The following is a 72089-nucleotide window of genomic DNA, read 5'->3' on the forward strand; positions in this document are numbered from 1 at the left end:
ACATAGACCATCAACTCTTAGGCCCTGTTTGGAATTGTAGTATTTTTGCAGTTTTGAAACAATACTATGGTATTTGATGATACTATAGTATTGAAGCTCAAAAGGTGTTTGGTTTGTACAGTCAAAACTCAGTTTTAAATACCATGGTTTACCCAAAACTGTAGTATTTTTGGAGTTTTCGAAACTCCACTTAAGACCTCAGTTTTCTTCTCTTCTCTCTACATATACTTTGTTTTTTCCAATATAACCAAACAGATCTCAGTTTTGAGCAATACTGCAGTTTTACTATGGTAAAACAATACCGTAGTATTTATGTCATGTACAATTGTAAACTATGGTATCTCAAAACTACAGTATTTTAAAACTGCATTTCCAAACAGGCCCTTAGCAGTCAAGAATCAGTTTACTTGCCAAACGGTTTTTAAAAAATGACTAGGTAAATACCCGTGCGTTGCAACGGGAAAAAATAGTGCAATAATTACATATGTATGACCATGTGTTGTGTTGTTAATCAACATTATGGTGCCTCTAGAATTTTATAGAGACAATTGGTTGTAACCTTAAAGGTTGGGAATTGTTGATGTTCTTGATTCTAAGTGCACTCCATACTTGCTTGCTGGATTCATCTGTGGCTTGAATCTTAGCTGTGAGGAGAAAATGACATGTTGATAGAAAGTCAATAACAAAGCAATGTCTTAAGATACCAATGCCAATTAGCACAAGACGAAATGGTAAAATAGTCAGACAGTATGATTTTGATGAACGCAGACAAATCAATAAAATTATCTCTAAAAAGATTGCTGGGCATTTCAACCACACAACTACACCATTTAATTAGATAAAGTCTTATAAATAATATGTACCTCTCGTCTTCGGGGTCGTGTGCAGGCATGGTGAGGGCCATGGCCGGAGCGAAGATTGGGGCGTGGTGCGACGACATAGGCTTCTTCTTCGGGAATAGGGACAAACAAATATTGTAGACGTCACCTTTAATATACACAGTTGGAGCTTGGAGGATCTAAAAAGTACCTAACCTGAATATCTATAAAAGAAACCTCATGATATTGATCTCAACTTTACTTACTGATATGATAACCCAGACTAAGATAGGTGGTTGTAAAAAGGAGTGCAGCCAAGTCTTACTAAATTCTCCACAAAAAGTAGAAAGAAAATCCTATTAGGCTACCAAAGAGAAGGCTGGTACAAAAAAGACCGCAGTTGGCACAGAGAACCACTGAAGAAGAGTATAAACACCAACACAATCAACACAATGAAGTAATAGAAAAGATGACTAAAAGAGTAGAGAAGTCAAAAAAAATTGATTATAGTAACTACAGTATTCAAATTCATTACCATGGCTACTGAAGAAAAAGATGTATAAGACGATGGAGCTTGAGCTTCCATAGCACCCAGAGTATCACCATGATAGGAACCATTTAGAACAAGTACCTAGAAAGGAATCATTAAGAATATATTAGGATGCACAAAATGAGCATTTACAGTTAATTACACAATATTTATATTAATTTATCCCCTGTAAATACTAAATTACATATGAAATATAATAAATGAGATAAACACAGGGCTATGGTGATCAACCAAGGTTGATGGTGGTGAAGAATAAACATAAAACATTCTCTGACTATGAATTGTTTAGTAGTTCAGTCAATGATTAAGCAACGAAGACAAAGGATGTTTAGTATGGCCATAACATACCTTCAACTTAATGTTTCTTTCATTTCTTGTACTATTTTCACTACTGGCCATAATTCCATGATCAAGAGAAAATTTACGAAATGCAATCTTCAGAGCAATTTCAATTGTAGTGGATCCATTGTCTGAATAATAGACTCGAGAAGCCCAACATGAGAAAAAGGGCACAGTTCCAAAAGATAACTATGCACCGTTGGTGTGTGTACTCTATCTAAGCACGACAGATGTGTTCATGTTTAATATATCAATGTTAGGTATAAGTATTTTTTTCTGGTATCTTAAGCTGGCTAGATGCATGGGGATCTGAACAGCACTGACACTGAAGGTTTCTCTAGAGAACCAACTTGACTCCTCAAATAGTTAAACTACAGGGCTAATGAGAATTTGGTCGATCTAGTTTAATTTTACGTTTTTTGCAATCCTAATAGTTAAACTCTAGGCAGCGATGTGTTCATCAATTCATTTTGATCCCACCGATGCTAGCTTTCATGGCGAATAAATAAATTAGGCTCAGTTACAAGTGTAGGTAGCAATATGCAATTATCAAGTGACATCGCCAATATATGTAATGCATGTAGTATTCCTATAGTAACCAACAAAGTATCAAAGAGCTAGCATCCTATTATTGGAAGGAGTGAAGAAATAAAGTAAAAGCAAAATAGAAAAGAAAGGGAGCTTTTAAAATACATAATAGAATTATGCAAATTAGTTACAGCTAGATATATACACTTCATTTGATTATCTCGCGTTAACTGTCGCTGGCTTATTTATAAATGTCCACCCAATATCTGATGACCAAACTCCATTATTGTAAACTTATTGTGTTTGCACATTTTTGCTATTTTAGAGTTATCAGTTTATCGTTGAGTTCTAAAATTTTGACCATTGGATTTGTATATCAGTCACTTAAGCCACTTAATTTTAACCATCTGTTCATTTGGACCAACAGTTAATGCTCCACCATTGCCCGCTAATGTCTGGCTAGCTAGCATTCTTGGCCTAGTGCATGTCTGTAACTATGAACTACACATGCACTTCGTAGTTATGAAATCAGATTCAAATGATGAACTATCAAACAAAATACTGACAGTGCGAAGACAAGGATAACTGAATAGAGCAATCAAATTGATGAAAATGTTTCAAGCGGCAGATAGAAATATGTGTCATTAAACTACACGGTAGGCTATAGTGCTATACTAACCTGCTCTTGGCTGCCCTCCAGCCGGCACTGAACCAACAGGTGAAGACCAGCTGCCGCTGCCCTTCGCGGGTCGCTCCTCCGAGCACCTGGTACACAACAGTGTGGTGCTTGAGGGCGTCGGTCCAGAGGGAGCTCTCTTGACAGTGAGCCTGACCGCGTAGACAGCAGAAGCAGCAACCAGAGAAGGCAGACGTGTCACCAAGCCGTATCCGTATTGCATCAGCGCCAATTCAGCAAAGAAGAAGGCCATGTCCTCCATCTTCATTCCACAAGACCAGAGAAAATGTAAGCTCGCAAAAGCCTGATGAATTATGATTGGTTTACGACAACCATAAAAGAAGAAATTTATTTACCTCTTTCTCAACTTTGTTGCCCAAGGTTGCTACCTTCAGAAAATGAACAAAGAACATGTATACTATAGGAACAGTTAAGTCCCACTCCAGCCTATTCAGAATTCTCTTCTCCATCGAAAGAATCTGCTCCCTACTGTATGCACTGATATAAGAATGAAATCATTCACCTAAAAACACACATGAATGAGTTTAGAGAAACTTTAAAAATAGCACCGGGAACATAGAGCAGTCGAGCTGGTCAACTGACTGGATGGAGCTTCACTTTGTCATCTAAGGACACACATACTCAAGTGATGGAAGATTGAATTTCTAATTTTGGCTTCGAAATAAGTTCAGTAAAAGAGTAATTTAGTAATGTGTTCACTTTATGTTACCGACGCAAATCGCCAAAAAACAACATAATTGGTCTTACTCCAAGGATCCCGCGGCCGCGCCAACTGTCAACTAACCAGTACGAAGATTAAACAGCAACGAATAGTCTTAAGGTATAAGAACATTTCATAGGCACATTTCACAAACAAATCACAAGGCACATAGAGAAGGTGGAAGAATATACCTCCTGAAGGGCGGCGCGCACTGATAGTCGCCTAGAGGGGGGGGGTGAATAGGGCGAAACTGAAATTTACAAATATAAACACAGCTACAAGCCGGGTTAGCGTTAGAAATATAAATGAGTCCGAGAGAGAGGGTGCAAAACAAATCGCAAGCAAATAAGGAGAGTGACACGCGGATTTGTTTTACCGAGGTTCGGTTCTCGCAAACCTACTCCCCGTTGAGGAGGCCACAAAGGCCGGGTCTCTTTCAACCCTTCCCTCTCTCAAACGGTCCCTCGGACCGAGTGAGCTTTCCTTCTTCTCAATCAACCGGGAACAAAACTTCCCCGCAAGGGCCACCACACAATCGGTGCCTCTTGCCTTGGTTACAATTGAGTGTTGATCACGAGAGCAAAAGAGAAAGAAAGAGTGCGATCCAAGCGCAAGAGCTCAAAAGAACACGGCAAATCTCTCTCGCTAGTCACTAAAGGCTTGAGTGGAATTGGAGAGGATTTGATCTCTTTGTATGTGTCTAGAATTGAATGCCTAGCTCTTGTAAGTGGTTAGAAGTTGGAAAACTTGGATGCAATGAATGGTGGGGTGGTTGGGGTATTTATAGCCCCAACCACCAAACATGACCGTTGGCTGGAGGCGTCTGCTCGATGGCGCACCGGACAGTCCGGTGCACACCGGACAGTCCGGTGCCCCCTGCCACGTCATCGTTGCCGTTGGATTCTGACCGTTGGAGCTTCTGACTTGTGGGCCCGCCTGGGTGTCCGGTGCACACCGGACATGTACTGTTTGATGTCCGGTGCACCGGTATGGGCGATTCTGCCTTCTGCGCGCGCTGCGCGCGCATTTAATGCACCGCAGGGAGCCGTTGGCGCCGCAGGGAGCCGTTGCTCCGCTGGCACACCGGACAGTCCGGTGCACACCGGACAGTCCGGTGAATTATAGCGGAGCGGCTGCCGCGCGAACCCGAGGCTGGCGAGTTCAGGAGGCCGAGCTTCCTTGGAGCACCGGACATGTCCGGTGCACACCGGACAGTCCGGTGAATTATAGCGCGCCGGCTTCCGAGAATTTCCGAGAGTGAAGAGTTGGAGTCTGAGTCCCCTGGTGCACCGGACAGGTACTGTTCATTGTCCGGTGGCACACCGGACAGTCCGGTGCGCCAGACCAGGGGTGCCCTCGGTTGCCCCTTTGCTCCTTTATTGAATCCAAAACTTGGTCTTTTTATTGGCTGAGTGTGAACCTTTTACACCTGTATAATCTATACACTTGGGCAAACTAGTTAGTCCAAAGATTTGTGTTGGGCAATTCAACCACCAAAATTATATAGGAACTAGGTGTAAGCCTAATTCCCTTTCAATCTCCCCCTTTTTGGTGATTGATGCCAACACAAACCAAAGCAAATATAGAAGTGCATAATTGAACTAGTTTGCATAATGTAAGTGTAAAGGTTGCTTGGAATTGAGCCAATAAAACTACTTACAAGATATGCATGGAATGTTTCTTTCTTATTTAACATTTTGGACCACGTTTGCACCACTTGTTTTGTTTTTGCAAAACCTTTTGTAAATCCTTTTCATAGATCTTTTGCAAATAGTCAAAGGTAAATAAATAAGAGTTTGCAAAAGCATTTTCAAGATTTGAAATTTCCTCCCCCTGTTTCAAATGCTTTTCCTTTGACTAAACAAAACTCCCCCTAAAAGAGATCCACCTCTTAGTGTTCAAGAGGGTTTTGATATACCATTTTTGAAATACTACTTTCTCCCCCTTTTGAACACAATAGGATACCAAATGATAAAGAATTTTGGAAAGCACTAAGTTTTTGAATTTGGTGGTGGTGGTGCGGTCCTTTTGCTTTGGGCTCATTTCTCCCCCTTTTTGGCATGAATCGCCAAAAACGGAATCAATAGAGCCCTCGAAGTGCAATCTTCCCCTTTGGTCATAAATAAGTGAGTTAAGATTATACCAAAGACGAAGTCCTTTTGCGTTTGAGCTTTTACTCTCTCCCCCAAGGATGAAGTCCTTTTCCTTGATGCTCATTTCTCCCCCAAAGAAGAGAGAGTTGCTCGGAGTGGTGGCGAAGTATGAGTTACGGAGTGGAAGCCTTTGTCTTCGCCGAAGACTCCAATTCCCTTTCAATATACCTATGACTTGGTTTGAAATAAACTTGAAAACACATTAGTCATAGCATATAAAAGAGATATGATCAAAGGTATTCAAAAGAGCTATGTGTGCAAGCTTAGCAAAAGAAATTTCTAGAATCAAGAATATTGAGCTCATGCCTAAGTCTGGTAAAAGATTGTTCATCAAGTGGCTTGGTAAAGATATCGGCTAATTGATCTTTAGTATTAATGTAAGAAATCTCGATATCCCCCTTTTGTTGGTGATCCCTAAGAAAATGATACCGAATGGCTATGTGCTTAGTGCGGCTATGCTCGACGGGATTGTCGGCCATTTTGATTGCACTCTCATTATCACATAGCAAAGGGACTTTGGTTAATTTGTAACCGTAGTCCCGCAGGGTTTGCCTCATCCAAAGCAATTGCGCGCAACAATGTCCTGCGGCAATGTACTCGGCTTCGGCGGTGGAAAGAGCGACCGAATTTTGCTTCTTTGAAGCCCAAGACACCAAGGATCTTCCCAAGAACTGGCAAGTCCCTGATGTGCTCTTCCTATTAATTTTGCACCCCGCCCAATCGGCATCCGAATAACCAATTAAATCAAATGTGGATCCCCGAGGGTACCAAAGCCCAAACTTAGGAGTATAAGCCAAATATCTCAAGATTCGTTTTACGGCCGTAAGGTGTGATTCCTTAGGGTCGGCTTGAAATCTTGCACACATGCAAACGGAAAGCATAATGTCCGGTCGAGATGCACATAAATAAAGCAATGAACCAATCATCGACCGGTATACCTTTTGATCCACGGACTTACCTCCCGTGTCGAGGTCGAGATGCCCATTAGTTCCCATGGGTGTCTTGATGGGTTTGGCATCCTTCATCCCAAACTTAGCAAGAATGTCTTGAGTGTACTTCGTTTGGCTAATGAAGGTGCCCTCTTGGAGTTGCTTGACTTGGAATCCTAGAAAATACTTCAACTCCCCCATCATCGACATCTCGAATTTCTGTGTCATGATCCTACTAAACTCTTCACATGTAGACTCGTTAGTAGACCCAAATATAATATCATCAACGTAAATTTGGCATACAAACAAGTCATTTTCAAGAGTTTTAGTAAAGAGTGTAGGATCGGCCTTGCCGACTTTGAAGCCATTAGCAATAAGGAAATCTCTAAGGCATTCATACCATGCTCTTGGGGCTTGCTTGAGCCCATAAAGCGCCTTAGAGAGCCTATAGACATGATTTGGATACTCACTGTCTTCAAAGCCGGGAGGTTGCTCAACATAGACCTCTTCCTTGATCGGTCCATTGAGGAAGGCACTTTTCACGTCCATTTGATAGAGCTTAAAGCCATGGTGAGTAGCATAGGCCAATAATATGCGAATTGACTCAAGCCTAGCTACGGGTGCATAGGTTTCACCAAAATCCAAACCTTCGACTTGTGAATACCCTTTGGCCACGAGTCGAGCTTTGTTCCTTGTCACCACACCATGCTCATCTTGCTTGTTGCGGAAGACCCATTTGGTTCCTACAACATTTTGGTTAGGACGTGGAACTAAATGCCAGACCTCATTCCTCGTGAAATTGTTGAGCTCCTCTTGCATCGCCACCACCCAATCCGAATCTTGGAGAGCTTCCTCTACCCTGTGTGGCTCAATAGAGGAAACAAAAGAGTAATGTTCACAAAAATGAGCAACCCGAGATCGAGTAGTTACCCCCTTATGAATGTCGCCGAGGATGGTGTCGACGGGGTGATCTCGTTGGATTGCTTGGTGGACTCTTGGGTGTGGCGGTCTTGGTTCTTCCTCATCCTCCTTTTCTTGATCATTTGTATCTCCCCCTTGATCATTGCTATCATCTTGAGGTGGCTCGTCTTCTTGATTTTGCTCTTCATTATTTTGAGCCTCATCCTCATTTTGAGTTGGTGGAGATGCTTGCATGGAGGAGGATGGTTGATCTTGTGTACTTGGAGGCTCTTCGGATTCCTTAGGACACACATCCCCGATGGACATGTTCCTTAGCGCGATGCATGGAGCCTGTTCTTCACCTATCTCATCAAGATCAATTTGCTCTACTTGAGAGCCGTTAGTTTCATCAAACACAACGTCACAAGAGACTTCAACTAGTCCAGTGGACTTGTTAAAGACCCTATATGCCCTTGTGTTTGAGTCATAACCAAGTAAAAAGCCTTCTACAGTTTTAGGAGCAAATTTAGATTTTCTACCTCTTTTAATAAGAATGAAGCATTTGCTACCAAAAACTCTAAAATATGAAATGTTGGGCTTTTTACCGGTTAGGAGTTCATATGATGTCTTCTTGAGGATTCGGTGAAGATATAACCGGTTGATGGCGTAGCAGGCGGTGTTGACCGCTTCGGCCCAAAACCGGTCCGGTGTCTTGTACTCATCAAGCATGGTTCTTGCCATGTCCAATAGAGTTCGATTCTTCCTTTCCACTACACCATTTTGTTGTGGAGTGTAGGGAGAAGAGAACTCATGCTTGATGCCCTCCTCCTCAAGGAAGCCTTCAATTTGAGAGTTCTTGAACTCCGTCCCGTTGTCGCTTCTAATTTTCTTGATCCTCAAGCCGAACTCATTTTGAGCTCGTCTCAAGAATCCCTTTAAGGTCTCTTGGGTTTGAGATTTTTCCTGCAAAAAGAATACCCAAGTGAAGCGAGAATAATCATCCACTATTACAAGACAATACTTACTCCCGCCGATGCTTATGTAAGCAATCGGGCCGAATAGATCCATGTGGAGTAGCTCAAGCGGCCTGTCGGTCGTCATGATGTTCTTGTGTGGATGATGGGCTCCAACTTGCTTTCCTGCCTGACATGCGCTACAAATCCTGTCTTTCTCAAAATGAACATTGGTTAGTCCTAAAATGTGTTCACCCTTTAGAAGCTTATGAAGATTCTTCATCCCAACATGAGCTAGTCGGCGATGCCAGAGCCAACCCATGTTAGTCTTAGCAATTAAGCATGTGTCGAGTTCAGCTCTATCAAAATCTACCAAGTATAGCTGACCCTCTAACATTCCCTTAAATGCTATTGAATCATCACTTCTTCTAAAGACAGTGACACCTACATCAGTGAATAGACAGTTGTAGCCCATTTGACATAATTGGGAAACAGAAAGCAAGTTGTAATCTAAAGAATCAACGAGAAAAACATTGGAAATAGAATGGTCAGGAGATATAGCAATTTTACCCAATCCTTTGACCAAACCTTGATTTCCATCCCCGAATGTGATAGCTCGTTGGGGATCTTGGTTTTTCTCATATGAGGAGAACATCCTTTTCTCCCCGGTCATATGGTTTGTGCACCCACTGTCGAGTATCCAACTTGAGCCCCCGGATGCATAAACCTACAAAACAAGTTTAGTTCTTTGTTTTAGGTACCCAAACGGTTTTGGGTCCTTTGGCATTAGAAATGAGAACTTTGGGTACCCAAACACAAGTCTTGGAACCCTTGTGCTTGCCCCCAACAAATTTGGCAACTACCTTGCCGGATTTGCTAGTAAGCACATAAGATGCATCAAAAGTTTTAAATGAAATGGCATGATCATTTGATGCATTAGGAGTTTTCTTTCTAGGCAACTTGGCACGGGTTGGTTGCCTAGAGCTAGATGTCTCACCCTTATACATAAAAGCATGGTTAGGGCCAGAGTGAGACTTCCTAGAGTGAATTCTCCTAATTTTGCTCTCGGGATAACCGGGAGGGTACAAAATGTAACCCTCGTTATCCTGAGGCATGGGAGCCTTGCCCTTAACAAAGTTAGACAAATTTTTAGGTGGGGCATTAAGTTTGACATTGTCCCCCCTTTGGAAGCCAATGCCATCCTTGATGCCAGGGCGTCTCCCATTATAGAGCATGCTTCTAGCCAATTTAAATTTTTCATTTTCTAAGTCATGCTCTCTAATCTTAGCATTTAGTTGAGCTATGTGATCATTTTGTTTTTTAATTAAGGCTAGGTGATCATGGATAGCATCAACATTAATATCTCTACATCTAGTACAAATGGAAATATGCTCAACATTAGATGTAGAGGGTTTGCAAGATTTTAGTTCAACAACCTTAGCATGCAACATATCATTTTTAGTTCTAAGGTCGGAAATAGTAGCATTGCAAACATCAAAATCCTTAGCCTTAGCAATTAGTTTCTCATTCTCATTTCTAAGGCTAGCAATGGAAACGTTTAACTCATCAATCCTAGCAAGCAAATCAACATTATCATTTCTAGGATCAATGCAAACATGAGAATCTACCTTAGCAATTAATTTAGCATTTTCATTTCTAAGGTTGGCAATAGTGTCATGGCACATGCTTAGCTCACTAGATAATTTGTTACATTTTTCTACTTCTAGAGCATAAGCATTTTTAACCTTAACATGTTTCTTATTCTCCTTGATTAGGAAGTCCTCTTGGGAGTCCAAGAGATCATCCTTTTCATGGATGGCACTAATTAGTTCATTTAATTTTTCCTTTTGTTCCATGTTAAGGTTAGCAAAAAGAATGCGCAAGTTATCCTCCTCATTTTTATCATCATCCTCATCACTAGATGTTTCATATTTAGTGGAGGACCTTGATTTTACCTTCTTTTTGCCGTCCTTGGCCATGAGACACTTGTGGCCGACGTTGGAGAAGAGAAGGCCCTTGGTGACGGCGATGTTGGCGGCGTCCTCGTCGGAGGAGGAGTCGCTTGAGCTTTCGTCGGAGTCCCATTCCCGACAAACATGGGCATCGCCGCCCTTCTTCTTGTAATACTTCTTCTTCTCCTTTCTTCTTCCCTTCTTGTCGTCGCCCCTGTCACTGTCACTAGACATAGGACATTTTGCAATAAAGTGACCGGGCTTACCACACTTGTAGCAAACCTTCTTGGAATGGGGTTTGTAGTCCTTCCCCTTCCGTTGCTTGAGAATTTGCCGAAAGCTTTTGATGATTAGGGCCATCTCCTCGTTGTCGAGCTTGGAGGCGTCAATTGGTTGTCTATTTGGTGTAGACTCCTCCTTCTTCTCCTCCGTTGCCTTGAAGGCCACCGGTTGCGCCTCGGAGGTGGAAGGCTCGTCAAGCTCGTTGATCTTCTTGGAGCCCTTAATCATGCATTCAAAACTCACAAAATTCCCGATAACTTCCTCGGGGGTCATTAGTGGATATCTAGGATTCCCACGAATTAATTGTACTTGAGTGGGGTTAAGGAAAATAAGAGCTCTTAGAATAACCTTAACCACTTCGTGGTCATCCCATTTTGTGCTCCCGAGGTTGCGCACTTGGTTCACCAAGGTCTTGAGCCGGTTGTACATGTCTTGTGGCTCCTCCCCCTGGCGAAGGCGGAAGCGACCGAGCTCCCCCTCGATCGTTTCCCGCTTGGTGATCTTGGTGAGTTCATCACCCTCGTGCGCCGTCTTGAGTAGGTCCCAAATCTCCTTGGCGTTCTTCAATCCTTGTACTTTGTTGTATTCCTCCTTGCTTAGGGAGGCAAGGAGGATGGTTGCGGCTTGGGAGTTGAAGTGCTCGATTTGGGCCACTTCGTCCGTGTCATAGTCCTCATCCCCTATTGATGGTACCTGTACACCATACTCAACAACATCCCATATTCTTTTGTGGAGAGAGGTTAGATGAAATCGCATCAAATTACTCCACATAGCATAATCTTCACCATTAAAAGTTGGTGGTTTGCCTAATGGGACGGAAAGTAAAGGTGTATGTTTAGGAATGCGAGGGTAGCGTAGGGGGATCTTACTATACTTCTTGCGCTCTTGGCGCTTAGAAGTGACGGAGGGCGCATCGGAGTCGGAGGTCGATGTTGATGAAGTGTCGGTCTCGTAGTAGACCACCTTCCTCATCCTCTTGTGCTTGTCGCCTTTCCGATGCGGCTTGTGGGAAGAAGATTTTTCCTTCTTCTCTTTGTGGTGAGAAGAAGATTTCTTCTCCTTCCCTTTGTTGGAGGAGCTCTTCTTCTTCTCCCTCCTTTTGGTGCGGGACTCTTCCGATGAAGTGCTCCCGTAGCTTGTAGTGGGCTTTTCGCCGGTCTCCATCTCCTTCTTGGCGTGATCTCCCGACATCACTTCGAGCGGTTAGGCTCTAATGAAGCACCGGGCTCTGATACCAATTGATAGTCGCCTAGAGGGGGGGGTGAATAGGGCGAAACTGAAATTTACAAATATAAACACAGCTACAAGCCGGGTTAGCGTTAGAAATATAAATGAGTCCGAGAGAGAGGGTGCAAAACAAATCGCAAGCAAATAAGGAGAGTGACACGCGGATTTGTTTTACCGAGGTTCGGTTCTCGCAAACCTACTCCCCGTTGAGGAGGCCACAAAGGCCGGGTCTCTTTCAACCCTTCCCTCTCTCAAACGGTCCCTCGGACCGAGTGAGCTTTCCTTCTTCTCAATCAACCGGGAACAAAACTTCCCCGCAAGGGCCACCACACAATCGGTGCCTCTTGCCTTGGTTACAATTGAGTGTTGATCACGAGAGCAAAAGAGAAAGAAAGAGTGCGATCCAAGCGCAAGAGCTCAAAAGAACACGGCAAATCTCTCTCGCTAGTCACTAAAGGCTTGAGTGGAATTGGAGAGGATTTGATCTCTTTGTATGTGTCTAGAATTGAATGCCTAGCTCTTGTAAGTGGTTAGAAGTTGGAAAACTTGGATGCAATGAATGGTGGGGTGGTTGGGGTATTTATAGCCCCAACCACCAAACATGACCGTTGGCTGGAGGCGTCTGCTCGATGGCGCACCGGACAGTCCGGTGCACACCGGACAGTCCGGTGCCCCCTGCCACGTCATCGTTGCCGTTGGATTCTGACCGTTGGAGCTTCTGACTTGTGCGCGCGCATTTAATGCACCGCAGGGAGCCGTTGGCGCCGCAGGGAGCCGTTGCTCCGCTGGCACACCGGACAGTCCGGTGCACACCGGACAGTCCGGTGAATTATAGCGGAGCGGCTGCCGCGCGAACCCGAGGCTGGCAAGTTCAGGAGGCCGAGCTTCCTTGGAGCACCGGACATGTCCGGTGCACACCGGACATGTCCGGTGCACACCGGACAGTCCGGTGAATTATAGCGCGCCGGCTTCCGAGAATTCCCGAGAGTGAAGAGTTGGAGTCTGAGTCCCCTGGTGCACCGGACAGGTACTGTTCATTGTCCGGTGGCACACCGGACAGTCCGGTGCGCCAGACCAGGGGTGCCCTCGGTTGCCCCTTTGCTCCTTTATTGAATCCAAAACTTGGTCTTTTTATTGGCTGAGTGTGAACCTTTTACACCTGTATAATCTATACACTTGGGCAAACTAGTTAGTCCAAAGATTTGTGTTGGGCAATTCAACCACCAAAATTATATAGGAACTAGGTGTAAGCCTAATTCCCTTTCACGCACAACATCATCGACGTCGTCCTCTTCCTTGGCGGGCTCACCGGCAGTGCCCCAGACGGGGCGTGGCGACGCGGTGGTGGCGAAGTAGTGGTCGTCGTCCTCGACGTCCGCCCAGGACTTGGTGGTAAGTGGCGCGGGAGCCCAGAACTGCTTCTTCTGCGGTGGCTCTTGCCGCTGCGCGGCCCCCTCGCCGTCCTCCTCCCGGCCGCCTTGCCTTTGCCGCCCTTCTTCTTCTTCTTGAGGGACTCGAGCGCCGCGAACACGTTGCCGGTGTTCAGCTTCTACGTACTATCAGGTATATACAGGACATGTGCTAATGTTGATGATTAATATATTCAACTGGTTATGTGGACAAAAAATGCAACTACAGTATATCACAACAAGCCAACAGAACGACAACACATCTACTATTGTTAGTTCATCTAGGCACAGGGAACGACGTGCTTGGTCACAGAAGTAGCAATCACGACGCACCACAAGCATCTGCGAACTATTGACACCAGATCTCTCCTAACACGGTTCAAAATGCCACACACGCAGCCCAGCCAGCACACCAGGTTGCTAATCACCAAGGCCTGAGATACTAAGTCCCAGACAAACTCGAAGCAGGGATCAGAAGGAAGAAATAAAAAAGTCGACGGCAAGCAATCCATCACCAACAACCCCTAACATGGTAGATTCATCGTAAAGAAAGCATCGAGCGGATGAAAACTCGCAAGGGAACGTACCGAATTGAACCCACTCGGTGGGCGATCGGATCCGGAGATGGAGCCTGGCGGGGGAGCCTTCCTGTGGTGGGCGGAACTTGCATCCTTCTAGGTTTGGAACAGGCCGGCGGCGCCGACGACAGGAGGTTTGGTGATAGCTCTGGCCTGTAGGTGTCGCAACCGCGAGAAAGGGACGGAGGGCGAGGATGGGCGACACGGGCCGACGTGCATGGGGAGGGGGCGCGAAGCGGGGGCATGGCGTACACCTGTGGGCTTAGGGTTTACCGCGCTGGTGACGGCTGCGGGGATGGGGCGGGCGCTGCTACGAGATTGGCGGGAGGGCGAGGGCGAAGGCATGGTGAAGCCAAGTGGTGGACGCCCACGGTACCAACATATGGTGTAGTAGAGATTAAAACAAAACTTCAGCTACATCTTCGTGCAGAAGAGACAAAAAAGAACTAAAAGATAGTTCGAGTCCTAGGCCATTTACACTATAGATATGATTTGCAGCCAGATAATTTGAGTCCTACCTCATTTGTAGCTTCTGTGAAAGATAAAACACCAATGGTAACATGTTAACTGAAAACTGATGTTATACTTGAAGATTCAGTAGTTTGTTATGAGGAGACAAAAGATCTAGTAGAAGAAGAGGCAAGGAAACAAGGGTAGGTTGACCTCGGTGTCTACAAGTGATTGATTTGTGAACAACAGTGCGCTATACAATAGAATGATCAAAGTATTTTAATCTTGTGTGATCCATTATTTTAGTCTTGTGTGATCCTTTGAATATTATGTATTTCTGCTAATACACTTTTGCAACTGTTGTTTTTACCAATTGATTTTTTGTTCTTAGCTAATGGAAATAAGCAATTATGGTAGACATTAATAATAAGAGCATTTCAGAAGTTGAAAACAGCAATACTAAAAAACAGAACTCATCATATACAAAGGAATCATTGTGAGACATGAACATGCTTACCTAGAAGAATCCAGTTAGTCCTTCTGACAGATCCTTGGCCAGCCCCTCTATCACCTCACGAAACCTGCTCATGTTCCTTGATTCTCTCGATGCCTTCCAACTCCAGCTACTAATAGCACATGAGGCATTTAACTATACAACTTTCTGAAAACAATTGTCCACGTAACCTACCACATCAAATAAAATCCTAAATAGAGACATCAACAGTTTGCACTAATAAATACACTAAAAATCATCTTGAGAAGTAAACAAGTTCTTAGTTAAGGGTACCAAGGGAACTAAAAATTCAACAGTTTGCAAAATGGTAGTACCACACTACACTGTGCTGATCAGTTTCACTATCAGTATCATCGGATAATGGAACACACCGACTGAACAAATTTGCGTGAAATACCACTTGTAAGACCACAAGTCTTGCTTGGTTTCTTTCTCGTGATTTAGTGGGCACACATGACATATATAACACGAATTTTTCTCATTGCAGACACCTGAGCTTTTAAAATACTTCTTCCTCTCAGTTAAATAAGAAAAAACAATATTTTACAACCTTAATGTAGTTGTAAACTCTTATTAGGGACAGATCCACAGAACAAAAATATGTTGATAAATCAGAGAAAAATATCCAAAGGAGTACTTACATCTAAGCTCTCATGAATCCTCAGCTTCTGGCCTTCAAGTGTCAAGAGGCTGTTGATTTCCTCGTTGTAGATCTCCATGTAGGACACCCGGGTGAGGAACTCGCGGTCGTCAGCCTGACCCAGACAGACCCAAATCCAACAAATCACTCACGCGCAGCAGAAACAATCGCATCAACCAATCTAACAATGTCTTGTTCGGGGAGCAGATAATCAAGCAATCAACACACCTGGCGCACAGTGTCGAAGACGTCGCGGACCGCACGGCGAATGATGCCCGGGTCGGCATCGGAGCCGTTCATGGTGAATGTCTTCCTGCAGCTGGTCTGGCCGTAGGTGAAGGCGGTGCCGTTGAATCCGCCGCCGATGGCGCCAACGAGTTCCCGGACGACCGTGCCATAGATCCGCTCGTTGTTCGCCGCACCGTCGAAGACGTGGTCTGCGGAGCCAACCAACCAAGCAGCCAAAGGAAGGAGGCACGAGCGGACGGGTTTAGGGTTTGAGAGCGACAGTGAAGGAGAGGGACGTCGTAAGAGGAGCGTGATCCATACCGAAGGCGAAGGAGGCACCAAGGACGGGGCCGGCGGCGCGGAGGGATTCGCCGCGGGCGTTGCGGGTTGAGGGAGGGGATTCGCGGCGGGCGTACGGGCTGCTCGAGGCGGAGGCGGCTGCTGGCGGTCTCGTGCGACCGGTTCACACGGGGGATTCATCGCGAGCGTTGCGGGTTGCGGGAGGGGATTCGCGGCGGTCGTGCGGCGGAATTTGCGGTGGGCGTGCGAGCTGCTCGAGGCGGCTGCTGGCGGCCGGTTCGCGCGGGGGATTCGCCGCGGGCGTTGCGGGAGGGGATTCGCGGCGGGCGATCGTGCGGCGGGCGGGCGGGCTGCTAGAGGCGAGGGAATCGCGGCTGGGTGGGGGCGGGCGGGCGGCAGTTGTCTGCTGTGCGCGTGCGGGATCCGCGGGAGGCAGGGGAGAGCGGGGGCAGTCTACAGATGACGCTTAATAGTTGTAGAGATTTCAATTCTCACAAGCACCAACTCCTCACGAGCACCAGGATCTAGAGCTAAAGAGTTGTGCTAAACGGGCCCTGAGAGTGGTATTCCCAGGGGTATCGGCTGGGCTGTCTATCTACTTGCTCTAGCAGGCCGGCCTGTTTCAACCCACAATAGAAAAGCGTGCCACAGATAATTGTGCAACATGACTTCTTTCGGAGCGGCCTTGCGGGAAAAAAAATTCAATCATCCAAATAGCAGAGGACCTACGTTCACCCTTTGGTCCGCGTCCGTGCGCGCGCCCTCTCTCACTCCTGGCGCAACTGGCCGACGACCGCCGCCGCCGTACTCCTGGTTCTCTGGTGCCCAGGTCTAGCAACGTCAGTCCCTTCGCCAGGTCTTCGTTGGGGCCTTCACTGGCGACGAGCACCCACCAGGTATGGGCACCCCCTCCCTTCCATTCCTGCTGCTCGAAACCGAGCACCCGAACCCTAACTTAATGTATTTGCGTATTTGTATTTCGGATCTCATCTAAGCACAACTTTATATATGTACTAACTTCCATTTTTTTCTTGTTGCTAAAGTTATTGGGTGTACATCTGTATGCTCATGTCCTTTGCTGGGTCCGCTCCTGATCCTACCATATTGATGTTTTCTGAGGTAATATGATTTGAACTCCGACGAATGATACTGTTATGTGTGAACGTGCGCATTTTTCAAATAAAATGAATGACATTGAGCAGCTTAACAGTTTGTTTTACTGTCTTTACTGTACGTCTGTACCATTGCACTCGCAGAGTTGGCCAGGTCTACCAAGGGGTGTAGAATTTAATCCCAGTGATAGTGATCTTCTGTGGCATCTAGCAGCAGAAGTTGGGAACGCTCTAGCTGAGCGCCATCCATTTATCAACGAGTTCATTAAATTTGTTGATGATGTTAGAGAATTTATTTGCACTCATCCTCAACATATACCAGGTATTTAATTTTATTGAAGTAACATCACACCTGTTTTGGCATCATTTACTTATATGTCAATGCCTTTTACAGTTTAACTGCAATCTTGCAGGTGTTAGGCAAGATGGTCGTGCATCATACTTCTTCCATAGAAGTTTTGAGCCCTACATCAATGAGAATGATGTAAATAACTGCTGGAAGAAAATTGGAAGCCCTAGATCCATCATCCTGGATGGAACACTGACGGGTTGCAAGGAAGTGTTTGCCCTGTATGCAGACATGCCGAGTGATAAAAGATCTCAGGAAACTGATTGGAGATTACATCAGTATCATTTACAAAACACAGTGAAGGCAGAGTCAGAGATAGTGGCGTCAAAAATATTCCTTGCATCACGGAACAGTCTGTGTGAATTGGCCGAGGAAACTCATATTGAATCCGAATGGGTACTACTTTCTTATCAATGTCCATTTGTATATATAAGATTAGAAATTCCTATAATATTTGTCTTGTAGTTTCAAGTCAAGTCTTGCGTCCTCTGACTTGTCAATTATCATTACTAAAGGACAGTTGAAATATGATGGATCAATCCCACCGCACAAATAAATGTGTTTGATCACCAGTACTGAAAAAGGATATGATTTACTGTCATTTTTGTCTATGCCTTGATTGCAGCGTTCCGCGTTCAGTATTTTCAATGTGTACTGTTATCTGGTTAGGCAAATGATACAACAAAAAATAAAACAGTTTTTGAAGTTTTTCAGAAATTATGGTAAAAATATGCATTTCTATTTTAATATTACCTTTGACAAAAAGATCTGGACTGGACCATTCACAATTTCACATCCTATGAAAAATCTGGAGTTCACAGAAATGAGAGAATTGTGTTTACACAAGTCATTTACTCATACATTACAACCCTTGCAATGATACTTTTGCTGAAAGGAGTAAACCAGAGTTGTTGCTTCTTTTGTTTGAACCTAAATTAAAACATTGACTATGGTATCCGGAGGTATCAATTTATAGAGATCGATCTGTTTTGCACTGTTAATCTACTTCTTTTATTACTTTGTCCTGTAGTTCCTTTGCAGTTTCCTTGTTCTCTTATTGTCTATTCTCTATCTTTTTGTCTTGTGTTATTCTTCCAATTTCATTGTAGTTATTTTCAAGTCCATACTATTTAGTTGTTTCAGGTTAGTAGGTATGCTATTTCATGAAGCTTCTTATGAGTTAGTTTTTAAGGTTTCACAATGAATGGATGATTGTCTATGGAAAACCTTTGCAGGATGTTTCCACACATAAAGATTCAAGCGTGGAATGTGCCAAAGGCTTTAATCCTGAAATCTGTACTGAAACCGATGAGCTTGATCATATATCTCTGAAAGAGCGCTACAGGATCCTTCTAGCAGACAAAAGTCTGGGGCTTACTACAGTATCAGCTGGGAAATCTATAATGCATGTGGAAACTAGCAGAGCATCTCCCAAAAGGTAGTGTGAAAGTATATTGATATTTATTGTTATAGAGGGCTATGTTTTCTTTTGTTATATGCATAACATTATTCACTTAATTTTGCTTGCAGAAATCATGAGGGAAAAATAAGCAAAGAAGATATATTCAGCATGTTGCAGGTTTTGATACACTTGTGTTTATCTGATAAATTTGTTATGCATTTCTATGAAAATTCTAGAAAAATCCATGTTTTTTAGTTTGTATGAGAACTTCAGGCTCTTTGCTTGCTCAATTATCTGCATCACATTAGGGCTGGTGCTCAGTGTTCTTAAGGTGGTAAGGCAAGGCGAGGCGTTGGACCACCGCCTGGACGCCTAGAATTATTCGAGCGCCTGAACGCCTTAAAAACACTGCTGGTGCTATTTACCTAGAACCTATTACTATCATTTCCCAATTTTCATTCATTTATACTTTAAACACTAAGAAAGATGATCGAAATCTGGTGTGTGAAAATTTATAATATTATTTTGGCCTGTTTTGTGAATGTTGCTATTAATTTATGACTGGATTTGTTTATGGGGTCACTGAGATTGATGATCCATGGCTGGTTTACGAGACCTGTTTCCAAAAATACAATAATGTAATTGAGGCAAGCTGTTGCAACTCAAAACGATATTAAAAGGAATGTTGAAATTACATCCAAATTCACTAGCGCTAAATGTGTTTTACATATCAATTAATATTAATAAAATACTCACTGTGGTGCTGTATATTTATACATGTTTTTTGCTGTACTGTGTTAATTATAATTACATTTAGATAGCATGAGATTCTGTTACCTTTTTGCCCCCCTCTGAGAACCTGGTCTTTTGGCCTTTTTCATAATTCATACAGGAAATTTCTTCTGCACCTTCTATTATAGAGAGTAATCCCATGGATGATGACAGCAACAGGAGAATACTTGGTGAAGATCTTCCAGGTACCCAAATGTCTTTCAGGGAATGTCTTGTTGGAAGCAGTTCATGTCATAAACTCATAGGGCACTGGACAGCTACTCTGTAAATTCTGCATAAGTGTAGTTCTTGCTCTCCTGATGGTCCTAAAAACAAGCAGTTTCAATTTCTTTAAATTAATGGGCTATGTCACGTTGTCAACCAACTTAGGAGGCTGGACATGACATGCCTTATATTTACTCTACTCCTTGTTTGGTTATACTTAATGTCCATTTAAATGTCAAGAAAACAATAATTCTGCAACTTATATTGCTAAACAAGCTAATGCAGGGAACTCAGGTTTCCTGAATGTTTTTGGTATGTCATCTAATAGTAAACCATGCCTATTTGAACTTGGATATTGTCATGATCCAGTGGAGGGTTCCGAAAACCAGATAGGTGGCACTGCAACTTGTATGGGTGAAAACAGTGAGCTGGTTGCAAGAAAACAAGGGGCTCATCTGGCTGATGTAAAACTGGAACCTGCATTAGGAGGTTATGAGATTGGTCCTTCCGAATTACCTCAAGAAAATTCTACTCATGCCGAAGGCTCAGTACTATCTTTAGGAATAAAAGATGAACTAACTGACTGTGAGTTACCTGGCTTATGTGAGAATGTTTCTTTCAGTTCCCGACAACGCAGAAAAAGGAAAACAAGGTATGCTGCATCAATGACTTGTTTCATTTTTTTGTTGTATGCTGCGCACCATGCTTATGAATAGCATCATTGCAGTTATTCAACTGAAAAAACACTTAAAGAAGATGCTTACACTGTTGATGAGGGTGTTGCATACCGTTCTCGTCGAAAGAGGAAGAAAACAGCCACGTACGCTTCATTAGTAACTTCTCTTTTCTTTTAAGGTTTACACTTTTTTGTGTGGGACTATGGTTACAAATATGTTGTGCAGGGATTCAATTGAAAAGGCACTTGATGAAGATGCTCCAGGGCTTCTAAAGGTGATCATTTATTGCATATATAATTAAGATGAATATAATAACGCTGTGGAGAAGGGCAGGCCTGCCGCATTGGTGAGAGTTGTCTCACTGGATCACCAGGTCGCAGGTGCCTTCTCCGGATTTGCGGGGGAAAGGCTTGCCTCGGTTCCACACGTGTGAGCCTCTGGCACTGGGCCTGCCCTTTTTTATATAATAACACTATGGAAAATCTTTCAGCCTGTGATCCTCTCTAGTGCACTTTGTTTTTGTCGTGTAGATTCTTTTGGACAGAGGAATAGGAGTTGAAGAAATCAAACTTTACGGTGCTGAAGAAGATAATGAAATGATTGCAGATTCTACAGAAAGTAACTTTGAAGATCTTGAAAACGTGATTGCAAATGTAAGATGTTCTACAACAATGCTTAGCATGATACACATGATTTTCTTATCTGAACCATGGGCAGTTTGATTTGGTGTAAGGTTAATAATCCCACAACTTGATGCGTTGCAAACTACACTTGCGACATTTATATATGGTCATTGTACTTTGAAGTGGTGATGCTGGGCTGACATGAAAATTTTACTTTTAACAGTCGGAATACTTTAAGTTTTCCTGTAACTGGAAGCGGATTGGACAGTTTTCCAAAAATGTGCTGTAAGCCTGTCAACTAGATTAAGTTATACTCCCTGTCCTGAAATATATGGGATCCAAATTTGACATAAGTCAAACCATGCAAAGTTTGACCAAATTGATAGAGAACAGTATTAACATCTGTCACATCAAAGATGCCGTAACTATTATCCTTCTTTTATGAAAATTTAGTCAAAGTTAATACAGTTTGGCTTAGGATAAACTTGGATCCCTTGTATTTCAGGAAGTAGGAAGTAGTGTTTAATGCCATTTTCTTGCAAGTGCTGATGTAAATTGGTTTATTGCAAGCCATTCAGAGAACTTAAGAACCGCTAGCAATCTGGTACCAGTCTGCCACTTACTGTTTGGACATTGTTTGCAGCTTAAATAGCTACTATGGAAATTTCAAATTTATAATACTTTGAGACCACCCATTGGAAAATAATTAAGATCATTGGTGTCACAATTAAGAATGCTGTGTTGACCATATACATTGTTAAATAATATATACGTCTGTTTAGACTCTGTAGTGGCTCTGCATGTACCCCCCTCACAAACACTAAGATGCTACTGTACAATCTAGTTTAAACCTGTGTATTGACATTTAACTGATGCAACAGTTAGTAGGCAGACTCGTACTTGATATCTCTGTCGAGGTACTGTAGTTCCATCTTTTGTGATATGGACTAATAAACATTATCACCTTCAAATTGACAATGCTGTTTGTTCAATGTGCAGATATTTCCGAAGAGGGGAAAATGTCATTTACTGTCAGCAGCTAGATACGAAAGGGGGGAAAAGTCTATTTACTGCTTATCCTGTTTAATTTCTCTTATTGAGCAGGTATTTTGTCACATTGATATACTCTAGCCATTGAGTTTCCATTTCATGCTAACTTGAGAGCTTTATTCATTCTCTATCTTGTAGTCACGATACCTTCGATTCCGTGACTGTCCTGTGGAATGGGGATGGTGCAGGGATCTGCAATCCTTTATTTTTATATTTAGAAGCCATAATAGGTACCTCTTATCGATTGATCTTTGTCCAATATTTCTTGTAAAAATGGTTTAAAGACTTGTTATAACTGTTGTTTTCATCTGTTACACAGGATAGTTCTTGAGCGTCCTGAATATGGTTATGCAACATACTTCTTTGAGGTGGTCCAATCAAGGCCAATAGAATGGCAGATCCGTAGGCTGGTTGTTGCAATGAAGCTTAGTGGCTGTGGAAGGACAGCTCTTATTGAAAACAGGCCGTTACTGGTAAGGCTTCTTGCTTCAATGGAATTGTATTTCACAAGATTTTAATAACCGTTACGAGCGAACTCACGTACCTAGCAGTGATTCTATGGTGTAACTGGGCCGATTGTGACCTAACCAGGGAGGGATTACGTGGTAACGAGGAGCACCCGCTCCATGTAGGGTGTGTTTGGTTTGAGGTCAAAGTAAGATGAGGCGGGGACGACACCGTATTCTCAATTTGCCGCCACCAAAAAATTAATTCGGTGTTTACCTTGCCTCCACTTGACTTTCTTCCAAACACTATAGAAACTGTGGCCGTCCCCTTCCATCCCTCCTTATACATCCAACCAAACACACCCGTAGTGATGTGTAAGGCTGAGTATATGGGCTATTAAAGGCACTGGTTTATCCTTTTCAGTCTCTTCGCACTATTATGCTCTTCTGAATATGGTGAATTATATATATGCAAGAATTTGGTGGTTGAACACGAATGCGGCTTTGCTCCTGATTTTCTGAATATTGCTCTAGTTCAACTTCTTATGTAACCTCTTCCAACCAAAATATTGGGAATATTTGCGTTCACTTGGTGTAAAGTAGTTAAGATGAGGTCCTGTAGTTAACCATTACAACAGTCAAGTCTCAATGTTTATTATCTCTCTAGACCAATGCATTGAGAATTTGAGAACCAGGTGTGCTAGGTTGAGAAATGAGAACTCATTGCTTTTTTACTTCGTTTTGCTTCCATTATATGTTTCAGGTTGGTACAGATTTAACAGAAGGCGAGGCACATGTTTTGGAAGGATATGGCTGGCTAAGAAACACTGGGCTTGGCACAATGGTCAACTACCGTGATCGTGTGGTCCATGACAGGTGGACTGAGAAATCTGTTTCTGATTGGAGGTCGAAGATAGGGAAACTTCTAATGGTTGGTTATGCTGAGGGCCAATCAATCACAACTCTTGGCCCGAAGAAAATACTGGACATGCTGGAAGCTACTGGGGATGCTGAATTTGAAGTGAAGTTGGAGGATCCTTATTGAGAGATCCGACGTGTATAGGTACAATATGTACGTGTAGTTCTGAATGCGTCCAGATAAACTTAGGGTAGGAGCTCTCTGATGAAATAACGTGGCACTTGTATTCTAAATTCTAAATCACAAATTCGTTCGTGATTATTTTAATTTCACGGAAGTTAGCATTATCTCCATTGAGCTTTTCTTCACAAGACTAATTATTGGATAAGAAAATTTAGTAGTCTTGTTTAAATCCATACTTAACTTGGTAACCATACCCAAACAACATAATCGGAGACTAAGCAATACTGTGGGTCAGCGCTACAAACTAGTATTACGTTTTACACTGCAAAATTATATTGATACCTTATTTTAGAAAGGGGAACGGAAGAGCAACAGGATACATATTCTGAATGTTATTCTGGCTAGTGACATAATGCAACAACAGCTCAATTATAATAAACAAATCAATGCCCCGTCCTTCCTTTGAGGATCTTGGAAACAGCCCTAATAGTTGAAGGCGTTGTCCGGCAGCACCCTCCGATGAGGCTGGCCCCCGCCTCCTGCCATCTCTTCGCGAGAGCGTCGAAGCTTTTGTGACCCAAGCACTCAACCGGCTATCAAGCATAAGGCATCACATAATCAGCTCCCTGTTTTCGTTCCCAAAAAAAAGGCGCAAAAATGTGGTGTCTACTCACCAGCCACCTCTTCGCTCTCCCGTCCCAAACTTCGCCGCTGTTCGGGTAAACTGCAATCGCCTTCTTGGTTTGCTGATGGAGACAGAAGGGAGAACGGATCAAACAGAAGCATGCCTAACACGTCATCGTGTCCAGAGACTCCAGACAACTGAAGAAATGGCATAAAGGAACTGCTCTGCGTAGAGGTGACTACAGACCTTCCTAAATTCACATATGATGCCCTCGATGAACTGAGGAGGTGTGCAGTTCACGCCTACAACGGCCACCTTCTCGCTCGCGTTGAGGATCTTAAGGCAGTCCGCAAAACTCTCCCCAGAGCACAGGTTCTTACCGTCCACGGAGCTGAAGCAGATCCAGGAAGGGATCTGGACTTTCTCTTCCTCCAGAAGCTCAACCAATGCCTATAAGAGAAAGGGATCAGTTTCAACACCAGGCATGCACAACTGCAGTTCAAACCTTTGTTTCTTAAACCATCATGTTTCAGTTCATTCACATGGAGCTCTGATTTACAAAGTACCTGTGCCTCCATTTGGTTAGGAATGGCCTCAAACGCAATCAGGTCAGGACCGGCACTTGCAAGAACCTGCAGCCGGCGCCTGTGGAAGTCCTTCAGCTTCTCGGCTGTGATGTCAGCACCGTATGATCCACTGCAAGACCAATTCGTGTGAGAGACAGGCATACAGAACGAGGACATGCTCTATAATGTACAAGTAACTACCATTACAAACAAAAAAGGCCCTGAATCTAATGTTGTCTGACTATCTCATGGTTCGTGTGGTATGGTCGTGTTACCTGTACTCCGATCCATCAGCAAGATAGGCTCCGTAGCTACCAATGGATGCAGCAACCAGAGCACGGTTGTAAATAGGTTTGGACTTCCTCAGTGTTGACTTCCAAAATTCATCTCGAGCTTCATTGGCCAGTTTTACACTTGTTCGCAGTAAATCTTCTGCCTCAGCGACAGACATTCCTCTAGCTATGAAACCCGGGATTGTTGCCTGCAGGTGAAGAAATGCGTGTGAAATAAGTAACACTTGAATCTCTATTGAGTTTTAAACATGCAACAGCCATGAACTGCAGAATCTAGTCAATGCCTACAGTTCTGAAGATGGAATGGACCAGTTGTACCTGGTAAGATGATGAAATGATGACGTCCGCACCAGCTTCAAGATACTGCATATGAACCTAGACAGGTGAAATCGCAAGGTGTCAAAATGGATAGCTGCAGACAGCTCAAAAGCTTTGAACTCCTTGCGCTGTTCTTATTCTATAAAGTAGGCATCCATCCAAACTCAGTAGTCTGTCAAACTTGCCAGGTGGTCCTAGATGCACTGGTCGGTGGCGGGTAGGGTTTGTTTGTCCTGTCTGTCGGTGAGCGTTTCAAAGGTTGGATAAGACCGGAACTTCCATGCCACCGAAAGCCATTCTGGATTTCTAATGACAGATTGTGCCCAACTAAACAATGTCCACATTTATTTACAGGAGCAAAGCACCTGAAGCCTAACTGCCAAAGACTAAAAAGGCACAGGGAATGTTTGGCATCCACAAAGAAATGTACATTTGTCTTTCTTAAGGGGATTTGTTCTTGGGCTGCTCACCAATCACCACCATCTACGAAGACCAAAGAGCCAGAAAAATTCAACCCTTCCTTTGACTCGGTCTATTTGACCTACCCAGACTCAGATCCACTACTTTTTTTAAGACAGATCAAATTTTTAATAGAAAAAACAGAAAAATACAATTACCAACCCCCCATAAGGTATCATTAGCAACTAGGCATGCTAATGGGTTAAATTCCATGCCATACCCAATTCGACTCATAACAAATTTACTCTCTTCTTCCACCCACCCATCTATATTTTTACACTTTCAACCCAACCCATAAACTAATTAAAACCTGCAGGTTTATTATGAAAACCCATAGATTTGCATAAAGTGTAGATATAAGTTTTCATAAGACATATAGGTTCACGTCAAAAATCGAACCCTTGAATTTAAAATCCCATTCTCACATTATAAACTTTTGTCAAAGTCGACAAGAACCTTTTGCAAATGGTTTAATGCAACAGTTAACTAATTCATACGAATTAGGACTACTAGATCAATATGTGGGCCCCACATCAAAGTCAGACCTTAGAAACAAAAGCTCGCATTGACACCTTAAAAATTTATCGGAATTGATTGAAACTTGTCAAACAGGATTCAAAAGATCACGAAAATAATCTGTGTCAGCACATGGGACCACTCAAAAATCAGACCCTAAAAATAAGAGTTCACGTTCATATCTTAAAATTTTATCGAAATTGATTGAAATCTGTTAAGTATTTACAAAATATTATGAAGCTGGCGTTCATATCTTAATTTTTTAATAAAATGAAATAAAATTTGTTAAATAGGATCCAAAATACTATGAAGCTAATATGTGGCAGTTAGCACGGCAAGATCTACACAAGCGACCCAGATCAAAAGCCAAACCCTAGAAATAAAAATTTGCATCCGCACCGCACCTTAAATTTTTAACAAAGTTAACTAAAATTTATTAGATAAGATTCAAAGTACCATAACGCTACTCTATACGAATTAGTGTGCTAAGATAAACACAACACATGGACCCCCACCTTAAATTAACGTACTGCCTATGTAATTTGTGTTACACTCAGTGACTAAGTCTATCTCAAATCAATATAAATGTAAAGTACAATAATGAAAAATGCAACATCAACCTATGAGTTCAACCCATTCAACCCCCCCCCCCCCCCCCCCCCCCCCCAAAAAAAAGTACCAAATCCTAAATCACCCAGCCCAATTTTCTGTTAAAACCAACCCAGCCCGTTCCCTCCCATCTAAAATGCACCCACTTAAAAACCAAACCGATTAAACCTACATGAACCCAACCCATTAACAACATGCGCAAACTCAGTATCTGCAGGATCACATTCACATCTAGCGCAGCAATAGTTTATTTCTCGTGGGTACTCGTGGAGAACAGAAACACAGCAAACAGATGGCGCCTGTTGGGGGTCGCACGCATTGCATCGCAACTGCAAACATACAGCGTAAAACATGCCGGCCCGGCGGGTCGTTGGCCCAGAGCTGTTATTACCTCCTTGACGAGGTGCGGCCTGGTGATGAGGCAAGCGGCGCTCCAGAGCGGGTCGTTGATGTCGGCGCCGAGCGCCTCTAGCTGCGTGGCGAAGCCGCCGTCGATGACCGCGCACCCGCCCGCTCTCGCCACGAGGTCCTCCAACACCCCCATCCCGGCCGGTTCAATCAAGCCGAGCCCGAGCGCGGCGCGACTAGTCGGGCCGCCGCACGCAGCAACGGGAGTCGGGCGCGGGATATGCAGAGCCAGCAGCGGACGGGACGGGAGCGGTAGGGAGACGGAGAGGGATGTATATATATCGGTGAGAATGAGATGGTTTAGGCCTTTAGGGTAGGTACACGACCACTAAATTTGGCGAGAAGCAAAGCAATCCGATCGAGCGTGGCAACGAACGCGGACTGGTTTCTGGGGTAGGTGCGCTCGCAGAACAGCTGGACCATCCAGGTCCAGTCCAGGACCACGACGGTATGCCGTTGCTTCGCGTTTGAACCCGGCGCACTTTCAACGATATGCCGTATTGTAACCGGAATTTTGTTGTCTTTCTTAACACGAGAAATTTTCTCTTGCTGACGCAAACTGTATTTCCACAGTTTCATCGGGATGGGGTGGGCGGTGCAGCAGAGGGAGATGGTCAGCGGGTAAAATTGGAAAAAAGTATATTTTATCTCTCTCGATCACACAAAACTCATATTTCCTCCCTTAACTATAAAATCAGATATAACTCCTCACTTATCTTTCAAGATCCGACGTGACCTCCTGGCTGTTTACGTGATGTTTTTCTTCTTTTTCATTTAATTTACTTGAATTTGTGATAAATCTCAGTAAAACTAATTTAGTTGTAAATTTATCTAAATAAATCTATAACTCAGTCATATGAGCATAACCTTTTTACTATAACTCAAACATGCAATGAATTGTCAGCCATAAAATGAACTCTCTTTTTTTTTGCGGTAAATTTCGACATTTTTTTTTTTTTTTGCAGCTACATACATACTGTGGCCAGCCCAATGTTCTCATAGAAGACCGTCCTCTTCTAGTCTTCTTAGACGTGACGTATCGGAGGACAGTGCAGTGCACTCCAAGAGTTGGGCGCGGTGCAACCACCCAAGAGTGCCGAAGGTGTGGTAATCGGTTCATTACACACCACGGTATCCGGCAACATTCAACTGAACCTACCCCAGAATGAACCGAGCCAACAGAACTGGACTTCGTTGCCTTGCTGCTTGCTTCATTCCACAAAATGCGAAACGTGGGTAGCGAGGCAGTCCATCGATTCAGTTTGCGCCACCACCATGGACTTCTGTTCCTTTTCCAAGCCTGGCTCCAACAAAAGCTCCTACAGCCTACTGTACTCTAAATATAGAGGATCAAACGATCCTCTACGCTCTCCAGTAGCGTCCTCTAAATTTAGAGAACGCTGCTGGATTCTCTCTCTATGTATAGTTTTTTTTCTAAACGGTCCTCTATCTATTTGAAAACTTTAAATAATCGATTTAGTAAAACTAAAATATGTACAATAAATTTAAGAGTATGACAAATATGTATATACAAAAAGTAAAAAATAAAAAATGTCTCTAATATAGATATTTGCGTATAGAGGACGTGATTTATATTTTAGAGAACGTTGTTGGAGAGGAAAGAGATATAGAAGATAAAATCTTTTAGAGAAGACTGCAAAGAATGAATATAGATGATGGATATAAAGTGCGTTGCTGCGTAACGTAATAAGTTTTGTCGGCTAGAAGTGGCAGTAGACCATCTAGACCTTGTAAACGCACACACCAAGCAAACGCACATGATCTCACTTCGGCCCAAAATGATTGTGTACGTCAGACCCATTTGGCCCATCAGGCCTCCGTCCAGCTCCCTCCCTGCCAGGCTGCCACCGCGTGACCGTCCGCCAACACAAGGAATTCTCTCACGTGCCGCGCGGACGGCGGACATCCGAGAAGACGTCCCAACGCCCCCCGCAGATGGGATGAAAATGGTATCGTTTTTTAAAATTCTGGAAACTATTTTTAATTTTTAATTAGATTCATCGATAATAGTATTTTTTGAAATAGAATTGGTTATTGAAATTTTGTATCAAAATCGGTGTTGTGTTTTACGGACTATTTCCTTCAGTAACCGAATTTAGGTCTCAGAATTTTTCGGAATTAGGTCTCAGAATTTTCCATAATTTTTAAAAGGTGTGGACCTGTGAACTTTTGTGAGAAATTGTTATATTATGAACTTATGATCTTTGTTATATCGTGAAAACTATTTAACATTGATGTATCGTTAATAATGTCAAAAGGTATATGTAAACATACTACGAAGTAGTTTTAACACGTTATTAGAAATATTAAAATCAACTAATTAGAACTAGTCATGGATAGAAAAAAGTTTAGATAGGTTCACTATATATTGTTCTCTGTGGTTACGAATAAATATCGAATATTCTATATTTTTATCGAATATGGATCTGAATCAGATAGAAAAAAAATAATGATTAAATTCAGGTATGTTTATTTAGTGTTTGTATTAAAAATTATTCGAATATATATTTCTTATTTTCTTTCCCTAATTCCCTACACGTCATCAACTCCGCGCGCGCGCGGCTGCTGAAACGTGCCTCGCCCATCCTACTACGCCGACGGGCCGTCGCCCCATGCGTCGGCAACCGCGCAACACGACGTGCCGCGACGCGTGGGCCGGTCGTGCAGTTTTTTTTTTTTTTTGACGTCGGCTGTCCGGTTTCGGCCGCGAACTCAGACCGGCCCGGGCTGAAATCAGCGTCGACGAGAACGTGCCGGTCCGTACGGCGAAACGGGAAAAAAAACAAGCGCCTTTGACGCTTTGTGGCCGCGCCAGAGCTCGAATCGGAGTTGGTCTCGTCGTCAGGCTCAGGCCGGGCGTGCAGGTGCAGGCGCAGCCATGGCCCATGGGCAAACTGAAAGCTTTTCTCATGACTGCATGGCAACGGCAGGCACTGGGGTCCTGGGAGCCGCGGGGCCACCGTGGCAACGCTGTTGAAAAGTACGTTACCACGGATCATCAGATCCGCTCCCTTCCCTCCCGTCAGCAGTAGAGGCGCAATAAGCTGTAGAGGATCCGTCTCCCTTCCCATAAACACGACAGAAGAAACACACGAGACACTGGATATAGGGTTGGGCCTCTGGCCTCTTTTTTCTTCTCTCTTTCATATGAGGGGTACATGTTCTATATATAAAGACGCGATAGCCCTCAGGGCTATATTCGGTATTTGCCCACATAACCCTTCATTAGGGTTTCTCAACACTCCCCCTTGGGCGAATACCGCGACCAACACATGCCTCGTTAAAACTCCAAAAAACCAGTGGGAAAAATATGGAGAAAGAGTGCATGGTGATACAAATTGCATTTGCACTTTGTTGCCTCGTTAAAAACCTCATGTGAGAAACTTCAAGAAAACTCACCAAGGGAAAAAGAGTACAACAGCTGTCATCGGGACAGATTTCGATCCTCTGGGATCTAGATTCTACTGAATCTTCTACAAAGGCTAACTTTAGAAATGTGCTCCCCTGATCCTTGCAAAACTGTATCAATATGGCAAAATATTTTCTTCTGGAAGTATATGCACATATAGATTTAGCAAACAGATTGCATATCCTTGCAAAGATTATTTCAGGAACTTCACCTCAACTCACTTCTAGGATACATGAGGTAAGTGCACGTATCAACATAAATAAGCCACTTCAACTAGTGGTGTTCGATCGACCAGATCTACATATTTGATAGAAACTTCTATAAAGGTTCACATATTGATCATCAAGCTGACGCCTTCAGGGCATAGAATATGACATTTATTGTCACACGATTGTGATCAATATAAGCATTCGCTCCCCTGACGATGACATATGTCAAAGTCGTTATCCCTCATAACTCAAGCATATTCTTCAAGATATATATCTCATTGTTCATCTAGAATAACGAGAATGACGAGGTTGGGGTGCTATCATTTTCTATCTTACACCACAATTTATACATAGTTGTGCAAAGCAAGTAACATGTCCTTATATAGGACTTAGGGGATAATATAGTTGCAATAGTACACATTGTAAATATGACACATCGCTCCAGGCGTTCATCCATTGCAACATCTATGATGGTGTAACAAAAGTCCATCAAAGATCGTAATCCATCAGAGATTTTTTATCGATCAGATACATCGTTATAGTCTGTCATTCTGGCATAATGGGGACATTTTTGCCAGTAACACCTAAACCTTATAGGTTTCTGCCATCGGGGCTTTAGAGGATACCGTAATTCCACATCAAGTGGAAAATACCATGAGTAAAACTCATGGAATGCACATGTGCTTATTCGGTGAACTTCAAGTCCTTTGGTACCTCATCTTATTCCTTTTCGGGTCTGTATGGGTCTTTATCCCTTTATAGGGATTATCAAACTTTGGTGTTCAATACAGACTTTATTTCTTCTGGAAAGGTTCCATCAAGGAACTATAATCTCATCTAGGAGATATTCTCTCTACATAGAAGAGTGTTAATTAGTCAGGAATGTATTATTCGGTATGAGATTTATATGTTGCATATTTATAATTCAAAGATATGGATCCTCCTAGGATCTCATGACGGATCTTCAGAATCCTATTAACTGCATATTTTAATTCATGCCATTTGCCAGATATATTACATAGCGGAACAATGTTTATTCAACACATACGTGGGATGGGTCTCTTACAAGACCACTTGAACCATCGCATTCACCACACATTATTTCAATAGTGCCCATAAATGTCCAAACTTCAAGCTCGCGACTTTCATTTTGCGATTATTGGTTCAGCCTCGATTGCATTTATCAATGACCCGATAAGAGAGCTTAAAGCACTCATGCCTAGGACTTTGTTTTGGATCCATTTGCAATCTAGAGGGGCAAGATAGGTGTCGACATATTTGTCTCCCACATTTAATAATGATCTCCGTTATTTCCCAAAACGAAAGATTCATTGTTCCGTATTCCCAGCACAATGATATTGCGCGCATTGCTAGGAATTTCATCATCAAGATGAACCTCTTCGTGAGGCAAATCACCATCAGGGTGAATTAATCGGAGGAAAGTTAACACAGACCACGTGAATCTGCAATCAGAACATATGCTTTGACTAAGGCTGATAGATCATATTCGCAGGCGTCCCCGAGAATAGATCAAATACCAATAAGTCAAATGTGGATATGATATTAATCCCGGGTATATCCACATCTACATCAGGTAGAAGCATTCAGACCAATATGGTTACTCCTCAACGATTTCTGGCAAACTCCATATACACAGGAGTACACACTGAACGACAAGTTCAGTTTGGCTTTTGTGCGTTTTATAGAATATTGAGGCATTACACTATATGGGCATTCCTCCCCCTAATGCCGAGATGTTCTAAAAGCATACAAATAAAATCCCCAACCACAATCATCCAGTTGTGGCCAATGTATGCTATTGTGGTGATTTATTTGGGAAATCTTACGCACATTACATATAGGGGTTTTATGCAGTGAGCTTTGGACTTAGATTAATGTAGTGGCATGAATACTACATATTTGTCCTTCACATGAAGGGTTAGTCTCAACATCCAGCGAGACACGCAACAACAAGTTGCTTCATGGTTACAATTTTGCAAACTTATTGTTATTATTACCAAATGCACAGTCAATCATTAAGATTTAGACTAACATGCACAACACTATTTTATCCACAAGGCTTCTTCAGGGGCTCATGAATACCATTCGTCATTTGGAGCCATTAGTTGACTTCAGATCAACAAGTAAAATGACCATCAGGGTCTAGCGCTCACAAGGACATTCACTGGTTGTATTGTGCTTTGAGGCACATAGGAAAAATGTGTGTGTTTATATTGGTAGTAAAGTGCACGACGTCAGACCAATGCTGCCAAGCAAATATTTTTGTTATGCAGAGATGTATATTCCAACTCGTTCTACCATTGCCCATTGTTTACCCAATTACTCATACCGGACTGAAATCGGGTTTCAAGTTATGCAACATTTTTTTAGGTATTATAATTTTGGGAGAGAACTTATAACAATAGTCAAATATTTATGGTGTTGCCAGCAGGGCAAATATTTCTCCTCATATTATATACCAACTTGTTCTATAAAGCATTATTTCGATCTCTTCATTGTTCAGCAAAAAGAGAAGCTTTGGAATAGAACAGACAAGGCCAAGAATTCACTTTTTATCTGGGAAAATCACCATATAACTAGCTTTTCATGAAACAAATGATGATAACTGCTTGGCAAGAACAAAACAAGACTAGTATCCGTCTAGGATCCGTCTTCAACAACATATAGTACTACTCTCATACGAAGGAGTCATCAGGACTAGGGAGAATACAACAGGTCTCCATAAGATTTTTATATTTCTATCATAAATTATCATCACTAGTAGTCTAGTGGTCAAGACATATGGCTCTTCTAGCTCCAAGGACCAAGAATATGTTAATGTCTAATTTAGCTACAAGCTTTGTGGTGATGTGGGATTTCATAGTTATTTGTCTACTCTTCTCACTTCTGGTAGATCGGAGGTAGATAATGGTAAGCATGCCAAAGGGTGGAATTCAGTGTAGTTCGGCTACATAAACCCCAGTTATGTGTCCATTCAGGACCGACCTTTACCATTTAGCTTACAGTGTATACCAAATTGTCAAAGGACTATCCCGAGTCAATTCAGTGACTATAAGTATTTACAATTCCGAGAGATGTATGCGACACAAGCATAGAGGTCCTAGATAGAACGAGTAAAGTGGTTCGACGGGAACACACTATGGTTTTCACACCAACATAGTGAAAAAATTCTCAGAATAACCTTTCGATGTACTCGCAACTTCGTGTTGCTAGGGTACTAGCCATTTATCTCAAAGTTCGCTTCATGTCGTTCAACGACAAAGAGAGCAACATGTCAACATCTGGTTGAGTAATGTATAACTGAGATTTATAGCCTTAAATCATTTGGTAAGGTCTTATTGCTTACTAATAAAATCCCAATTTGTGATGTCTTCTATGCCAAAAGGGCTTTCATGCATTATATTATATATCTTCGGTTTACTTCGGGTAAAACTTTATGCATGAGGAAAGATGAGAGAATTATCTTATCTGTGTTTCATTTATATTTCAATTTAATTTCTCAGATTTCCAAGCACTATATAGCTTGATATAGTAGTTATGGCCACTTGGCAATATAAATAAATATATGATGCCACACAACACAGTCAAATAAAATATAGAGACAAATAAAACTGTTTACGAAGGTTGCGTATAATGTGATTTTAGGGGCTTGAATAACCCACCGCAATCCACGTGAGTACAAGTTCTAGCGTATCTGATGTCAACGCGTGTGTGGCCATCTGGGCTACCACAACACAACAAGCCTTCGTAACAAGCGCAACAGGCGCAGTTGTGACTCGGTAATTGGGGTACACGATAAGTCCACACAACGTGCGCAACAGGCGCAATGACTCCATGATCACGGCAGACAGACAGTGCCTACAGGGCATGCGAAAAATACGCGACTCAGCGATGACAGTCTGACTCAACGGGAGCGATCCGATTAATGGAGAGCGCGACATAGCAATCACATGACGCAGCCAAGTACGAACGACACAAATATTGCGTCGTGTTGCCAGGGCGCAGTCAATATTCAGCTAATGTCATAACTCAGCCGATTACCAACGCAGCCTGATCGGCGTGTCTGAGTACCCATTATACAATTTAATCGTTCGACGTGAGTCCGAAGGCTCAACACATAGCAAATATTTAGAGCGATTTGAGTATACCTTATATAGACTTTACATGCATTTTAATAATTTTCTACTACAATAAATAAAAAGCAGAAAATAAACACCAAAATTATTGCATGAGCATAACACATCAGGTGTAGAAAGTATTTTCCATATTTAAACATGTATTTCTCTACTAATTATTTACTGCAGGAAATAATTAATTAAGATAGAGAAGACTATATAAAACTTGTGTTATTCTATTTATTTAATGTATTGGGAAATTGCCATGGAATTCTGAAAGTGGGGTTCAGATGCTTTTTGCATGCGGCCATGCACGAGACCAACTATGCATGCAACCTATCGTGCTGTTGGTCTACTTTTTTTTCTTTTCCTTAGCATGCAAGGCGCTTGACTGGAGTACTGGACGCGCGGCCATTACGGAAGCAGGAGCGTTTCCGAGTTGACCGGCTCCATTCCTCGACCGGCTCCATTCCTCGCGTGTGGCTGGGTAGCCGTCAGCTACTGTGCAGGGCTAGGCGGCTAGCACGCGTTCTCTTCCGATGAACAATATAGAACAGTAGATCTAAATGTACTGAGAAAGACATACATCTCTATTGTGTAGAGAAATCGAAGCACCAGCACGCCACTCGAGCGACGCAAAAAAGGTGTGACCCGGTCTATTGCATGCGCTATTCCCTAGGAATTCATGGGCGCAGACGGCGTTCAAGACGTTGAACGATGCAGATCGAGGATAATATCCAATCTACTTAGAAACACATACTGCTCGATTGCGTAGAGGGAAATCGAAGTCTGTCGCGTAGGACAGTTCGGCTAGGCCGGAGGACCTGCCGGCTTGACGAAGAGTTGATGCAGATCTGATCTCGCAGCAACGTCGAGGTAGAGCGTGCTGATAACGTGTTGAGAACTACGTTACCACGGATCACCAGATCCGCTCCCTTCCCTCCCGTCAGCAGTAGAGGCGCAAGAAGCTGTAGAGGATCCGTCTCCCTTCCCATAAGCACGACAGAAGAAACACACGAGACACTGGATATAGGGTTGAGCCTCTGGCCTCTTTTTCTTCTCTCTTTCATATGAGGGGTACAAGTTCTATATATAAAGACGCGATAGCCCTCAGGATTATATTCAGTATTTGCCCACATAACCCTTCGTTAGGGTTTCTCAACAAACGCAACTCGCTCGCAGTGAAGAGGCGGGCCCCCCAACACCCAACCAACCGTAGCGTGGACGAAGCGAGAGCGAAACACAAACAGCGACCCATCCAGTCCAGTTCGTTGACTGCTTATTCAATCCGCGCGCTGGTGGGGTGGCAGGCAGGCCGGCGGCCGCGTGATGGAATGGAATGGAACACTGGAACCGAAAACCCATCCCATCCATCGCCAGCTATGAGTGACTTGACTTGCTTTTGTCAAACGCAACGAGCAAATGCGAGCGTCCTTTCCAACTGTTTAATCGGTCCGTAGGGCTTCTCGCTCGATTACTCGTGTCGGAGATGCAGGCTTCGGGAACGAATAAAATGTGTACAGCTAGACCGGCCGGCCGGTCGGTCCAGATCCGCTCACCTGCACACGCGATGATTTATACTGGTCGAAATTTTAAAGACGGATTAGGATACGGTTGGTTCAACAGTTGGGTCTAACAGTGTCCAGAAAGAAAGACTAGATGAGCAGCTAGTATCCGATCCAGGGACCGATCGAGATGGATTTTCTTTTTTTTTTATATATATTTCCTACGCAACGCAAGCGATGGATTTTTATTAGATAAAGTACCTGTATACCAATTGCTGTACTCGGAATGCTAGTATACGCGGCTCCCTTGCATGTACGGACTACGGACAATATAATAAGTATCTGCATACCAATTGTTGTACTCGGAATGCTTATTTATGTGCGAGTACATCCTCCATAATGAAATGGAAGTCGTTTAGGACATGATTGTTATGTGCATACCAATAAATGATCAATTAGGGTGCCATTTATCATATTTGCCCACTTTAGATAAATTCCTAGAAATGTAGAACCAGGTTGAAGTACATCAGGTTCATATATGGTAGAGCCTCTTCATCAGTTTTTTTTGGTGGTGGGAGGCTCATCATGGAAGAGAGAAGAAAGTATATAGGACCTGTGGTAGTGCACGTGTTATCTTTTCGTGCAGGTAAGGTAACGGACAAGCTAGGTCTATCATATAAGGCCTGTCAAAATCGGTTTAGCTAAGGCAGTTACCATTAATACGCTGAGAGCTGCCGAAATAAACCAGCTCAATGCTGCAACAGTTCTTAGATTACACATATACATTTATAATTGAAAAGAAAAAAAACACACACACACACACACAGGTGTGTGTGAGCAGAGACACAGAGTCACAGACACCGCAGGCCGCATAAATAAATGGCGGTGTGGATACGTAGTACGTACAGGTTTCCTTGATGGGGTCAGACGCTGACTGCCCTGCCCTGCAATGGTCACCCCCACGGCCCCACCCGAGACGAGACGGACGACGCGTCCAGCGGGCAGTGGGGTACGTAGCTTCGCTTCGCGAATGGACGGCTCTGTTGGAATTTAGTGAATCAGTGGTAACGAATGAACAAGAGAGACAGAGAAATGACAGCCACTTCTAGTATTCTAGAGATCATTACACTTATATACAAGTGAAGGGATGTATCCCAAGAGGTGTGTCCCTTAGGAAAAACTGTCGCACCCCTTAGATTGATCACATATGTAATATTTTGTAACACTCCCCCTTGATCAATCTAACTTCATTTGATGATCTGTCAGCTGTTCTTCCAAGATCTTATCTTCTCAAAAACCCTGTGAGAAACATAAGGAGTACACAATATATTTTGGATAATGAGAATAATCTCACTCGAACTCCAAAAAAAAATATGCTTGTAATTATCACGTATACATACCCTCGATTCATTACTATAAATATCCTTTTCTGTTCCAATTTTTCAAGCAAACACGTGTACATACCCTCGATTCATTACTATACTAGTGCCAGATTCAGATGCACCCATCAGTCGGCCAGTTTATATGAGCCGTGGTCATTCATCACCGGTTTGCCCTCCCGTCTCCCGCGTGTCTTTTTTTTTTTCACGAAATCTCTCATCAATACTGGCGCTCATGGTCCCTGGCTCCCTGCAGCCTCACACTACGGGCGGCCGCCCGGCCGGCACTAGCAGTTGCATCTGCTGTACAAACTTGGTGGTACCGAAGTAGCATCTGCTGCTGATACGCTTCCATACCTGATGTGATGATACCTTGGCGGGCGGTTGGCAAACGCCCCGTCGATATCCGGCATTAACTGCCCATCCAAGTTCATTCGCCAGTTTTTTTTTTCCTTTTTAATCGCAGCCGTGAAAACCGTACACGGTCCAGACCAGCCGAGAAACCGATCCTGGACATCGAGTTCATTCGCCAGTTCTTTTTTTTATCGCCGTCGTTAAATCCTCTCGCGGTTTTCTCGAAACTGCTCACCAACGCGCGAGAAAATTACCCCGTGCGCGCGCGTGCACTGTGCAGTGGGCAGAGCTGCGGCCTGCAAGGCGCGAGCGAAGCGCCCCAGCGGCCCGGAGCAGCCAGTCAGGGGGGTCCCTGCTACTGCTACTACAACAAGACCAGGCGCCACGCCAAACCCTCTGAACTCTCCGGGCTCTGGTTGGTGGCGGTAGTCGGGCTCTCATTTAACTACCCAGCTGCCCCCGACTTGATTACGGGCGCCCCTCGCGGCTTGCCCACTATATTAAGACCCCACCACGGCACCACCACCTCCGCAAACAAACACAAGCACAAACACCGCACCGCAAGAGCAGGATAGCCGCAGCAGCAGGCGAGCGCGAGCCGGCACGCTGGTTTGGTTGCAGCGCCAAGACGCTGCCGAGAGCAGGATAGCAGCAGCAGCAGGCGAGCGCGGGCCGGCAGTCCGGCACCATGCCGACCGGCGGCGTGTTCTCCGGGTCGGTGAACCTGAAGCACGTCAAGCTGGGGTACCGGTACCTGCTGGACCACCTCCTGACGCTGCTGCTGGTGCCGGTCATGGCCGCCACGGCGCTGGAGCTGGCGCGCCTGGGCCCTGGCGAGCTGCTGTCGCTGTGGCGGTCGCTGGAGCTGGACCTGGTCCACATCCTCTGCTCCGCGTTCGTGGCCGTCTTCGCCGGCACCGTGTACGCGATGTCGCGCCCCAGGCCCGTGTACCTGGTGGACTACGCCTGCTACAAGCCCCCCGGCAGCTGCCGCGTGCCCTTCGCCACCTTCATGGAGCACACGCGCCTCATCAGCGACGACGACAGGAGCGTGCGGTTCCAGACCCGGATCCTGGAGCGGTCGGGGCTGGGCGAGGACACGTGCCTCCCGCCCGCCAACCACTTCATCCCGCCCAACCCCAGCATGGAGGCCTCCCGCGCCGAGGCGCAGCTCGTCGTCTTCTCCGCCATCGACGACCTCCTCCGCCGCACGGGGACCAAGCCCAAGGACGTCGACATCCTCGTCGTCAACTGCAGCCTCTTCTCCCCGACGCCCTCGCTGTCCGCCATGGTCGTCAACAGGTACAAGCTCCGGAGCAACGTCCGGAGCTTCAACCTGTCCGGGATGGGGTGCAGCGCCGGGCTCATCTCCATCGACCTCGCCAGGGACATGCTGCAGGTGCACCCAAACTCGAACGCGCTGGTGGTGTCCACCGAGATCATCACCCCAAACTTCTACCGGGGGAGCCGGCGCGACATGCTGCTCCCCAACTGCCTGTTCCGGATGGGCGCGGCGGCGATCCTGCTGTCCAACCGGCGGCGCGAGGCCCCGCGCGCCAAGTACCGGCTGGTGCACGTGGTGAGGACGCACAAGGGCGCGGACGACCGCGCGTACAGGTGCGTGTACCAGGAGGAGGACCAGCAGGGGTTCTCGGGCATCTCGCTGTCCAAGGAGCTCATGGCCATCGCGGGCGACGCGCTCAAGTCCAACATCACCACCATCGGCCCGCTGGTGCTGCCCATGTCGGAGCAGCTGCTCTTCTTCTTCCGCCTGGTGGGGCGCAAGCTCCTCAACGGGGGATGGAAGCCCTACATCCCGGACTTCAAGCTGGCGTTCGACCACTTCTGCATCCACGCGGGCGGCCGCGCCGTCATCGACGAGCTGCAGAAGAACCTGCAGCTGTCGCCGCGCCACGTGGAGGCGTCCCGCATGACGCTGCACCGCTTCGGCAACACGTCCAGCAGCTCCCTCTGGTACGAGCTCGCATACATCGAGGCCAAGGGACGCATGCGCCGCGGCGACCGCGTCTGGCAGATCGGCTTCGGCAGCGGCTTCAAGTGCAACAGCGCCGTCTGGAAGTGCCTCCGCAGCGTCAACACGCCCACCAGCGGGCCCTGGGACGACTGCATCCACCGCTACCCCGTCGACGTGCCGGAGGTCGTCAGCCTCTGAACTCTCCGGCTACAACATATACGTTCTCCGGCGAAGCATTTCGCTTAAAGAAGATTACAACTTTTTTCTTTCTTGTTCCTTCTTCTCAGCTGGTCTCTTCTCTTCCCTATTTTCTTCTCTTCCCTATATATACTCCGATTGTTGTTGGAAGTATCACACGAGGAATGACCATCACAGGCGGACGGGAGATCAAACGAACTGCTTCCTGCTGGATGCTCACGTGGGCGTACTGTCAAAATTGACATCTCCCAGGAATATTGTAATCCATGTCGTTGTAAACCGGTGAAAGGGGATATACATACATTTTTTCCTGTCACTTGCTTGTAGAATGGATTGTTATTTGAGAATGGCTGGGATCAAGTGATGCGCGGTGGGAGTGTCACTGAGATTAGCTGCTAGCTGTTGACGGGAGGAGACAGCGTCGTTGCTTAATGCTTGCCAGTAGCTGACAGCCTGACACACACGTGCGTAACACGAGCTGCTACTCATGATCTATCCATTTCTATAACGAAGGAAAAAAAGTCTTATAAAACTAGGACCACATATGCACTTAGCGTTGCACGCTGATACTTAAGGCGATTGCGCAGTTCAATTCAATGCAAAGTGCAGTTGGCATATGGCGACAACCTCCCCGGCCGCACCAGGTTCTTCTTCGCGAAGCACCTCTGTTCGACTGTTCCTGCTCCACCTCGCAGCTAGTGTTGCAAAACATTCACATGTGATCAAACCCATCGGATGAGTTACTACCCAAGGGTCGCACCCCTTGGAGGAGTACCCCTGCAGTCTGTATATAATCCAATGTTCCCTGCAATAAAGACTTACAACTGTCATTTGTCTCTCTCTCAATCTCGTTACTACTGAGTATAATATAACACGTTATCAGCACGACGCTCGCGAGATCACAGAAAAAAGAGAGATTGGCTTCGGGCAATTTTGATCCACGCCATGGCGATGATGTCCCTGAACGCTTCATCTACATCATTCTTGATTTGATTGATGGCGTGTCTTGTCTAGCACTACGGATCTACAGTATTCTGTAAGCATTTATTATACGTTGAATCATTAATGCGTTAAATCATTATGATGATTCTATTCATGCAAACAATGAAATCGCTGGCTACCGAGGTTGCGGGGCTGCACGCTCACGCGCCACGGGGATTTCACGCTCGGCGTCTGGCCACGTGCCTACGCCACCGTGCGCCATGGTTGGTTGTAAATACGCCATGGCCGCCGGGTCGACTGCACCCGCGCTGGGTCGTGGCGCCTACGCACGCCGGGTCCATGGCAGCCTCGTCCGAGAGGCCGTGGAAATGCCTGACCGAGCAGGTTGCGTGGCGTCGAGGCCGCATCTCGTCCGGGCCCGCGCCTGGGCACCATGGCCGAGGGTTGCTCATGCACGCGCGACACTCGATTGCGTCATGTCGGGGTCGCCGTGCCCGCGCTCGGAGGCTGGGTCGGGCTGCCATGCCCGCGCCGAGGTTCACGCGTCGCTCCCGCGCAGGGGCTAGGGACGCCGCACCCGAGCGCGCTCCCGCTCCGAGGGCGGGGCCGGGGCCACGCCGTGGCCGCTGTTGCCTCGCGCCATGCCTCTGGGCCGTTGCACACGCAAGCGCCGCTGTTGCCGCGAGCCACGCGGTCGCGCCGCCCTTGCCGCGCGCCGGGCATCCATGCCCGTGCTGGGTACCCGGGGCAGCGTGCCGAGCCCGCGCAGCCGGGGATGCCGCGCACCCGCGCCGCTGGGGCCTCGCCCGCGTCGTCAGGGAGGCCGCACCCGTGTGCGTCGTGGCTGGGGCCGCCCGAGCCGCGCCGTGTCCGCCCGCCAGGCCGGGACCGCGCTGCCGGAGGAGTGCTCCCGCACGTCGAGGCTGGCGCGGGGAGCCGCGCCCAAGCCGCGGGGCCGGGGGTCGCACACGCCGTGGCGAGGCTGGCGCTGCGCCGCCGCGCGCCCGTACGCCACTCTGCGCCCTCGACAGGATTGTCGGGGCCGCCGCGCCCGCATGCCTCCGGGGTCGCGTTCGCGCCGCCAAGGGCCGCGCCTCGCACTCGTCGGGGACGGGGGCCACCGCGTCGGGCCCGTGCCGCCGCCCACACGCCCGTGCCGTGGCCGGGCGGCCGCGCTCGCGCCGCCGGGGCTGCGCCCTGCGCTGGCCAAGGCCACGTCGGGTCCCGTGCTGGCCGTTGTGACGCGCGCCACAGGACCGCCGCGCCTGGCCGCGTACCACGCCGTCGGTTATGGCCGCCGAGGCTTGGTCGGAGAGACGCCATGGCGGCGGCTGCAAGAAGGACGAGGGAGCGGTTACGGTTTCAAAAAAAACCTAATCGTCCTTATATGCCGCGCTGGCTGCTGGGCTGGCCGCGCAAGGCCGTTTGCTGACCAGCTGGCCACCTGGGCCACGGGTGGGCTGGCCACGTAGGCCATGCCTATGTGTTTTATTTTTTTTATTTTCTGCAATTTCAGACAAAATGAACTCTGTATTTGTACATAATTACTGTCTAGATCAGTATTAGTGCGTCTAAATTTGAATAATTAGACTCCTGATGATACATGTAATTGTATACATTTCTCTGCTTTTCTTGATGAAAATTGCAGACTCATTTTGTGAATTATATTTGTTTTTACATTTATAATTCATATACCTCAATGTGCTTTTATTTTGCATTCTTTTACGCTTGCATGAAAAATATAGCACATAATTAATAAGTCGATACTTAATGGTCTTCATGCAAAATGAGGTTGCATTTTTTGGCGATAAAAGCATAGGGTGATGGAGTCCTAAGCACAGGCTGCGCTAAATTCTTTATAGAGTTTAGTAGCCCAGAGACCGTGCTTTAGGCCGCATTTGAAATGCCCATCACTATGAGGTCTACATCTTTCGAGATGATTACCTATATGATAGTCGCCTAGAGGGGGGTGAATAGGGCGAAACTGAAATTTACAAATATAAACACAACTACAAGCCGGGTTAGCGTTAGTAATAAGGAAACGAGTCCGCGAGAGAGGGTGGAAAACAAATCGCAAGCAAATGAAGAGTGTGACACGCGGATTTGTTTTACCGAGGTTCGGTTCTTGCAAACCTACTCCCCGTTGAGGAGGCCACAAAGGCCGGGTCTCTTTCAACCCTTCCCTCTCTCAAACGATCCTTCGGATCGAGTGAGCTTTCTCTTCTCAATCACTTGGAACACAGTTCCCACAAGGACCACCACAAGTTTGGTGTCTCTTGCCTCAATTACAAGTGAGTTTGATCGCAATGAAAGAATCAAAAAGAAGAAAGCAATCCAAGCGCAAGAGCTCGAAAGAACACAAGCAAATCTCTCTCTCTAGTCACTATGGCGTTGTGTGGAATTTGGAGAGGATTTGATCTCTTTGGTGTGTCTAGAATTGAATGCTAGAGCTCTTGTAGTAGTTGAGAAGTGGAAAACTTGGATGCAATGAATGGTGGGGTGGTTGGGGTATTTATAGCCCCAACCACCAAAAGTGGCCGTTGGGAGGCTGTCTGCTCGATGGCGCACCGGACAGTCCGGTGCACACCGGACATGTCCGGTGCCCCCGCCACGTCATCACTGCCGTTGGATTCTGACCGTTGAAGCTTCTGACTTGTGGGTCCGCCTGGATGTCCGGTGCACACCGGACATGCACTGTTTACTGTCCGGTGCGCCAGTATGGGCACGCCTGACTTCTGCGCGCGCTGCGCGCGCAATTAATGCGCCGCAGGTAGCCGTTGGCGCGGAGATAGCCGTTGCGCCGGAGTTGCACCGGACAGTCCGGTGTACACCGGACATGTCCGGTGAATTATAGCGGACTAGCCGTTGGAGTTTCCCGAAGCTGACGAGTTCCTGAGGCTGCTCTCCTTTGGCGCACCGGACACTGTCCGGTGTACACCGGACAGTCCGGTGAATTATAGCGCGAGTGCCTCTAGAAATTCCCGAAGGTGGCGAGTTCGAGTTGGAGTCCTCTGGTGCACCGGACATGTCCGGTGGTGCACCGGACACTGTCCGGTGTACACCGGACAGTCCGGTGCTCCCAGACCAGAGGGCCTTCGGTTGCCTCTTCGCTCCTTTGTTGAATCCAAAACTTGATCTTTTTATTGGCTGAGAGTGAACCTTTTGCACCTGTATAATCTATACACTTGGGCAAACTAGTTAGTCCAATTATTTGTGTTGGGCAATTCAACCACCAAAATTAATTAGGGACTAGGTGTAAGCCTAATTCCCTTTCAATCTCCCCCTTTTTGGTGATTGATGCCAACACAAACCAAAGCAAATGTAGAAGTGCATGGTTGAACTAGTTTGCATAATGTAAATGCAAAGGTTGCTTGGAATTGAGCCAATATAACTACTTACAAGATATGCATGGATTGTTTCTTATATAATATTTTGGACCACGCTTGCACCACATGTTTTGTTTTTGCAAACTCTTTTGTAAATCCTTTTCAAAGTTCTTTTTGCAAATAGTCAAAGGTAAATGAATAAGATTTTGCAAAGCATTTTCAAGATTTGAAATTTTCTCCCCCTGTTTCAAATGCTTCTCCTTTGACTAAACAAAACTCCCCCTAAATGAGATCCTCCTCTTAGTGTTCAAGAGGGTTTTGATATATCATTTTCGAAATACTACTTTCTCCCCTTTTGAACACAATAGGAAAACCAATTGATAATATTCTTTGGAAAACACGAATTTTTGAAATTGGTGGTGGTGCGGTCCTTTTGCTTTGGGGTCTTACTTTCTCCCCCTTTGGCATGAATCGCCAAAAACGGAATCATTAGAGCCCTCTAAGTGCTATCTTCCCCTTTGGCCATAAATAAATGAGTTAAGATTATACCAAAGACGAAGTCCGGTCCTTTTGCTTTGGGCTCTTACTCTCTCCCCCAAAGACAAGGTCCTTTTCTTTGATGCTCAGCTTTTCTCCCAAGAATGGAGAGTTGCTTGGAGTGACGGCGAAGGATGAGTTACGTAGTGGAAGCCTTTGTCTTTGCCGAAGACTCCAATTCCCTTTCAATATACCTATGACTTGGTTTGAAATAGACTTGAAAACACATTAGTCATAGCATATAAAGGAGATATGATCAAAGGTATATAAATGAGCTATGTGTGCAATCTAGTAAAAGAAATTGCGCGAATCAAGAATATTGAGCTCATGCCTAAGTTTGGTAAAAGTTTGTTCATCAAGTGGCTTGGTAAAGATATCGGCTAATTGATCTTTAGTGTTAATATATGAAATCTCGATATCTCCCTTTTGTTGGTGATCCCTTAAAAAGTGATACCGAATGACTATGTGCTTAGTGCGGCTATGCTCGACGGGATTGTCGGCCATTTTGATTGCACTCTCATTATCACATAGCAAAGGAACTTTGGTTAATTTGTAACCGTAGTCCCGCAGGGTTTGCCTCATCCAAAGCAATTGCGCGCAACAATGGCCTGCGGCAATGTACTCGGCTTCGGCGGTGGAAAGAGCGACCGAATTTTGCTTCTTTGAAGCCCAAAACACCAAGGATCTTCCCAAGAACTGGCAAGTCCCCGATGTGCTCTTCCTATTGATTTTGCACCCCGCCCAATCGGCATCCGAATAACCAATTAAATCAAATGTGGATCCCCGAGGGTACCAAAGCCCAAACTTAGGAGTATAAGCCAAATATCTCAAGATTCGTTTTACGGCCGTAAGGTGGGATTCCTTAGGGTCGGATTGGAATCTTGCACACATGCATACGGAAAGCATAATGTCCGGTCGAGATGCACATAAATAGAGTAAAGAACCTATCATCGACCGGTATACCTTTTGATCCACGGACTTACCTCCCGTGTCGAGGTCGAGATGCCCATTGGTTCCCATGGGTGTCTTGATGGGCTTGGCATCCTTCATTCCAAACTTGCTTAGAATATCTTGAGTGTACTTGGTTTGGCTTAGGAAGGTGCCCTCTTGGAGTTGCTTCACTTGAAATCCTAGAAAATACTTCAACTCCCCCATCATAGACATCTCGAACTTTTGTGTCATGATCCTACTAAACTCTTCACATGTAGACTCGTTAGTAGACCCAAATATGATATCATCAACATAAATTTGGCATACAAACAAGTCATTTTCAAGAGTTTTAGTAAAGAGTGTAGGATTGGCCTTTCCGACTTTGAATCCATTTGCAATAAGAAAATCTCTAAGGCATTCATACCATGCTCTTGGGGCTTGCTTGAGCCCATAAAGCGCCTTAGAGAGCTTATAGACATGGTTAGGATACTCACTGTCTTCAAAGCCGGGAGGTTGCTCAACATAGACCTCTTCCTTGATTGGTCCATTGAGGAAGGCACTTTTCACGTCCATTTGATAAAGCTTAAAGCCATGGTAAGTAGCATAGGCTAATAATATACGAATTGACTCAAGCCTAGCTACGGGTGCATAGGTTTCACCGAAATCCAAACCTTCGACTTGGGAGTATCCCTTGGCCACAAGTCGAGCTTTGTTCCTTGTCACCACACCATGCTCATCTTGCTTGTTGCGGAAGACCCATTTGGTTCCTACAACATTTTGATTAGGACGTGGAACTAAATGTCATACCTCATTCCTAGTGAAGTTGTTGAGCTCCTCTTGCATCGCCACCACCCAATCCGAATCTTGGAGTGCTTCCTCTACCCTGTGTGGCTCAATAGAGGAAACAAACGAGTAATGTTCACAAAAATGTGCAACACGAGATCTAGTAGTTACCCCCTTATGAATGTCGCCGAGGATGGTGTCGATGGGGTGATCTCGTTGGATTGCTTGGTGGACTCTTGGGTGTGGCGGCCTTTGTTCTTGCTCATCCTCCTTTTCTTGATTATTTGCATCTCCCCCTTGATCGTTGCCATCATCTTGAGGTGACTCATTTGATTGATCTTCTTCTTCATCGACTTGAGCCTCATCCTCATTTTGAGTTGGTGGAGATGCTTGCATGGAGGAGGATGGTTGATCTTGTACATTTGGAGGCTCTTTGGATTCCTTAGGACACACATCTCCAATGGACATGTTCCTTAGGGCGATGCACGGAGCCTCTTCATCACCTATCTCATCAAGATCAACTTGCTCTACTTGAGAGCCATTAGTTTCATCAAACACAACGTCACATGAGACTTCAACTAGTCCAGTGGACTTGTTAAAGACCCTATATGCCCTTGTGTTTGAGTCATAGCCAAGTAAAAAGCCTTCTACAGTCTTAGGAGCAAATTTAGATTTTCTACCTCTTTTAACAAGAATAAAGCATTTGCTACCAAAAACTCTAAAATATGAAATGTTGGGCTTTTTACCGGTTAGGAGTTCATAGGATGTCTTCTTGAGGATTCGGTGTAGATATAACCGGTTGATGGCGTAGCAAGCGGTGTTGACCGCCTCGGCCCAAAACCGATCCGAAGTCTTGTACTCATCAAGCATGGTCCTTGCCATGTCCAATAGAGTTCGATTCTTCCTCTCTATAATGCCATTTTGTTGTGGCGTGTAGGGAGAAGAGAACTCATGCTTGATGCCCTCCTCCTCAAGGAAGCCTTCAATTTGAGAATTCTTGAACTCCGTCCCGTTGTCGCTTCTTATTTTCTTGATCTTTAAGCCGAACTCATTTTGAGCTCGTCTCAAGAATCCTTTTAAGGTCTCTTGGGTTTGAGATTTTTCCTGTAGAAAGAATACCCAAGTGAAGCGAGAATAATCATCCACAATAACTAGACAGTACTTACTCCCGCCGATGCTTATGTAAGCAATCGGGCCGAATAGGTCCATGTGTAGGAGCTCTAGTGGCCTGTCGGTCGTCATGATGTTCTTGTGTGGATGATGGGCTCCAACTTGCTTTCCTGCCTGACATGCGCTACAAACCCTGTCTTTCTCAAAATGAACATTTGTTAGTCCTAAAATGTGTTCTCCCTTTAGAAGCTTATGAAGATTCTTCATCCCAACATGAGCTAGTCGGCGGTGCCAGAGCCAACCCATGTTAGTCTTAGCAATTAAGCATGTGTCGAGTTCAGCTCTATCAAAATCTACCAAGTATAGCTGACCCTCTAACACCCTTAAATGCTATTGAATCATCACTTCTTCTAAAGACAGTGACACCTACATCAGTGAAAAGACAGTTGTAGCCCATTTGACATAATTGTGAAACGGAAAGCAAATTGTAATCTAAAGAGTCTACAAGAAAAACATTGGAAATAGAATGGTCAGGAGATATAGCTATTTTACCAAGACCTTTGACCAAACCTTGATTTCCATCCCCCAATGTAATAGCTCGTTGGGGATCTTGGTTTTTCTCATAGGAGGAGAACATTTTCTTCTCCCCTGTCATGTGGTTTGTGCACCCGCTGTCGATGATCCAACTTGAGCCCCCGGATGCATAAACCTACAAAACAAGTTTAGTTCTTGAATTTAGGTACCCAAATGGTTTTGGGTCCTTTGGCATTAGACACAAGAACTTTGGGTACCCAAACACAAGTCTTTGATCCCTTGTGCTTGCCCCCAACATATTTGGCAACTACCTTGCCGGATTTGTTAGTCAAAACATACGATGCATCAAAAGTTTTAAATGAAATATTATGATCATTTGATGCACTAGGAGTTTTCTTTCTAGGCAACTTAGCATGGGTTGGTTGCCTAGAGCTAGATGTCTCACCCTTATACATGAAAGCATGATTAGGGCCAGAGTGAGACTTCCTAGAATGAAATCTCCTAATTTTGCTCTCGGGATAACCGGCAGGGTATAAAATGTAACCCTCGTTATCCTGAGGCATGGGAGCCTTGCCCTTAACAAAGTTGGACAATTTTTTAGGAGGGGCACTAATTTTGATATTGTCTCCCCTTTGGAAGCCAATGCCATCCTTGATGCCTGGGCGTCTCCCATTATAAAGCATGCTACGAGCAAATTTAAATTTCTCATTTTCTAAGTTGTGCTCGGCTATTTTAGCATCTAGTTTTGCTATATGATCATTTTGTTGTTTAATTAAAGCCATATGATCATGAATAGCATTAATATCAACATCTCTACATCTAGTACAAATAGATACATGCTCAACAATAGATGTAGAGGGTTTGCAAGAATTAAGTTCAACAATCTTAGCATGAAGAATATCATTTTTATCTCTAAGATTTGAAATGGTAGCATTGCAAACATCTAGTTCTTTAGCCTTAGCAATTAAATTTTCATTTTCTACTCTAAGGCTATCAAGAGAAATGTTTAATTCTTCAATCCTAGCAAGCAAATCATCATTATTATCTCTAGGATTGGGAATTGAAACATTACAAACATGTGAATCAACCTTAGCAGTTAAACTAGCATTTTCATTCCTAAGGTTGTCAATCATCTCACGGCAAGTGCTTAGCTCACTAGATAATTTTTCACATTTTTCCACTTCCAGAGCATAAGCATTTTTAACCTTAACATGTTTCTTGTTTTCTTTAATTAGACAATCCTCTTGGGAATCCAAAAGGTCATCCTTTTCATGAATAGCACTAATTAATTCATTTAATTTTTCCTTTTGTTCCATGTTAAGATTGGCAAAAAGAGCACGTAAGTTATCCTCCTCATCACTAGCATTTTCATCACTAGAGGTTTCATATTTAGTGGAGGATCTTGATTTTACCTTCTTCCTTTTGCCGTCCTTTGCCATGAGGCACTTATGGCCGACGTTGGGGAAGAGAAGTCCCTTGGTGACGGCGATGTTGGCGGCGTCCTCGTCGTCGGAGGAGTCGCTAGAGCTTTCGTCGGAGTCCCACTCCCGACAAATATGGGCATCGCCGCCCTTCTTCTTGTAGTACCTCTTCTTCTCCTTTCTTTTCCCCCTCTTGTCGTCGCCTCGGTCACTGTCACTTGATATAGGACATTTAGCAATAAAATGACCGGGCTTACCACACTTGTAGCAAACCTTCTTGGAGCGGGACTTGTAGTCTTTCCCTCTCCTTTGCTTGAGGATTTGGCGGAAGCTTTTGATGACGAGCGCCATTTCCTCATTGTCGAGCTTGGATGCGTCTATTGGTTGTCGACTTGGTGTAGACTCCTCCTTCTTTTCCTCCGTCGCCTTGAATGCGACGGGTTGAGCTTCGGATGTGGAGGGATCATCAAGCTCGTTGATCTTCCTCGAGCCTTCGATCATGCACTCAAAACTTACAAAATTCCCGATAACTTCCTCGGGGGTCATTTTAGTATATCTAGGATTACCACGAATTAATTGAACTTGAGTGGGGTTAAGGAAAATAAGAGATCTTAGAATAACCTTAACCACTTCATGGTCATCCCACTTTACGCTCCCGAGGTTGCGCACTTGGTTCACCAAGGTCTTGAGCCGGTTGTACATGTGTTGTGGCTCCTCCCCTTTGCGAAGCCGGAACCGACCGAGCTCCCCCTCGATCGTTTCCCGCTTGGTGATCTTGGTGAGCTCATCTCCCTCGTGCGCGGTTTTGAGCACATCCCAAACTTCCTTGGCGCTCTTCAACCCTTGCACTTTGTTATACTCCTCTCTACTTAAAGAGGCGAGGAGTATCGTTGTCGCTTGAGAGTTGAAGTGCTCGATTTGGGCCACCTCATCTTCATCATAATCCTTATCCCCTACGGATGGTACCTGTGCACCAAACTCAACAATATCCCATATACTTTTGTGGAGTGAGGTTAGATGAAATCGCATTAAATCACTCCACCTAGCATAATCTTCACCATCAAAAGTTGGTGGTTTGCCTAATGGGACGGAAAGTAAAGGTGCATGTTTAGAAATGCGAGGATAGTGTAGGGGGATCTTACTAAACTTCTTACGCTCTTGGCGTTTAGAAGTTACGGAGGGCGCATCGGAGTCGGAGGTCGATGTTGATGAAGTGTCGGTCTCGTAGTAGACCACTTTCCTCATCCTCTTTTGCTTGTCTCTGCTTCGATGCGGCTTGTGGGAAGAAGATTTTTCCTTCTTCTCTTTGTGGTGAGAAGAAGATTTCTTCTCCTTCCCTTTGTTGGAGGAGCTCTTCTTCTTCTCCCTCCTCTTGGTGCGGGACTCTTCCGATGAAGTGCTCCCTTAGCTTGTAGTGGGCTTTTCGCCGGTCTCCATCTCCTTCTTGGCGTGATCTCCCGACATCACTTCGAGCGGTTAGGCTCTAATGAAGCACTGGGCTTTGATACCAATTGATAGTCGCCTAGAGGGGGGTGAATAGGGCGAAACTGAAATTTACAAATATAAACACAACTACAAGCCGGGTTAGCGTTAGTAATAAGGAAACGAGTCCGCGAGAGAGGGTGGAAAACAAATCGCAAGCAAATGAAGAGTGTGACACGCGGATTTGTTTTACCGAGGTTCGGTTCTTGCAAACCTACTCCCCGTTGAGGAGGCCACAAAGGCCGGGTCTCTTTCAACCCTTCCCTCTCTCAAACGATCCTTTGGATCGAGTGAGCTTTCTCTTCTCAATCACTTGGAACACAAAGTTCCCACAAGGACCACCACAAGTTTGGTGTCTCTTGCCTCAATTACAAGTGAGTTTGATCGCAATGAAAGAATCAAGAAATAAGAAAGCAATCCAAGCGCAAGAGCTCGAAAGAACACAAGCAAATCTCTCTCTCTCTAGTCACTATGGCGTTGTGTGGAATTTGGAGAGGATTTGATCTCTTTGGTGTGTCTAGAATTGAATGCTAGAGCTCTTGTAGTAGTTGAGAAGTGGAAAACTTGGATGCAATGAATGGTGGGGTGGTTGGGGTATTTATAGCCCCAACCACCAAAAGTGGCCGTTGGGAGGCTGTCTGCTCGATGGCGCACCGGACAGTCCGGTGCACACCGGACATGTCCGGTGCCCCCGCCACGTCATCACTGCCGTTGGATTCTGACCGTTGAAGCTTCTGACTTGTGGGCCCGCCTGGATGTCCGGTGCACACCGGACATGCACTGTTTACTGTCCGGTGCGCCAGTATGGGCACGCCTGACTTCTGCGCGCGCTGCGCGCGCAATTAATGCGCCGCAGGTAGCCGTTGGCGCGGAGATAGCCGTTGTGCCGGAGTTGCACCGGACAGTCCGGTGCACACCGGACATGTCCGGTGAATTATAGCGGACTAGCCGTTGGAGTTTACCGAAGCTGACGAGTTCCTGAGGCTGCTCTCCTTTGGCGCACCGGACACTGTCCGGTGTACACCGGACAGTCCGGTGAATTATAGCGCGCGTGCCTCTGGAAATTCCCGAAGGTGGCGAGTTCGAGTTGGAGTCCTCTGGTGCACCGGACACTGTCCGGTGTACACCGGACAGTCCAGTGCTCCCAGACCAGAGGGCCTTCGGTTGCCTCTTCGCTCCTTTGTTGAATCCAAAACTTGATCTTTTTATTGGCTGAGAGTGAACCTTTTGCACCTGTATAATCTATACACTTGGGCAAACTAGTTAGTCCAATTATTTGTGTTGGGCAATTCAACCACCAAAATTAATTAGGGACTAGGTGTAAGCCTAATTCCCTTTCACTATACGTGCTATCCAAAAGATCACGGACCATGCAGGCGTCGCGGGCTATGGAGCCAGACTGGACGCTGCAGTCATGCTGACTGCTAAAAGAATTATTTTAATTAAGTTCTACTTAATTAAATGATGAATTCTTCCAAAATATCATACATATCTTGAACTTGGGATTATTCAACACATGATGGAGATCTAGGCTTTGGCTGCAATAAGTTCTTGAAATTTATTTGCTCTGAGACCAAGCTTTTAGACAGCAAAAGGTTATTTGCCCATCAGTAAGAGGTCTACATCATACGTCGATGATGATTACCTATGTGTTCTCCCAAGTAGATATGTTGGAGATGTGATGTTGGTCATTCACCTTTATGGTGATTTCCATTTTATTTTTGAAATTTTGGTCAAGCACAGGGTAGTGGAGTTCTAAGCATTGGCTGCGGTATGTTCTTTGAATATATCAGCCCAGAGACCATGCTTTCAGGCAGCAAAAGTTTTGCCCACTACTGGGAGATCTACTCCATTGTTTCATTACATGAAGATTATCTACATTGTGTCCACCAATTTTCAGAAATCTTTTGGTACACTGTATGTGATACCTAGAATTCTCCAACATATAAAGATATGATATATTTTGCGGCAAAGTTGCAACAACAAACAAAAATGGTTAAGCCATTTGGAGGATAATTATTTAATAGAGTTTGATGAACTCGCCTAATGGGCTTAATTATCCTTAATGTTCATTGGATATGTTGATTTCATCTTTGCATAATATGGGGATTCACTTCTTTATTTTGGAGGAAGTGAGATGCTCCCTTTCTCTTGTGGTTCTTATGAAAAGAACTAATGTGCTTTTGTGGCCTGATGTGCAAGCCCAAAATGAATAGCAAAGAAAATCATAAGACTTGTGGACTTATGAGTATGTGTCTACATTATGTTGTAGACTAACACTTTGCATTCATATATTTTGCTTTAAAGCAAATATATAAGCACATTAAAAAGGGAAGGGCAATGGGTATGACAAACTCTTTTGTCATTACACTATACGTGATATAGTGTTGTATGCCTAGGCATCTAACTTGTATATAAAATCCCAATATATGCAAACTACTCATGAAAGCTAAGATATGAAGTGTACTTCAAATCTTCCATCTGACATGATAACAGTGGTTAGTTGTGTAAATCATGATTTGGACTAATCATGTAACAACACTTCTTTTTCTAAGAGAAGACCACTTTGTTAGATGATTTGCTTTTGAGTAATATTTAAATGATGCATGAGATTTGGTATAATCTCATAATTGATGTTGTGATAGGTTCAACTCATGCGGTGTGAGTTGAACACACTCATGTGATTTGAGTGTAAAAACTCATGAATTTGAGTTAAACAAACTCATCGATTGGAGTTGATCACTCATGTGATTTGAGTTGAACAAACTCATCGATTAGAGTTGAACCAACTCATCAAAGGGAGTTGAAGACTCATTGATTTGAGTTGTGCAACCTTGTACAGGGATTCTTCCAATTGAGGAAGAAACATGCAATGTGGAGAATTGAGCCACAAACTCTATAAGTGGGGAAACAAAATATTCTCATATTCCTTTGGAAAGAGGAAAGAATATTTTAACAATCGCTTCGCGCGATATCATGATATGTTATTATCATATCCCCTTTGGTATTGGAAGTATCAAGGATGTGTTGATATATCCTAATTGTTATCTTACCATATTATAGAGATATTATATTATAACTTTTCAAGTGATGATAGTTACCATGCTGGGTAAGATTGAATTGGTCATCCCATTGTTGGGATGAAATGAAAAGTTATGAACAATTCTATTGGTCATGTTTTTCCCATAAGATGGATACTTGATGAGTATCATTGGGAATGAGATTTTAAGTCCCTCTTATCTTAAAATCTGATCTGAATTGGTTAAGTTCTTTGAATTGTTTCAAAGCAACGAGTGTGGTCCATTACATAGATGGTATGGACATTGAAGGCTTTATATGGTTATTTGGTGCATCTATATGATGACCTGAAGTGTGTCCTTCAGACAACACATGACCATTAAGTAATAATGTATCAAGCTTGAGCACATTAGCCTCCACACTACTGAATTTACCAAATGAGCTTACAATGATGATTGTTTGTCTTGGTATTCAGAATGATATCCATAAAGGATATAATGAATCTGTGATAGATTCGAAAATTTCAGATCATTAATGACCATCAGTAATGAATTGTCATTTCCAACTGGTTATGGTTGGAGTCAGGAAGCTTTTGCACGCTCTTGACTTGTGATTAACTGCATGTACTGCATGTACAAGCACTACTACAGCACACCTCTGTACAGGCGGTCTGGTTCGCCACTACACAGGCGGTTCCAGGAACCGCTTGTGGTGCACCGCCTGTGATGTAAAACAACATCACAGGCGGTCAATCAAAAACCGCCTGTGAAAAACACAGATCACAGGTGGTCCAGTTCAACTGAACCGCCTGTGATAGACACACATCACAGGCGGTTCAGTTCAAAGGAACCGCCTGTGATAGACACACATCACAGGCGGTTTTAATTATAAGCCGCCTGTATTTCCCAGATTCATATACAAAAGCAGATTCATATATATTTTCCAGATTCATATACAGAAACAAAATTAATAACAGATTCAAACACAGATTCATCATACAAAGATTCAAACATCCCCATATATAGCAGGTTCCATACACAGATTCATCCACATATATATCAAGTTCCATCATACACAGATTTATACACATCAAGTTGCATAACAACTCAACATCTCAAAGTTCCATAGACATCTCAAAGTTCCATAAACATCTAAAGTTCCTAACTAAAGACCTAAACACTGTGTGATATTGTGTACAAACTTAGTTCTGGGAATTTTTGCAAATTTCCATTTACATTGTAGAATAGCCCTTGTTGATGAAGAACTTCACGGCGCATAAAGTAAAGCAAGTCTCTTACAACCTTAGCCACGCCGGTGGAAACCATATCTCTTTCTAACCATTCAGCATTGATCTTAGATTTAGGAACCTGCAATGAAAGCAAAAAGCAATCGGTGCTAAGAGTAATGTGATGAGCAACAATATAACATAAAAATTGCAATATAGACAATGATAGCGAACTTACATCCTCACGATTGACCATGTAATGGAAGGTGACACGACACCATTCGCATACATAATAACCGCACAGGACAGTACCCGGAGGTTGTTTGTCACCATATGGAAATAATGATATTGACAAATTAGGCTTGTCCTCTGGATGTTCGCCGCCAAGATCTTTCCAATAAAAACGGTATGCACTGCATATAAGAATAGCATTGTGAGATTAAGAATACATTTGTTAAGATGTAATAAGTACAAGTGTGCAATAATAATCATACTTCTCTAAAATCTTCAAGAAGTCATTATACGTAGCCTTTTCCATTCTCAGTGAGTCGAAGACCACGACTTTACCATCCTTTGGCCAGATCATGATACAAATGTAGTGGTCACTATATAGACATAGACGAAAACACATGTTAATATCACGATTGCCATAATTTATAGTTCAAAATTAAACCATGTCGATAACTTACTTAAAGTGGTGCGGAGCTATTATTAAGTCCTTGCCATGTTGTACATGATTGTACATGGCTCGTCCAATGTATGCCGCCATTACCTTCATTTTCTTTCTCTGATTCTGTTTGACGGCTTTCTCAAATTCAGCATCGTCCAAGTCTTTGTATTCTTCTCCTTGCCTCCGAGCAACTACTTTGTAGCGAGCTTGGGATATCATCAACGGGTCAAGAAACCCTGTCTTAAGTTGTTTCTTCTTATCATCCATGTATTGCATCCTACGTGTAATAGTGTTAATCGTTAGACTCTCGTTTATGTGTGCGTGTACAAAACTAACAAATATGAAAGTTTAGAGGTACTTACAAGCAGAAGAGGGTTAAGTAGTTCGTTTCCATCCTTTGTCGGTGGTACAACGACCAGAGATCGTCAAAGAATAAATGCCGCACAGGATTTATATGATCATTGCTCCAAAATGCATCTTCTGGCACAACAAATGTGAATTCCTCGAGTTTGTATTTGTTGCTAGCCACCATGTACCACTCATGCATTCTAATCTCCGGAGTCGACAACTTAGAAAGTTGCACCGTCGTTAAGAACGGCCTCCCATTCACAAATTTAGGAGGAACATCCTCCTTCTTGTATACCGAGATATTGGTTTTAAGACGTAATGATTCTCGAGTATGAATCATTCCATCTTCTTCCCATACTTCGAAATTGTCTATTTGGGCCGGCCGTGTGCCTACTCCATGAGATGCTGATACTGCTTTTGATTGATTAGTCATAACTCTCTGCAATTTATGCAGGTAGCGTGCCACTGATTCTGACGGTTTCTTGACATCGTCTGTGGCGATTCGCTTATGAATCTTCTTTGAAATAGTTGGCCCTTCAACATTGGTGCCAACCTTTGGTTCCTTTTTTATGTTGACGTCGACATTCTGAGGAACAATTTTGTCTACGCCCCCTCGTCGAGTTCCTTCGCAAGAGGCGATATGATTGTTTCAACGATTTTTTTGGAGGTCGGTGTCATATCTTCCTGCACCATGGGGTGTGGAATGATCGAACTAGCTTTTTGTTGCATTGGTGTTGAATTCGGCTCATCACCAAACTTGATGTCGCGTCGATGCCAAAGGACCAACTCGTTAATTGCCTCATGCAAAGTTATGATCCCCTCAACTGGAAAATCTATCTCCCAATCTTCACAACCATTGTCTGTGATTTCTAGAACTTCGACCACAGCATAGTGTGGCGGGACAGGATTGTCCTTGTAGTTAACAAGTCCTGGTTTTACCAAACCAGTAGCAACTTGCTTTGTTTTTGTCCCAGATCGATTGATTGGAATATGAAGAAAGCAAGGCTTGTCCTCAACAATATCGTCTACAGGGTACTTGGTCAAGTCTTGCACAGATCCAACGCTGCTAGGGACTATAGGTGGACTCATGTGGCTTGGCTTGAGTTCAAATGATATGCATTCTGTTTTCTTCATTTTGTTCATCACGTCATTAATAGCCTTTTGTACCCTTTCATCAATAGTCTCTTCAAGGGTCCTTTTCGACTTCTCGTGTTTCCTATATGACGACGCATACTCTGGAAACGCCTCTCTCCAGGAAATCTTAGAAGAGATTCCCCGAGCCCGTCCAGTGTGTTCAGGATTGCCTAGGGCTGCAGTTAGTATGTCATTCTCCCTCCGAGGCTTAAATTCTCCTTTTTTTCTCTTATCTGCATATTCTTGAATTTTTGACGAAACTTCGCCTACCAATTCTGGATGCACAAGTTTGCCGTCCTCACTCAAACCTGCTCGACCTAAGATCCAACGAATAGCTCTCTCATCGATATCTTTTAATATTGGGTCCAAAGTGCCGTTAGTTATAGCTTCCTCGATAATCTTGTTCCACTGCACAACTTTATGGTGATATCCGCTTGACCCCAGGCGATGGGGGTGTTTGTTCATCTTCGCTCTCTGAGAATTAGTTTCGCCCAGTTCTTTGGCCTTCAGTTCGGTCTTCTGACGAACAAATTCCTCCCACTGAGCTTGAGTGATTTTCCCCATTTTCTTGGGCGGAGGAACCTTATTCTTCTTAACAAAGTCCCTGTTCATCTCGGCCTTCCACCCACGAAACATATTGGCCATAGCAGAGAGCATCGACTTCCTTACTGCATCCTCTGTGCCTTTTGGGAACTTGAATGACTCAGACAACTTAGCCCATAGCTTGTTGCGGGTGTCTTCATCTAAATCCTTCCATTTTTGAAGTGTGATTGGCACTATATCTCTAACAGTAGCCCCGCAGGAATTTCGAAACTTTGTAACCACGTCAAGTGGTTCTTCAGGAAACCCCTCTGCATTTAGTTTTGTTACATACATAACTGCACCTTCTTTCATCTGATTTGGACCTCGTCGCCCTCGTTTCCGCTTATGTGAAACGGATGATTCAGGCATCGGAGCATCCTCCGTGTTTCGTGTAGAAGATGCATCCTCTTTCTTCTCTTCATTTGAAATCTATATAGTGAAAAAATTAATGGCCTTTCATATATGAACATTATTTTACAATATAGTCCACATATTTCTATTTACCTCTTCATCGTTGGGAATATAGTCGGCATCAAGCTCATCTGATGTTTTTTTCTTCCTTGGAGGTATAGGAGTACAAGGATTGTCGTCACTAGAACTATCCTCCCCGCTCCCTTCACTGGAGCTGCTCGTTGTCTGCCATTCAAGTTTGGTCGCGTCTTCATCAACTTTGTTAGACGCACCGGTGCAGACCACATCCATACTAGGCTGCTCGTTGTCTGCCATTCAAGCTGGTTCCATCGATAAAGGGATATACTGTTAGTGTGATATACTGGTTCCATCAATAAGGGAACTTGGAGAAAAGGCACTTTCCAATGCAGTTAGACAGAGAAGGCATGGCTGTGATGTTATAATGCTGAAGGACCCCAAGAAGAGATTATGCCCTATAGTCTACCACCTCTCGTTATTTGTGGGCTTCACCGAGGGCGGGAAACATTTGGTGACATCAAACGACCTTCGGGCTGGGGACGTCTGCGAGCTTGTTAAGGGGCCAGACGATGGTGAGCCGGTGTACTCTGTCCGGATGTGTGGTCACAAAATTTAAAGCCGCCCCGGCTTCATCTGTGCGCTTCTCTTCTCTTATGTCGGCTACTAAGATCACTTAGCGACCCACCTAAGAGAAGAGAAGCACACACATGCAGCCGGGGCAGCTTTTAATTTTGTGACCACACATCCGGACATAGTACACCGGCTCAACATCGTCTGGCCTCTTAACAAGCTCGCAGACGTCTTCAGCCCGAAGGTCGTTTGCTATCACCAAATGTTTCCAGCCATCGGTGAAGCCCACAAATAACGGGAGGTGGTAGACTACAGGGCTTAATCTCTTCTTGGGGTACTTCAGCATTATAACATCACAGCCATGCTGAAGGACCCCAAGAAGAGATTAAGCCCTGTAGGACCCCAAGAAGATATTAAGCCCTGTGGACTACCACCTCCCGTTATTTGTGGGCTTCACCGAGGGCGGGAAACATTTGGTGACATCAAACGACCTTCGGGCTGGGGACGTCTGCGAGCTTGTTAAGGGGCCAGACGATGGTGAGCCGGTGTACTCTGTCCGGATGTGTGGTCACAAAATTTAAAGCCGCCCCGGCTTCATCTGTGCGCTTCTCTTCTCTTATGTCGGCTACTAAGATCACTTAGCGACCCACCTAAGAGAAGAGAAGCACACACATGCAGCCGGGGCAGCTTTTAATTTTGTGACCACACATCCGGACATAGTACACCGGCTCACCATCGTCTGGCCCCTTAACAAGCTCGCAGACGTCTTCAACCCGAAGGTCGTTTGCTATCACCAAATGTTTCCAGCCATCAGTGAAGCCCACAAATAACGGGAGGTGGTAGACTACAGGACTTAATCTCTTCTTGGGGTCTACACACTTAAGATTGTAGGAGCTAGTGCTCAACTACTAGCATCTATAGATATGGACACAAGTCCAAATTTGGTGCTACTCGGCACCATCGATATCACTAGAAAAAAAATACATCAAAGAGATACACTTCCCAATAGTACTCGAAGATAGTTCATTGACTTGACACTCTCTAAGAGGTTCATACAAAATACATTATCTCTAAGAGTGAAACCTACGATACTCATATCGTGTTGTTTAGGACTAAACATCAACAACCCCTTGACTGGTCGCTATCATACTCAATTCCAAAATATTTTTCCAATATGTCGGCTTGAGTAAGGAGATCTGGGCTTGGAAGTTCCTCCAAATCATCTGCAGCTTCATCATCATCTTCAGCATATTGCGGGGCTTCATCTTGAATAATTTTAGCCCTCTTGGAGTCAGCATACTTTTTGATGGACAGAGCACACTTCTCAAGCATGTCGCATACATCTCCAATTTGAAACAAAGTGGTCTTAAGTGTGTACACTGATTCCGGTTCACTAGTATCCACAACCCCATCAGTCACTAGACTGCGAATGATGTCAACATGTGTCTCGATGACTCGAACTGAGCTCTCAACCATGTCAAGTGGCTCTTTTTCCATCTCTAAAACTGAAAATGGCCAAGCCTCACAATCAACATTGAGATCGCAACAAAGGCAGGGATCAGAGGGAAAACAAGGATGTGGCTTATAGGGCAAAAAGAGGGGTCCAAATAACATTGTCATGGCTATGAACAAGTCAAAGATGGGAGATAAGAACAAGTCTTATAACATAGGGTTGGGAAGCAAAGATAGGTAGTCAAAAAACTAAGAAGGGAGATAAGAACAAGTCTTATAACATAGGGAGATAATAACATTGCCATGGCTATGTACTTCCATGATGTATGTGGCCATAAACACTAAAAATAGACTTGTTTCCCCAATCACTATGGAGATTTTCTACCAAGAAGGGGTCCTAGTAGTTGCATCAACTATCCATGACAAAATTCTTCATAAGCATAATTACCAACATTTAATCACAAGGGATACAAGCTACTAAAGCAAAAATGGTGACCTTAACAAAATATGTAAGTGAAAACACCAACAATATAAGCATAATGACCAACATTAACAATATAAGATTAACAATAATTAAGGCAGGGGTCCTAGTAGTTGCATCAACTATCCATGACAAAATTCTTCATAAGCATAATTACCAACATTTAATCACAAGGGATACAAGCTACTAAAGCAAAAATGATGACCTTAACAAAATATGTAAGTGAAAACACCAACAATATAAGCATAATGACCAACATTAACAATATAAGATTAACAATAATTAAGGCAGGACTAGCAAAAACAAGTAATGAAGGCATGAATTTTTAACAAGTAATTAAGGCATGATCAAGGAGTGCACCGAGGGCTCGGAGATGGGCACGGCGGCGCACTCGGCGCTCGGGCTCGGCGGCGCTCGGGCTCGAGGACGGGGACGGCGGCGCTTGGCCTCGGAGACGGTGGCGCTTGGGATCGGGGACGGGGAAGGGGACGGTGGCGCACTCGGAGATGGGCACGGCGGCGCGCTCGAGCTCGGGTACGGGGAAGGGGACGGTGGCGCACTCGGAGATGGGCTCGGCGGCGCTCGGGCTCGGGGACGGGGTGGAGGGCGCCTCGGAGACGGTGGCGCTCGGGGACGGGGACGGGCGCCCAGCTCGGAGACGGTGGTGGTTGGGCTCGGGCTCGGCGACGGCGTGGAGGGCGCTCACGGCTCGGAGACGGGGACGGGGACGGGAACGGCGGCGCAGCAGCCTGGCGGCGTAGTATCAGCTCCGGGCGAAAACACTAAACCCTAAGCCACCGTACCGACGCTTTTATATAGTAAACACATCACAGGCGGATTTTAAGAAAAACCGCTTGTGATGTATAACATCACAAGCGGTTTTCTATGTTGACCGCCTGTGATATGTAAACATCACAGGCGGTCGGAATAGAAAACCGCTTGTGATGTTATACATCACAAGCGGTTTTTTTTTAAAATCCGCCTGTGATGTGTATGTAGTATAAAAGGCTCGGTTCCAGCGCAGGAACCCTAACTTCCGGAGCCCGACGCCGCTAGGCTGCACACTACTGTAGCGGCGGCGGATTTTTTTGATCTACGGGGAAAAGGTTTTGTTTTTGATTTTCGGGCTTGATTTCAAGAGTTTATGCATATATATGATCTCCGTTTGTTTTATTTCTCATTTTGATACGATTTTTTGCCTCAATTTTGTAATATAGACCGGAATTGAAGAAAAACTCAGGAATTCCAAGATTTAGACTTGTAGTTGATCTGATTTAAAGATTTTTTTTGAAGAGTTGTCTCACCTCAAGGTACCTATATTGCTGCAATCTTGTTTCATTTTCATGCACATTAATTCGTTCATGATTTAGGGATTAAATTCAATTAATTAGGGATATTTTAAAAAAATTTGTCTCATATACTAGGTACATCTCGATATGATCTTGTTTCACTTTCATGAACATTTATTTTTTCATGTTACATCTCGATATTGACGTTAATCAATATAGGGATAGGTAATGGTGGACCGAGGTTGGATGTACAATGTGCCAAGACCACATCCGTCGTACATTCGAAATTTGAGAAGCTTTATTGAAGCGGCCAACAAGCACGCAAATTTGCGAAAGAGCAAGGAGATATTATGTCCGTGCATCGATTGTGATAATAAGATAGCTTGGAGAGATATAGGAGTAATCCAATCACATCTGCTAAAAAGAGGGTTTAAAAACAATTACACGATATGGTCAGAACATGGTGAGTTGGATCCGTGTGAAGTGCCTGGTAATGACGAGAGAGTTTTAAGAATTTTAGATCTTAAAGTTGATGGTGAAGTGGATAATGTGGATGCTAATCAAGAATTTGAAGAATTTGATTGTGAAGAGATGTTGCGCTATATGGAACCAGAAATGTTAAGTTCTGTGGGATCGCAGAAAGGGCTATCTAAAATGGAGGGACTGGAAAGTGCCTCAAAAGAACCTTTATATGATGAATCAAAGGGTTGTGACAAAGAGTTTACTACACTGCGTACAGTTCTAGAACTTCTGAAGTTGAAGGCTAGCGCCGGATGGTCTGATACTAGCTTCACAGATCTTTTGAATTTTCTGTCTCAATTACTACCAAAACCCAACAAACTACCAACAAGCACTTATAAAGCGAAGAAGCTTATATCTCCCATAGCTCTGGGTGTGCAAAAAATTCATGCATGTCCGAACCATTGTATTCTGTATCGTGGCGATTTTGAGAACGCATCAAGATGCCCAGTTTGCAATGTCAGTCGATACAAGAAGAGCTACAATCAAGACTGTGTAAAAAAATCCCCGAAGAAAAATAAAAACAAGAAATCCACTATTGGACCTGAAAGTGACGATGACACTTTTGATGACATGGATGGGAAAAAGAAGTCAAAGAACCCAGCTTTGGTGATGTGGTATCTTCCAGTAATTGATCGCTTAAAACGTTTGTTCTCAAACCCTAGGGAGGCTGAGCTTATGCGTTGGCATGCTGAAAATCGCAAGCAGAATAACAAACAGATTCGACACCCTGCTGATGCATCACAATGGAAAAATTTCGATCTTATGTATCCTGAGTTTGCCAAAGAAACCAGAAATGTAAGATTTGCTTTGGGTACAGACGGAATGAATCCATTTGGTGAAAAAAGAAGTGTACATAGCACCTGGCCCGTGACTTTAACGATGTACAACCTTCCATCATGGCTGTGTCACAAAAGAAAGTATATTATGTTGACTATTCTTATTCAAGGTCCGAAATCAGCTGGTGTTGATATTGATGTGTTCCTAGAACCTCTTATGGAAGATATGACAAAGCTCTCGAATGAAGGAGTTAGAATATGGGATGAGTATTGCCGTGAGTATTTCAACTTAAGAGCAATTATATTTGTTACCATCCATGATTCTCCCGGTGGCGCCACACTATCAGGGCAAAAGACTAAAGGAAAGAATGGTTGTGTAGTGTGCGTCGATGGAACTGCTTCCATGTACCTTAAATCATCCAAGAAGTTGGTGTTCATGGGACACAGACGGTTCTTGATGAAGCAGCATAAGTACCGAAAGATGAAAGAGGAATTTAACAATCAACTGGAAAGTGAAGGTGCACCAAAGCCTTATAGTGGGAAACTTGTTTTTGAAATTGTAAAGAACATTCATGTTGTATTCGGAAAGGGAAAAAACAAAGGAGAAAAGAGAAAGAGAACTGACCCTTCAACTTACACAACTTTCAAGAAGCAATCAATATTTTTCAAGTACCTCCCATACTGGAAGGATATGGAAATTTGCCACAGCATTGATTTGATGCATGTAACAAAAAATGTTTTTGACAGCATCATTGGAACCTTGTTGGGCATGCCGAGTAAGACAAAAGACGGACTTAAATCACGCAATGATCTAGTAGATCTTCAAATCAGACCGGAACTTCATCCAGTGGATAGTGGCAAAGGGAAGCCTTACCTCCCCCAGCTAGCTACAACTTGTCAGTTGAGGAGAGAACAAAGATTTGCAAATGTTTGCGTGGGGTCAAAGTGCCCACAGGTTTCTCATCCAATATCAGCAGACTAGTCAGGATGAAGGACTTGTCTCTATTTGGTTACAACTCTCATGACTGTCATGTGATGATGACGGTGTTCCTCCCAATTGCGGTAAGAGCCCTCAAAACAGAGCATGTCAAAGTTGTCATCACACGCTTGTGTTACTTTTTCAATGCGGTTTCACAAAAAGTAATAGCTTTAGAAGACTTGGACTATCTAAAGGCATACATCATCGAGACTATGTGCAAGCTTGAAATGTGTTTTCCTCCATCATTTTTTGATATGCAAGTACACCTAATCATACATCTCGTGGATCAGATAAAAATATTAGGGCCACTATATTTACATCATATGTTTCAGTTGGAGCGATACCTGGGAGTATTAAAAGGTTATGTGCGAAATCGCGCTCACCCAGAGGGTTCAATCATGGAGGGATACACTACAGAAGAAGTGATTGAGAGCTGTATAGATTACATCAGTGACGGAACAATGATAGGTGTGCCTGTACCTAAACATGAGGGTAAACTATGTGGGAGAGGGAGAATGGGCAAGAAAACTTTTCGCGTTGAGGATTACAAGCTAGTACATTGTGCTCATGGTAGTGTACTACAACATCTCACGATAGCCGAGCCTTACATAGAGGAACACCTGAATGAGCTTCGTAAAGAAAATCAGAACCGCACAGAGGACTGGATCATGAGGGAGCACAAACATCGTTTCAGCGAATGGTTAATGGACAAAAACATCCCATTCGGAGACTCTTCGGATGAGAAAACAATGAAGAATTTGGCTTCTGGGCCATCGTGTTTTGTGACATCATGGCAAGCATATGACATCAATGGGTACACATTCTACACTAAATCAAAAGACATGAAAAGTGTTGCACAAAATAGCGGTGTTCGTATCAATGCTTTTGACCTACATGGACAGAAGACCACATATTTTGGATTCATAGAGGAAATATGGGAACTTGATTATGGCCCAAGCATGAAAATACCCTTGTTTAAGTGCCAATGGGTACAACATCCCGTGGGGGTGATAGTGGATAACTACGGACTCACACTGGTAGACTTAAAGAAAGTAGGATATAAAGATGACCCGTGGGTTCTCGCCGAATGTGTTGCACAAGTGTTCTATGTACTCGATCCAGCAGATGAGAAGATGCATGTAGTTATTTCTGGAAAGCAAAAAATTGTTGGAGTTGAGAATGTGGGAGACCAAGATGAGGAATACAATAAGTATGAAGAGATGTTCGTCTTTAACGGTCCAGAGAGAATCAAGCGTGTGGAAAAGAAAATTGATAAGAACTTAAAGCCATACATGCGGAAAAATGGTAGTTCATGAAAAATTGTATGAATCAAATTGTATTTGTTATCATGTATGATCGACTATGAATTGTGGTTGCCAATTAATTTAAAATCTCTCTAGTTATCTATGTGTGCTATTATAATTCATTTAAATTGTATTTGCATATTATTGTTAAAAATTAAATATTAATTCATTTAAATTGTATTTGCATATTTCTGTTAAAAATTAAAATTATTTTCATATTTAAATTGTATTTTCATAATTTTACAATCACAGGCGGTTTTGTCTTAGGGTCCGCTTGTGAAAAGGATAGAGCATCACAGGCGGTCCTAAACAAAAACCGCTTGTGATACTATTACATCACAGGCGTACTAAACCGCCTGGGACATCACAGGCGGTTTTCTAACCGAACCGCCTGTGATGTAAAAATCCTACCGCTTGTATAGAGCCAAATTGTACTAGTGAAGTTCCCCTATGGTTTTTAGTACGTGGGAATCCGTGAAAGATTTCCCATGCGTACATTGGGTATGTTCCCAATCTCACCACCGCAGCGTACATATATGGGCACACAGAAAACTGGGGATCTATGTGAGAATTCATTCTCCGTCGATCATTAAGTTTTAGAATCTCTTTATGAGAATCTATTTACGGCCCGTACGCTTGCTTGAATCATGAGCTTTTCCAGGCATTAGGGGGAGATATCAAGTAACAAAATGAATGCCAGGAAATTATAATGAATGCAGTAAGCATTCAGGCTCAGGATCACGTACTAAAACTGAACCTTTAGGTTCGAATGATTTGCAAGAAGTTGCAAAATTGACTGCCATGTGCATTTACTATGAGGTGTCACTCAAATTAATCCTATGTGGAAGTGCCAGAAAGAGTGGTTAAATGGAACACCACTAAACTCCCTATTACAATGATGTTGTAAATAAGAGGGGGAGAAGTATGGTCACAAATCCTAGGATTAAGATGCTTGCAAGCTAATGAAGGCTAGACCTTCTGAGATAGTAAATGCAGACCAATTATTCGTTGGTAACCAACCGAGTGTTGGTGGACACATAGAGGATATGAATTATCCTGTGAATGGAAGACATTCACAACCTAGCTCAGTGCGCACTGATGAGGCTAGGTTATCGGAAGCCCTTGATTCTCGTTTTGGGATTTCACGAGGAATCATAAGGGTACATAAAAATGACTTTATGTCAACTGGAGAATTATGTTATTTAAAAGCTACAAGTGTCGACACATACATCTCAGCAATTGTATATGCGCTCCAAGTGATCCAAAAGACTATGGCTATAGCAGAGCACGAGTATGCTCAAATTGGATCTTGTTGAGTGATACAATGTTGCAGAGATAGCCTTGCTCACCGGAAAGAAGTGTTGAATTATTTTCCACTTCATGGTATCTTACTGTGGATACAAGTTTGTTTTCATGGAATTGGAAACAATGAGGTGGTGAGAAAGCATGGCTAGTAGCAACTGGGTTTATACGCAAACCCAAGCATTATTTTAATGCTATAAATTCTCCTCTACTGTGAGTAGTAAAATTCCGATACAATATTATGGGCAGTAAATCATCTATCTATGCAGTTGATAGATGTAGTGACAACATATGCATATGTGGTCACTGGATTATGGTATTTATGGAGTCTTGAAGGATTCCAAATACATAATCACCAATCACAAATTTGTAATGCTTGGAAAGTCTTTGTGACTTAGAGCATCCTGGTCAAATATGGTACATTCGACCTAGTGAATCCTTCCTTCTGAAAGGATACACAAAAAATGGTATGTTCAGTGTTAATATGTGCAGCATATTTTAAACATACATTACTTATCGACGGAGTTCGAGATAGAGGATATGAATTGAAAGAGATTTTCAATTCAAAGTAAACTATCTTGAGTATCTTAGATACAAAGTTGTCTATATCCAACATATATTGAAGAAATTCAATATGAAAGAATCATGGTTATTTGATTCTTTCAGATCATGAGATGTGCTATTGTATCTTGCAAGAGCATCCGGCCGGATATTGCTTTGCAAAGATTTGCTAGCTAGCAGCACATGAGATCGAGTTATGATCTCCAGGTGTACTCATGCTCTCCTTATGTTTGGATTATTGATCTTGGATATCTATAGAAGATCCCCAGGTACAAGATCAATGACATACTTCTGGTAAGTTGGACCTACTGTTTGATAAATGTCAATCAACAGAGATTAATGGTCACTTACACTAATCATTCTATAGTACAGAATGATATACTACATACAGAGGGTATGTGGTGGTCATGATTTTTATATCACTGACCTTATTATCTATGAAGATAATATACTTTGTGTTGTTAAGATGAAAAACAAGTTACGAACTAAGTATCTACCTTACTCCACATTTTAAATGTGTTTGAGAGTATGTATGGGATAACTTAGTGTTTTGTAAAGATCAGGGGGAGTTTCCCTTTTGATCAGAAGAACTTGTTTACACATCATGTTGTACTCTTTTCTTCGCATGAGTTTTCCCTAATTGGGTTTCTCATTCAAAGTTTTTAACGAGGCAACATCAACACAAGGCCTATGTCATATCATCTATTTTTTCTATAGAGGTTTTCGAGGATGATATATTATGACATAGCTATTGTTGTATTTGAACTAGGTTATGAGTTTATCTCCATAAAAGTTCAAATGGATCAACAATAGAGTATGACTACTCTCCTTATTTTTCCCACTGGGTTTTTAAGGAGACTCGGCTGATATGTTAATTTCTCAGATTTTCTGACTAGATTATCTTGGAGAAATATTAGCCTGAGTTATATGTCTCATCATTTATTTTCCCCACGGGGGTTTTTTGAGATGATGATTATAGACATATTATTGTTCTTTGGGCTAGAGGTCCATTGAGAACAATGTCGTATTGTGGTTCAATTGAACCACTGACCATTATCCATAAGGATAATTGAGCTTGTGTTGTTTAGATGGAAACAGGAAAATGGAAATATTAACATCTTGCAAACAAAGTCTTGTGATAATCTTGCTGGTCTATTCACAAAATCTCTACCATACTCAACGTTTTCAGAAATGTGTTGAGGTGATTGGTATGAGAAGACTTAAGCGCTTGCAAGATCAGGGGGAGTAATTCTCCGTAATATTCGACCTGTTTTGTACCATCATATTACACTCTTTTCTTTGTATGAGTTTTGCCTTATTGAGGTTTTCTCATCCAAAGTTTTTAATGAGGAGCTCCCCACACCGTACCCCACCTCTTCTGTGTCTATCTTATCTGTAGTCATGACCATCATCATCATCATGACCTCGTCATGATCATGGTCCAACATCATCGGACGGCTCTAGTAGGCCCCGATCGAGGCGATGGGGGCGGTGAAGCGCATCGCGCATGTAGGCAGGCAGCGCAGGGTCTCGCTCTCGCGCCCTCTCACGTCATGCATGCTCGGGCAGGCGGCGGCCATGCCACGGCCTGTCGCGTGCCGGACTCGGCCATCCGCGGCTTCAGTCGATCGGGGCACTGAATGCGAGCGCGCGCACGGCGGGTGGCTGTGTTCTAGACTTCTAGTGACAACCAGACCGTGTCGTGTCAGCGGTTAGGCTGTGGTTGCAGTTAATGGGCGGCCGCCGGCCGGCCATCGTATGGGAGGGGTTTGCTTGAAAGAGACGGTGGGTGGCGTCGCGCGGCGGGCAGCTAGTAGCTTGCACTGGCTCGGTTGACGACGGTCGCTCGATCCTGTCGTGGTTGGGAGGCGTTAAATGCGTTGGCTGGCGCTGGGTTGGTGTCGGTTGGGCCAAACAAAGGAGCGAGAGCGAGAGAGAGAGAGAGAGCAAGAGCGCCACCAGCCCAGCCCAGCCCCTTGCTTCTTCTCTCGCGTCTACCACCGCGCATTGCTCGGTTGGCGCGAAAGGGAGCGGAAGTTATTGAGGCGCGCGGAATCGAACTGGCGTGCTGGAGCTGGACGGGCAGGATGGCACGGGCCGGTACTGTGGAGTTTGGGAAAGGGACAACGGGCAGCCAGGACGTACGCGCGACTTGCTAGTTGGAGTCAAAAAAAAAAAAAACAGAAAGGGCTAGAATCCCTTCACCTTATTATTCAACTTTAAATAAGAAATAGAGTCTAACCCTTCAATCCATTCATATTTTGTGGTTTTCAAACTAATCCTTAGAAATGCCGATTTAACTGTAGATCTCAAACATGAAGATTTTGTGTGTAACCGCACCTGATCTAAAGTTTTGCGGGTGCGGATGTGAGTTTCTAATTTAACTCGTGGGTGACTCATACCCGACTCGAAATTTGTTTATTCTTTATTTTGCCCGAAAACAGCCTCGCGTGAGCACTGACGCAGCAGATACACGGGCACAAAGCTAGACAACACATACGAAGAGCCATGGTATGGAGGTACACGCAAACAATCACACAGATAGATGATGCACTGGCGCACTGATGATGCCGTGTACACTGTGCCTGAATAACTAAAAAGACGACCCCGGGTGTTAGAAAAAAGAGGCAGAAACCTAGGAGTAGTTCCTTCTGGGCATCCCTTTCAAAAAAAAAAAGTTCCTTCTGGGCATTAGTTGACAACAATAAGCAAAGAATGCTAACTTTCTGCCACAAAATCCGTGCGATGGCAGCATCAAGCATTTGACCTCACACACAATTAATTCATGGGCAAGGTATGATCCCTCCCTGTGCCGGCCGGGAATTCCTCTCGTCAGTGGCGTGAAATGTTTTTTTTTCCATTCGACATCAAAGTAGCATGACGCGTGGACAAGGAAAGAAACAATTTGGTACACGTATCCCAAATAGAGTCAAAACCAAATCAAATGCGAACATATGTACTACGGATTCCAAATACAGGTAGTTGATATATATCCCATGTATCAAAAAATCCGATTCATATATACATATGAAACATTCAGATTCATATACGAATTATCCATTTAGTATTTATACACCATTGTAGGACAAGACAATATCAGGAGATATAACTATACGTACGGGTGGGCTGATAGTAGGTTCTGTTAGGATCTATGGGGTAGGCCTAAATTGCGAAAATCAAATAAATCCTAGGAAAATCTCAAAAGCTCATATAAGTGTATGTCTAGGGAATAGGTGAAACCAATAGCACCATATTGCTAGTTCTAGTGGAGTAGAGCTAGCTTAAATATGGAAGTCACACTCACTCACCAAGTCATGGATGAGAAGAGAGAGTGTGGAGAGCCACACGTGTACGCTCGCTCGCTTGCCTGGGCGAAGGGCGCTGGTGCACGACATGCGCGTGAATGGTCCGCCGAAATCCCCCCCTTGCGGGGGCGCGACTTCCTTTTGTCGTTTGAATTTTTGGTAACTTGGCTGTTAAGTTTAGAATTCTAACTTCGCGGGCGGAAGAGATTGAAGAGAGCTATCTGGTTGCGGACTCGGCCCTATAAAAGGCGTC

The 72089-nt window shown here is 44.2% G+C and overlaps 3 protein-coding genes and 1 pseudogene across 3 annotated transcripts; 2 read left to right on the forward strand and 2 right to left on the reverse strand.

Moving 5' to 3' along the window:
• Positions 1-1409: 1409 nt before the first annotated feature.
• Positions 1410-3381, reverse strand: LOC103648882 (cyclin-B1-1-like; annotated as a pseudogene).
• A 13394-nt stretch (positions 3382-16775) lies between these two features.
• LOC103640404 (uncharacterized) lies at positions 16776-24014 on the forward strand. Its single transcript, XM_020544475.2, has 15 exons — positions 16776-17043; positions 17191-17266; positions 17404-17581; positions 17673-18004; positions 18844-19046; positions 19139-19187; positions 19903-19987; positions 20376-20658; positions 20734-20826; positions 20909-20957; positions 21214-21336; positions 22306-22410; positions 22495-22586; positions 22676-22829; positions 23566-24014. Exons 2-15 carry the CDS (start codon positions 17210-17212, stop codon positions 23845-23847), a joined length of 2085 nt encoding a protein of 694 aa, XP_020400064.1. The 5' UTR covers positions 16776-17043; positions 17191-17209; the 3' UTR covers positions 23848-24014.
• A 145-nt stretch (positions 24015-24159) lies between these two features.
• LOC541873 (homocysteine S-methyltransferase 1) lies at positions 24160-27883 on the reverse strand. The gene is given in 7 exon segments (NM_001111541.1): positions 24160-24437; positions 24519-24590; positions 24716-24919; positions 25036-25165; positions 25311-25516; positions 25647-25703; positions 27622-27883. Coding segments are annotated over 7 exon segments (972 nt in total). The 5' UTR covers positions 27775-27883; the 3' UTR covers positions 24160-24287.
• Positions 27884-38900: 11017 nt separating this feature from the next.
• Positions 38901-41131, forward strand: LOC103639429 (3-ketoacyl-CoA synthase 6-like). Its single transcript, NM_001323540.1, has one exon. It carries the CDS (start codon positions 39340-39342, stop codon positions 40822-40824), a length of 1485 nt encoding a protein of 494 aa, NP_001310469.1. The 5' UTR covers positions 38901-39339; the 3' UTR covers positions 40825-41131.
• The last annotated feature ends 30958 nt before the right edge of the window (positions 41132-72089 follow it).

This window comes from Zea mays, chromosome 9 (genome assembly GCF_902167145.1).
Source record: "Zea mays cultivar B73 chromosome 9, Zm-B73-REFERENCE-NAM-5.0, whole genome shotgun sequence".
Taxonomy (NCBI): Eukaryota; Viridiplantae; Streptophyta; class Magnoliopsida; order Poales; family Poaceae; genus Zea; species Zea mays.

Excerpts from the sequence above, each read along its gene's own strand:
- LOC103640404 (XM_020544475.2), top strand. The coding sequence starts at position 17,210 with ATGCTCATGTCCTTTGCTGGGTCCGCTCCTGATCCTACCATATTGATG. Across the intron at positions 18,005-18,843 it reads CTCATATTGAATCCGAATGG|GATGTTTCCACACATAAAGA; the intron begins GTACTACTTTCT and ends AAACCTTTGCAG. Across the intron at positions 20,659-20,733 it reads CGCAGAAAAAGGAAAACAAG|TTATTCAACTGAAAAAACAC; the intron begins GTATGCTGCATC and ends GCATCATTGCAG.
- LOC103639429 (NM_001323540.1), top strand. The coding sequence starts at position 39,340 with ATGCCGACCGGCGGCGTGTTCTCCGGGTCGGTGAACCTGAAGCACGTC.